We start from the raw sequence: 71,670 nt of genomic DNA, 5'->3' as shown, positions 1-71,670 counted from the left end.
CAGCTCACACTATCTTCTCTTTACCAAATGAATTTGAGAGAACGCATCAATATGAAAACAAAGGAACGTAACAGAGTTATTGGTGACGAATGACCACATTCTTCTCAGTACATTAACTGAGATTTTCTGTCTCGGGTCCTTTTCCTTCAAAAGAAGCCCAGATTGTCTCACAGCGAAGTGTTTCAATGCCTGCACCATTTGTCTTAGAGATACCTTTTAAAGATGTTGTAATGACAGCTGTGTACTGTGAGCCATTTAGTTCCCCATAAAGAATGGATTCACCAAGAGAATATTGCATACCACTGCTTTAGGGGTAGGCTGGGCAGGGTCTCATGATTCAACCCGGACAGGCAGATGACAGAAAATTTGCGTTGTTCTCAGCACCGAAGATTCAGCCTGGACTCCTTGATGGCAGTGTCACTGGGTTTTAGTATGTCACTCTGTTGTCTGGTTGGATAAGCCAATCACAAGGACCAAAGCACACTGTTTAACCAGCGGAGTGAACCTGGCTGAGTTACTTACTCACTCTGAACCTTATTTATTAATTTTTAAAATTAAGAGTTTGCATAGGCCAAAGAGGTAACTTTTCAGTAAAATGCTTGCCCTGCAAGAATGAAGGCCTGAGTTTAATGATTTACCAGGTATTTGGGCATCTCTTAACCCAGTCGAAATAAAAGAAACCATGGTAGCAACTGAAACAACCCCCATTTATTAAGCTTCCAGTTCTGCTGGCTGACCTACCCAGAAGCATTTTTCTTAGTTGGTTCCAGAGCCAAACAAGTTGCCACCCGAGATTATGCAGCACTCCAGTGGCGGAGCAACACACACAGCATATAACCTTTACAGGCTTGTCTTATTTTCCATTCCCACTGATGGGATAAAGTACTCCGACAAAAACAACTTAAAGGGGAGGGCATTCGTTCCCTTTGGGGGATTATAGTTCAGGCTACACTCCATAGTGGGGAAGGAAACCAAAGTATCAGGGGATTGAAGTGGCTGGTCACAATGAATCCACAGTCAAGAATCAGAGACTCCTGGGTATGTGGTTCACCCTTTCCAGTGAATACAGTCCAGGAGTCCCTTGCACCGAGAATGACTCCATTCATAAGTAAAATGGGCCTTGCCACACAAAAACATTATAAACACAACCCCAACAGGCACATCCAGGGGCCCAGCACCCAAATTTGTTTCTAGGTTCTGCCACACTACCAACACTAGTCATCCCAGGAAATACATACACAAACATATAATGCAAATACTGTGTGCAAAAATTATGTGCGTGTGTTTGTGTGTATATATATATCATCTAACTTATTTATATACTCTACCTATCTATCATCTATCTACATAATCTACCTACCTATCTACCTGTCTATCCTGGAACATTGTAGATGTTAAGAAATAGTGATTTGTTTCCAGGCAAAGAAGAATTCCTCTCAATCCTGACCCAGATTTTCCAAGCTCTTCCGAGACTGTGTTTCTCTGCTGCTTGCCCCAGGAGCTGTGTTATGTAAGCAGAAGCCCCGAGGTACAAAGTGTGCCTTAGCACTTAGAATCCACCATTTGACCTTCAGCCTTCTGTCTGCTGCACCTTGCAACCTTCGGTCGTGTGAAGAAGAGCAAGATTTCCAGGCGGATAGATGGGGAGCAGAGGCGGCGTGCCCAGTCTCACCATGGCAGCCTGACTTTTAGAGAAACACCTGCTCAGATCTTCAATTAGCAGCCCTGCTTGGGGGCTCAGCCTCTGGTTTTCCAGAGCCAGGAGCAGGAAATCCAATGAGAAACACTGCCGTGTGTTAGCATGTGGCATTCTGCTTGTGTGCCCGGAGTCACCTTGGCAGATAAAACTAAGGTCATTCGTGGTGACCACACTGTAGTTAATTTACCTTTTCCCCCCATGTATCTCCCTGTGTTTGTTTGTCTCTTAATGGACCACCTACTTCTTATCCTTCTAGAATAAAAGAGTGTGGGGAGAAAGAACAGACACAGAGAGGGAGGCGTGAAAGGAAGGGAGAGAGGAGGCCTGCTTCGCTGTCCGTCTGTAGAGAGAAGTCAATTGTGCTCTCTGGCGACAATGTCAATACAGATATCTCAAACCCAAGCCTTGTTTCTTTGTTTAAAATAGAAGGGTTTGCTTTGGCTTACAGGTCCAGAGGGTTAGAGTCCACTATGGCGGTCGGGTGCGGCCTGACAGCAACTGGCTGCCGAAGACAGATGATCAATCTTGCATTCCCGCACAGGAATCAGAGTGGACATTCTCCTTTTTTTTTGTTTGGTTGGTTTCCTTTCCTTCCCAATGCTTTTAGGACACTTTAAAGTTAAGCATTAATGGAGCCTAATGCCAGAAACACGAGGAAGAAAGTTGATGGCCCGAGAATTAAATTTTCTGTGCAATTAACCTCTACAGTAGACAACTTAGTCCCAAGTTTGCCTGCGGGAGAAAGCAGCCTTTGATACAGAGAACGACACCAGTTCAGACCGGGACAGGGATGGGGCCCAGGAGATCCCATGGTGAGGCCCCAGACATCAGCAGAGAAGAGAGTTTCCATTTCCCAGATGGGAAACTGGACTGTGAGGTCAAGTGAAGAGAAGAGGTGTCTTTTATTGGAACACCTCCATAGAAAACGTTTGTCTTGCAGACAAGGCCCTACGGTTGAGAAACGCTCTAGTAGGAGATGGATATAAAGATGAGCTTTTCCTGGTTGCTGGTTTCCCCACCACATCCACCCAACTCTCAAGACACTGGCAAATTCCCATGTTGTGCCACTTACCCTCTTTTTATGTTCAGCAAATAATTCTGGAGTGAACTTTACGTGTTAGACAGTGTTAGATGACGGAGATACAGTCATAAGAAAAGTACCAGGGTCTCCTTACAGCTAGTGGTCTAGGGCTGAATAAGCATATCACCAGGCACCTTTGAGGGCTGTCGTCAGACATTTAAGGTGAAATCCTCAGGAAGAAATGACTTGGGGTCAGGATATCGAGGACAGGGGATGTGTTCTGGCAAATGGAATAGCATCAATGAGGCCCCGAGGTAAGAAAGATTTCCCGTCCATCTGTTCAGGAAAGGAGGAATTAAGGCCCTGCAAGGTGACAATAGCTACGAGATGATATTGGAAGAGCTGCTCAGATCCTCAGAGGCCCCACTGACCTCAGTGAGAAGTCTGGACTTTCTCCGCAAGCAGCATGCAGGAGCAATGTGATTCAGTGGGGAGTTTTGCTGTCCAATATGGCAGCCACTAGCTGCTTGACTATGGAGCATTTAAAATGGTCTCTGACTGAGGCATCAGCATTTTTGAAAGATTTTATGGAAGAGTTACAGGAATATATTTATCTTTTAAGGACTCACTGTTGCTAAATTATGGAGAATTGGCAGGAGGGAGTGTTGGTCGGTGATGTACTGGGTCGCACTGGGGACAGTATGTGTGGGAAACATGTCTTCTGGAAAGAAATCTGAGGATGTGGTTATAGAGGGCTCTCTACAGGGGAAAAACGGGAGGTGGTGGGCCTCAAGAGTGATGTCTAAGATTCTGGCCTGAGAAACTGGTGAAAAAAGAATGCCATTCACCACAGCAGGGGGCAGTGCTGAGAGAGAGGAATATTTGCTTTTGTGATCTAGGGCAGAATATGTCGAACTGTCAAGAGGGAGCTGGCTCTTGGAGTCTGGGTCTCAGAATATATCCCTTGGCCTCTGAGCCTCTAAGACTTACTGCCAAGGGGAGACTGAGTCACTTGGGGATGTCAAGATCAAATGTAGGGATAGGCTGGCCTTTCAGTTTGCCACATTCTCTCTACTGCTCTCTTTCCAGAGCAGTTAGCGGGTGGTACAGAGTAGTTAGCAGGCGGTACAGAGCAGGTAACCTCACGCATCCTCCCAGGCATGCACGCTCGCTAGATTTGTGTTGAGATATTGTTTTCCAGTATTTGCCATAGCAAATACCAGGCTCTTTAGGTGGTACAGGGGATGGTTTGGGCCAATACAAACAGAGTATTAAAGAATGCAAAAATCTATCATGGGAATAGCTTTCCCTTTTGTAATTTCTTCTCCTCTGTGATGGCGGAAGAAAGTACCAGGCTGCTGTGAGGTCTCTGAACACCAGCTCCCGCTAATCTCCATTTCAAACAGGGAATGGATCGTCCATCTTCCAGCTCGTGGAGGGCAACAGAACTGAGTTAAGTAACATTATTTTGTTTTTACCTTACAGTTGTGTTAGCTCTCTTTTGAAGGTAATTTAAACATTAAAAAAAAAAAACCACCTGGAGCTTGCAGAGCTTTAAATTCACAGATCATTGTTTCTTAACCAATGGAGAATAAATTGTTGATAAGACCCATCGCCCTTAATTATTCAACAGCGTAATTCTTACCCGCGAGAGCATTGTCTTCATAACCACAATGCAGCTATTACAATGAAGAAATTTCCATTCAAGCCACAGACAGCCCTTGAGTTTCACCGACGCCATCACTTGCCCTTCAGAGCAGAACGACAATGGACTCTGTTGTCCTGTGCCTGTAGTCTGCTCTCAGGAATGACTTTCTAGTTGTCCCTTGACTTTCACAACTTGGACACTTCAAGCGTCACAGACTACTTATTTTGTAGAAAGTCCCTCAATTTGCATTTGTCTGGCATTTCTTCATGATTAAATTCATATTAGAGGAGCTGGAGAGATGGCTCAGTGGGTAAGAGCAATTATTGCTCTTGCAGTGGATCCAGGTTCATTTCCCAGCATTCCCATGGTGGCTCACAACCATCTGGAACTCTGGTTCTGGGAGGTCGTCCCTCTCTTGACCTCCACAGGCTTCAGGTACACACATATGGTACATAGACATACTGACAAATTAAAAATTATATTACATATCTTAGGCAAAGTATCTTAGAAAGGATACTGTCCCCTTAATATTGTCTCCTAGCAAATGTCACATGATATTGACGTGCCCTGGTGCTACTACTATTAATTCAGGCTGCTTGTTGAAGGCGCTGTCTGATGGATTTCTTCATGGTAGTTCTGGAATCTTTTGCTATAGAAAGGAATCTTAACTCTATATAATACCCTGTCCTCAGGAAAGCTTGAGAGTTAGTTTTAGCATCCATGGGCATTTTTGGATAAATTGCTTACCACTTTGATGCGGCCAAATGCTGAATTTATAATCCTGTCATTCCTTCCGCTGAGAGAAAATGCTGTGCTTTTCTCCTGAGTGGAGTGGACTCAACATTACTATGTTATTTAATTGGTTATAATCTCATGCTCTTATTAGCTGTTTTGGAGGTTCAAATTGCCCCAGATCTGACCAGTGAAAGCCCCTCTGTCTCCTCTTTGACCTGCCTTGTCCCATCATTCTCTGGGGACTTTCTTGCTTTGGGCACAATTTTCTGTAGGTCCTTTAGTGTAAGCTCTGCTGGGATCGCCTCTCCATGGAATCTTGGCTGGTGGCGACTGCATTTAGAAACAAAGGGAAGAGTGCTAGCTGGCTCGTTGCTACTCAGATATGACTGTCTTCAGGTCTTCCCCACCCCCTTTATGCACACACACAGCTCCAGTTTTCTCAGGGGCACACACACATATGCACATCTATAAAGACACATAGCTTCTGTATTACACAGTCTCTCTGCCTTTCACAAGCTCGTGCCGGCTCCAGCTCAACACTTCTGCTTCATTCTCGGTTCTTCCCTTTCCAGCAGTAGGAAGTCTGGCTTCCGTGAGCAATGACAGAATCCTTCATGGCCCCCTCCTATAACTTCCCCGGTGACTGCTTCCCTTCTGTGGCTCTGACACCACCCTGTGGGTTGTCTCTCCTCCATCCTGTTGGGTTTGGTTATTGTTGTCTTAGATTCTCGGTGTTAATTTTAACGTCCTTGCAGAGTCTGTCAAGTTCTGATGCTTGTCCTGTCTCTCAGACTGTGTTCTTTGCCTCTCAGCAGGCCTTGTAATTTGCTTCCTGGCATGATAAGACATGTAAAAAGAACTTCAGTTGACAAGCCTTTTGCAGTGGGGTGGCCAGGTGTGGGAGACAGAAAGCATCAGAGTAGTGATGAGGTCTCAGTCTCCGATGGGACTGGGACCTGGGCTGTGGACCACGAGTGCTTCTGAGTGTTATCCTCATCCTCAGTGGGACAAGATGGACAGCTCACGTCAGCCAGAGTGGAATGCTTTGGCCAGACCAAAACAGTTGTCTCCTGCACCTGCTAGACAATGAGATTTTTCCCCCTGGATTTTACTGTGAGAACTTGAGTCACAAGAGGTCACAGTCCCCCAAATCCAGGGTCTGCAGTGCCTGGGTTCCCACAGTGTTTAATTCTGAGATTGGTTCACACTGAGCCTCTTGCAGTTACAGTTCAGGCTTTCCTATTCTCGTTCTGGAGCTCCAGAGGCTCAGCTCCCCCGTTTCTGCTGCGCTGGGTTCGAGTCTCTGCATTCTCCTATTTCTTGTCTCTACCAGTTGATAAGCCAAGGCTTGCTCCATGGGCTCTTTGTAAATTAAAGAAAGGCTATGCTTTTTTAGTCTTGTCCAACATTCTGTCTGTTGCTTCGATGGAGCTGAGACTTTTAAATATTCCTATATGTCAGACTGGTAACAGATTATCTAAAATTTCTTTTACAAATAGGTCTATTTGGATCAAAACTTGAGTCCGCAGGACAATGTTATGCTACAATTAGTATTCAGAGCTTAAGTCTAGGAAATGCTTCTATGGCCCAAGGGGCTTGGGGTAGAAACAATCTCCGTCTTCACCACTTCCAAATGCACATGTAGGTCTTTAATCACACCAAGTCCACACGTGTGTTCCAGGGGCCATCTGTCCCTGAAAAAAAGGGTGAGCAAGGCCCCAGGCTGTCAGTGGTGATTAGGAAGTGCCGTGTTTGAGGACACAGCTGCTCCAGATCGCACTGACTCAGCTCCCGAAGGCAACTTGCCAGACGCTTGCCTCTCTTGGGGCAGTGCATACCTGTGCAGCCACTCTGCAGACCTCAGGGGCCCTGCTTCCTCTTCCACACCCACTCTGCTCCAGTGTCCCCCTCCCTTCCTCCTGTGTTACATAGAGGAGGCACCCTCTTCTTACAGCCCAGTTCATCCTAGAAAGTCTCCTCTTAGAAGGGCTGCTTTGTGTCCCCTCAGTACAGTTGCAAGACTTACCCGGGCAATATCCACTTCCCTGTTGATCCATGTGCTTAAGTGTGTAGAGAATGCTTCGTGGACGAGTTATAAAACATCAGTTTCCTTTGCACCATCCTTTGGATGCACGGGCTGTCTTGAGTCAAACACTGTCCTGTCAACCCCGTCTCTGATTGGCATGTGCCACGTCGTACAGTTTGAAAGCTTCCTCTCTACAGTCACCTCTCACCTTGGATGCTGAGGGGCTTAAATCCTGACTCCACCCTTTTAGTGCCTGCTCAGCCAGCACACAGGAATGAGCTATGAATTCATTCACTGTCTTCTATGACCTTGGCAGTTAATAAAAGCTGTAGGGACCATCTGGAGTTGGATCCTTACCACTGGGGTAGGGAGTGGAGATCAGACAAGTCCTGCTGAACACCCACACCAAACCTGGCCCTCTGGTAGCCTAGTGGGTCTCGGAATCCCTGGAAGCTTTTTCAGGGAGATATGACATGTGTCTATTTGTCCCAGGTAAGGCACCAATGATAGAACAGGTTGAAGGATTGACCCCAGTCCAGCTTGGTGACAAAGATGTGAACTGGAGTTATTTACGTGAATGTGGCTGGACTAGATGGTTTCTCGTGTCAAGTTGACACAAGCTAGAGTCATCAGAGAGGAAAGAGTCCCAGTTGAGGAAGCGCCTCCATGAGATCCAGCCCTAAGGCATTTTCTCATTTAGTGATCAATGGGAGAGGGCCTAGCCCATGGTAGGTGATGCCATCCCTAGGCTGCTGGTCCTGGGTTCTATGAAAAGGTGAGTGAACAAGCCATGGGAAGCAAGCCAGTACGCAGCACCCCTCTATGGTCTCTACTTCAGCTCCCTCCTCCAGCTTCTTGCCCTCTTTGGGTCCCTGTCCTGACTTCCTTCACTGATGAAAAGCAATGCTGAACTGTAAGCCAAATAAACCCTTTCCTCCCCGGGTGCTTTTTGGTCATGGTGTTTGTTGCAACAGTAGAAACTCTGTGACACGGGAAACTTACAGCTGCTTATACCAACAAAGAGGACCCCACCCCTAGTGACCTTGAGACCTGTTTGTACTGCCTGAAGGAATGAAGGTGGGCCCAGTCTTGTGACGGTCTCTGTTGGTTTCGCACAGCTGCTTTGACGTCAAGACAAGGGTCTTGCCATGCCTGGAGGTCAGCATCACACAGCAGTCCTTTGTGTCTTTCCCTTTCCACTTGAGACAGCAAATCTCTTCCCACTTCTTAAAACCACGGAGCTGACGGATACAGCCCTTGCCTTTAAGTCAAGAAAAATAACACATCTGTAACAGAGATTATTGTGTTAGAAAGCAACGCCAGTGCTCCTATCTCAATGCCTGAGTATAAAAATTATATTTATAGGAAATTTTGTGTGGCAGGCCCTGAGATAAGCAGCCTCGAACCTTAGCTCATGCGTCCGCATGCTGATTCTGAGAGGATGGGATGACCGCGTTGTCGAGGTGAACATTAGGGTAAGGGGAAGGCAGGAAACCTGTCAGCGCCACAGAACTGGGCTTCGTTTCCAGGTCAGGGCAGGATTAACAATCTTTTCAGCCTCCTCCTTCTCCATTTCTGTTTCTTCCTACTCAGCTATGCTCTGCAGGCTACACGTGTGGGAGGCAACCCTGGAGACTATGACTGTAGGACCCTGACTCCTGGTAAGATCTCACAAGCCCCATGTCTGTGAACTCCAGTAGCAATGTGTTGGAGACGCCAAGTGAAGCTGCGCCTGCCTCATTCTCCCAAGAATATGTGCAGATCACCAGGCAGTGGGGCAGAACTCAGTAGAGGAAGGCAGGTCACTCATAGGCTAGAGGCTTCCTGAAGAAGTGACTCAGGCAAAATAGTATAGACCAAAATGGGAACATCAAATATGAGCCAGCAGGAGTCCAGTCCCTGAAAGATGGGTGCCTGAGAGGCCCCGGAACAGTTCTGCAACATTGCTAGTGTCTGTGAACCCCCTCTCCGCAGCAGCACCAGTGTTCCAGAAATTCTAGGTCTTCTGAGGCTTCTGCTTTGGCAACATCTGGAACTCCTCAGCTAGAGCATTAACTCATAGCTAGGTTTATAAAGGTGAATCATAAACCTGGTCAGGGGCAGACAAGGAATCCTTTGCTTTCCGGGACATCTGGAGCCGGATGGATGCTCACACTGAGGCTTTGGGCTCTGTCCTCCCGCTGTTTTGACGTGGCTCTCCTGGGCTGGATCTACAGCCTAATCGTCATGGCAGATGTCACCACCACTGAAGGGAAAGAAGGCCTGGCTTTCCCTCTCTGTGTCCTCTGCCCACCACCTTGCCCATACCGCCTGGGCTCGGGTGAATTGTGAAGAAAGGGGAAAGGAACTGTGTTCTAATAACAGAAGTCCCACACTGCAGAGTAAGTCACTTTCGCTCCTAAGGTCTTCCCAGAGCTTGAGTGCCGCCTTCTCTCCTCCTTCCCTCTGTTCCTCCCGCTCATGGTGACTGGTATTTGGTAGAAGCCCAGCTGTAATCTTTCAGTTTGATGGTGAGCTCCTGGAAGAAAGAATAGAAAGGAGCCCCTGCCTATCGGCTCTCAGTGGCTTCCAAGGAAAGCAAGATGTAATCTCCTCTTTTAGCCCAAGAGCCCTGCGTTTTGTTGGGCATGCCATCGTCATAGCTACCGCCTCTTCTCTATCGGTGGTGTATGTCATGGAGCGGAGGAAGTAGCGATGGAGGAGCTGCTGCTCTGTCCTGAGGAAAGGAGGACGTGTGCCATCCAGGAAGGAGGGGTCAAGGCCAGGGTCCTTCCTTTCCCTCCTCAGCAAGCTCCGGGCCATTGAGCTGGCTGCGCGTGTTAAGTGGGTATGACTTGACTTTATCTGGCTGAATTAGCACTTCTGTAATAATCCGCAAAGCACAGAACGCGCGCCAAATGCAAGTTTACCGTGTAGGAGATCCGTCTTCATCATGTTAATTGAACTTTCAGAGCAGATGGGTTTCCTTTGCGAGCCACATTTTATTACGTTTCATTAGCATCATGCTAATGGCAGTACAATAGCAGGAACTTTGGACATTAAAACAATTTTCTGATGGCTCAACTACATTTTCTGTGTCGTTAACTTGAACGCTGGCCTGATGAGTCAGAATTTTTCTCTGCCTTCTCTTTTCTGAAAATTCCTGAAGCCCTAGACACAGCTTCCAACATTTAAGTTGATTTTTCCTAAACTAACTTTTTTTAAAAATGGAAACTAATGAGTTTTTTTTTTTGTTTGTTTTGTTTTGTTCGTTGTTTGGCTGGTTGGTTGTTTTTTGTGCCTCTGGATTATTTTGGTCCAAAGGTATGGTTGGTTCTGAGTCCCAAAGAATCCTTCTGTTCTTCCCCGCTCTGTTCCCTGCCTACTTCAAGTTAAGTATGAAGTATCTTACAGTCGTCTCCTGATGACGAGCCGGCACGGGACCTGGCTCCAGGAGCACTGCAGATATCAAATCTGTATTACTGCGCTTCTATAAGGTGGCAGGTTTGCTGTAGTCTGTGCACATCATCTCATGGTTTTAAATTATCTCTGTTATGCTTAATATATAATACAGTGCAGGCGCCATGCTAGTAGCTGTTTACACTGTATTGTCTTGTGTTTCTTTATTTTGTTTTGTTTTTTTCAAGACAGGGTTTCTTTGTGTAGCTTTGGATCCTGTTCTGGAACTCGCTTTGCAAACTAGGCTGGCCTCAAACTCCCAGAGATCTGCCTGCTTCTGCCTCCCAAGTGCTGGGATTAAAGGTGGGCACCACCGCTGCCTGGCTGACACTATATTGTTTAGGAAACAAGAAAAAAAATGTCTTTACATGTGCAATGAAAATAATTATTTTCAGATACTTTTGACATACAGGTGACTGAGTCTGTTGAAGTGGAATCCATGGACATCGAGAGTTAGCCAATATATAATGGGGTAGCATTTAAAAAGATCAATGCAAATGAGGTGCTCAAATCCAAATCCCGACCTCATCACTTCCTAATTGCGTGACCTCAGGGAGTAAATTGTTGCTTTCAGCTACATTTCCTGTCTATGCAAGAGCATCGATTCCCTGCTTCAGGACCTGCAGTTAGTGCCCAATGGGCTATAGCTGTGGGCACTGAGGCAGACTTGGAGCCAGGGGCAAATCACAGGACCCAACATTTATTCTCTGTAAGTGGAAGACTACCGGAGGCTCCTGGATTGAGGAACTCTTGGGCTGATTGAGATGGTAAAAAATTACTCTGGCAATTTTATTGAATATAGAATACAGGGGCGAGAGGGAACCCGGGATAAGAGAGGAGGCTCTTGTGGAGGATGGTTTAGCCTAGTAAGATGATGAGGAATGGTCAAGGTGGGGGTTTGAGGGGGTATGAAGATAGGTGAGAGGTATGTCGGTAAGAGTCCCACATGACCCTAAAGTCTGTCTTCCCCTCCCCCAGCAGGCCTGGACTTAGCCCTGTGTCCCACTATCTGCCATGTTACTCAGAAGGACTCAACTTCTTAGAGTTTTCCCCGGATGCTGCCAAGCAGAGTCCCAAGTCATTTCCCTGCAAAAGCCAAGAGCAGAGGCCTCTGGGAACTCGTGGGTAAGCTGCTCTTACTGAAGTACGAGTGTGCAGGCTTCTTCTGTTCTCTGGGGTGCTTTAGTAACACAGGCTTTTGTCTCACTCAGATCCTGGGCCTGAGGACATTAAGTTATCCCATTTCACAGACCAGTAAACTGAAACTAGGAGAAGGTAGAACTTAAACTCAAGGGCATACTGTTACTTGCTTCCCTGTGAAGATGAATGGCATATCCCTTAGAAATATTGAGGTCCTAATGAAGAGTGATGTTAGGTAAATTCAAGATGAGTGTAGGAAAAGAAAAATTGCAAATCTAATAATAAAGTTTAAGATGTCTAAAACGTTTACGGTTTGAAATGTAGTAGGTATAATTCTTACAGTTCCATTTGCCCATTGACTTGAAGGTAATTTTTTTTTCCTCAATAAGAAACAAAGGGACTGGAGAGATGGCTCAGTGATTAAGAGACCTCGCTGCTCTTGCAGAGACCAGGGTTTGATTCCCAGCACCCACCTGGTGGCTCACAACTGTGTAATTCCAATTCCAGGAAGATCTAGTGCCCTCTCCTGGCCTCTGAGGGCACTCACTACACACACGCCTCCATAGATAAAAATAAAAAGCTTTAAAAAAATGAAAGAATAAACCCAATATTTTCTCCCCACATAAAACTACAAAGTATCTGTACTCGCTTCAGTTAATCCCCACGAGGGCTCTAGGAGACTAATTATCACCGTTTTTCTGGCTAAGTTACTGAGACAGACCTAGCTTTCTACTGACTTAGATCCTGTAAGATGCGGAGTTTTCACGCTGAGCGGAACTGTCCTTATGAACATCTGAAACAAAGCGTCCTTCGAGAGGAACAAATTCAGATGAGCTGTAGGCAATGACTGTTGCCAGTAACGCCCAGTGTATACTCAACACTGTTGGGAGTAGATTTTAAGTGTTCTCACCACACACATCAAAACTATTTGAGGTAATGTGTACGTAATGACCTTGACTTAGCCATTCTGATATATATATGTATGTGTGTGTATATATATATATATGTATGTATTATATGTGTGTGTGTAAACATCACGTTGTGTGCAAATGTACACAATTTTTATCAATTAAAAGAAGTAGGACTGTGAACAGTTTGTACACACTGTATGTCATTCACACAGAAGGGATATCCTGTCAGGGCTGATTTCTCCAGGAGCCTCCTAATGCCATCCCTAAATACGGATGTCAAAATGTTATCACCCTCTGGGGAGGCTGCAGCTGTCTGAAGATTGCATGTTTAAGTGACTGAAATGGAAGAACATAGCTTGAGTTCATAGTGAAAAGAAAGAAGTCTCCCCACAGGAGAGCTGTGCATCAGGGAACCAGCAAGGGGTAGGGGCTTGCTGAGCTCCCCGGCAACAGAGAGGCTCCTTCAGGAAGCAGTAGGCCAGGCCCATGGCTAAGAATCTAGCTCTACTGCCAAGTCCCTGTCTCGTCTTCTGTCAAGCAGACAGAGAGAGTCACAGTAGATTATGCTGACAGGGATGAAAACATTCAGGCTAAAAGCACATCTAAGATTGGAAAAATGTTTCTCCCCTGAAACGGGGTAGTTTGAGGAAACTACGTAGTGCGGGCAGGCAAGTGTGGATGTACATCTTTCCTCCGTTAACGGAACAGGGGCAGGGGCCACTCAGGACTGCGAATGAGAGTTGCAAGTCAGTTCTTCAAAGAGCACAGTAGGACCGCAAGTGTACAACAGCCTGGAACCACTCCAGTAAGCAAGACAACAAATCCGGGACCGAAAGATCGAATCCCAGGTCAAACTGATTGCTATTAGTTCTAGGTGTTACCAATAGATGTGTGTTCCTGTGTGTGTTCACATGTATTTTCATGTGTGTGCACATGTATACTGCATGTGTGTTCATGTGTATGCACGTGCATGCGTGTGTGCATATATAAGTGTGTTTGACTGATATACTATTTGAAGTGTTTTAAATCATGACCAAAGATGCTCTTTTTTGCCTTTTTGGTAAAGAGAAGAAGATCAGACAATTCATTTTCCACACAAGGAGCTGGCTGCTTGGGAGCGGTGGCCCTCGTTGAAGCACATGGCACTCTCTAGGTGTGCTCCTGGCTTATTTAAATCAGCTGTGCTTTGGAGAGGGTCTGGATGTGTCCATAATGGCTCCTGTGTTGGCAGCCTACTCCAGGTAGTAGGAAATGGGATCGTGTAGAGGGTGTGGTTGTGTCATTAGGAGAGCTGCCCTAGGAAGGCATTCACTGTGTGGCCAAGAGTTCTTAGGAGGAAGTGATTATAAAAGGGGAGGGTCCACCCCTCCTCTCTCTCTGGCCTCCTGTCTGGCCATGTAATGTCCTCTCTTCATGAAGCTCCTGACCTTGGACCCCCAAAACAGTGCTCAGTGAATGCCTTTTCTTTACCCCGCACCAACATCTTGATAGAGCAATAGAGATGCCTGTTTTAGCCTTGCTAGCTCTCAAGTCAGTAGTCTGGACTTCAATGTGGAGTTCCAATCTCGAGCTAAAGGGGTTCCAAATCAGCTGCCCAACTCCACTGAAGACTTTTTGCCTTCCCAGAAGCCTTCTGGCCACATCCAAGGTGACCAGCCTTGCATTTGGACAGCAGAGGAGGCTTCATCCCTTCTCCACCAACCCTGTGGCTTTATAAAGTAAGATTAAAGTGAGTAGATTTGAGGCTTTCCATCTCTCCCAAGGGTCTGGGATGAGACGGACAAAGGGTCAGACTTTAAAGAGAACCCATTTGGTACTTTGCAGCTGCAGGGTCTCCCTCTCCGTCAGTTCTTTCTGCCTACTTTGTTCTAATATCAAGAAAGGGCAGGATTTTAATAATATCACTCTGGAATGACTCTCTCCATGCATGAATTATTTCTCATTTACAGAGGTCTGCGAGATGCCTTCCCCCTGTGGGAAATGATGAGTGTTTTCATTGCCAGACACGTCGCTGTCAGACTTCATGGAGTTGATGGCTGAGACTGTTTTCCCACGGAGTCCCTCTGCAGTCACCAGCTCAGCTGTCACACGCCTGAAATAGAAGCTCCTGTCAAGGCATGTATGAGACTTGTCACAGTCACGGTGGCTAATGGCAGGTGACTGCTGTTGGAGAATGCAGGCAGATGGAAGCTTGGGAAGGGCCACCTCTGTGTACTGTACCTCACAAGGACCCTCGAGAGTATCATTGCCATCGCTTTTGCAGGTAGGAGACAGAAGCTCAGAGAGGTTCCAACACTGTTCCAAGGTCACCCTGTCAGTAAATACCAGCACTGATATTTAAGCCTCTTCTGCCAGCTCCTAACTCATTCATTACTAGTGTCCCGTTGCTGTGCTCCTGTAAGAGTCCCCACCCAGGGCCCAGGTTCACACTGAAAGCTGAAAGGATGAATTCTGAGGTGGGTATCCATAGGTATCAGAGACTTCCTGTTACAGTAACAAAATAACTGAGATGTTCAGCTCATAAAGAACTAATGGTTTACTTTGGCTACAGATTGGAGTTCCAGGGCATTGTCAGAGGCCTTTGGTGGGGTAGACCATGGCAGGGTGACTGCAGAGCCAAACAAGTCCCTTTGGTGAGGTAGACCATGGTGGGGTGACTGCAGAGTCAAACAAGTCCCTTTGGTGAGGTAGACCATGGTGGGGTGACTGCAGAACCAAGCAAGTTCCATGATCAAGAAGCAAAGCAGAAAAGAGGACATATGTGGCCCGCAATCCCCTTTGAGGGTCATCCTCAATGACTAAGGACCACCTTCTAGGCCTTAGTCCATCTCCTAATGGTACCACCTGGGGTACCACATGGGCCATCGACGAACATTCTGGATCTAGACTGTTGCAATGCCACAATAGGACCATTTCTATGTGACACACTCTTGAAAGAGATTTTAGTTTGCATGCCCTGCCCCAACCCACACAAGTCCCCTCTTGGACAGATGCAAAAACCAAAGCTTACAGAGGTTTTGACTTGCCGAGGATTGGACAGCTTGGAATGGGAATCTGAACTCTATGCTGGCAGACATGCCCCCACCCTTTGCTGTTTTCTTAAGTCTTAGGGACGTGACAGCCCCAAGGGTAGTGCTCAGATCACTGTAGAATGTGAAATCCATTCAGGGAGTCATGGACACACCCTTCTGATTTAATGATATGCACATATACAATCCATGCTAGAAAAACAAACATGTAAAAACTCAAGCTTTGTTATTTCTAGTGTTTCAGACAAAGCAAACTTTGGCTTAGGTAAAATAAGTGAGGTAAGCTTTGTTTTATAATTCCAGAGATAACTGTAGTTAAAAACAGGAAGGTGGGGCTGGGTGGTGGTGCTTTAATCCCAGCACTCGGGAGGCAGGGGCAAGCAGATCTCTGTGAGTTCGAGGCCAGCCTGGTCTACAGAGCGAGTGCTAGGACAGGCTCCAAAGCTACAGAGAAACCCTGTCTAAAAAAAAAAAAAAAAAAAAAACCAGGGAGGTGGCACTCACAGCAAGGATTTCCAGGATGGTTTGAGTGACAGAAGCTGGGATGAATACGAACTCCTGGTGACGCTAGTGGGTGCTCCAGGATAGGGACCGAGCGGGTCCTGCCCGCTCCCTCACACCCACATCTACATCTACCCATGGGGCCGCTTTAGTGCTTGGTCACCAGGAGAATCAGTCAGGATGCAGGCAGATGCTATGCCTCCCCGTGTATGGGCTCTTTGAGATGAGCCAAGTCTGTTCTCCTTTTCAAAGTGGCAATCAGGGCTAGTTGGTGCAGATGGAGACTAGGAAATGCACCTGCCATTGCAGTCAGGTGACCTGGGAGGGCTCTGTCCCCACCCCCACCCCCATCAGGAGGAAGGGAGCCTCTAATGAGAGGAGGCAGGTCATTAAAGTCCACGCAGCAGGACTTTGAACAGAAAACTGGTCTGTGGCTAAGGCCTGGCTTGCTCTTAGTCCTCAAGTGTGGGAACCCATTTCTAGAAGGGCTACAGGCGATGGAATCAGGGATCCCAGACCCCAACCGTAATGCGTTCCTCTACACAGACTATTTTTCCTGAAGACAGTGCCTCTGACCTTGCTGGGCCTGAGCAGCTAATCTCAGTGGTCCAAGCCTGCCCCCATTCCACTTGGCACAAGCGCTTTCTGCTGAAGAGGCTGGTCACCTTATTAGGGCTGTAGTTAACACACCTGTGGTGTTCTCGCCTAGCACGGGCCCTTTTCTGGAAACAGCCCCTCTGCCATGTTGGGAGTAGATTCCGACAGCCTCAGACTGTCTCTTCGCCACAGCACAGCTGACAGGACCTGGTTCGGATCTGTAACCTCTCACAGATGTGTTAGCAAGCTACAGAGGGTGGGTGGGAAGTTCTCGGACTTGGGGGCACACAGGTGAATCAGGCATCCAGTCTGGATCATAAGCCCTGGTTCCCTTAATTTGGATATCAGGAAATTTATATCTTATATGCAGGAAACTGCTTAAATCTTCAGCAGTTACCAACTGACACTCGGTGAGCCATTTCTCCACAGGCCACTCTACTCTGTATAAGCTGAGACTGCCTGTTCCGGCTGCCCAGACCTGAATAATTACACAGAAACTGTATTAATTACAACACTGTTTGGCCAACAGCTCAGTCATATTTCTAGCTACCTCTTATATCTTAAATGAACCCATTTCTATTATTTTGTATTTTACCTCGAGGTTCATGGTTTGTTACCTCTTGCTTCTTAGGCAGCTACATGGCATCTTTTTGACTTCGCCTACCCTCTCTTCCTCTCTCTTTCTATATCTATCGATCGATAGACAGACAGACAGATAGATAGATGCTCAGATTTCCTGCCTGGTTTTATTCTGCTAAGCCACTGTCCAAAACAGCCTTATTCACCAGCCAATAAAAGCAACACATAAACAGAAGGATATCCCACATCATCCTGTCCCCTACGTTTATGCCATTCCCATTTCTGTGACCTCTCAATGCTCCTGTCTTTTCTGACCCCTTTGCATCCTCCAAGGAGCCCCCCAGGAATAACCAGCAAGTGCTTTGTGTCTAAGTAGTGCAGTTAAATAATCTTGTTCCAACTTATGCATGCCAGAGCTGTGCTCAGTTCTGGAGACACAAAAACAAAGACACGGGCTTTTCCTTGCTGCCCAAGCGATGTAATCAGACAATCATGTGAAAATCATAACCATAATGTGACGTTGGTGTTCAAAGCCAAAAAAGGCAAAGGGTCCATGTCTTTAATGTACACTTGTAAATGAAAAACTATTGTAAAAAACTGGTTAAAGCATTAAGGATGGATGCTTGCGGCCATAGCAATAGAGGCGTTGTAGCAGGGGATGGAGGTTGAGCTCAGAATAAAGCAAGGATATGTCTGGATTTACAGCCAAGGGGCAAGAGCGGGCAGTGAACTGAACATCTCTAAGAGGAGCATCCGCAATAAGGGGATTCCTGCTAAACTGACATAGCTTAAGAGCTGCCTTAAGTAAACACCATCGGCTGGGTAGGCGGCGTGACAAACAGAAAGCTGTTTTCCCACTGTTCTGGAGGTCAAGGTGCAGAGTCCATGCTGGACCTTTCCCATTTTCAAAAAAAGAAAAAAAAAGGAAACAAACTGACCTCTTATTTAAAAAAAAACAAAGCAATACACTGGTGCAGCCTGCTCCCTCCTGCCACAGGCATCTTTATGACTGGCTACTTTGGACGGAGAAGCATCTCCATCAGTATTTGCGACACACATGAAATTTAATCTGGTACTACTGTGTCATTACCCTCGCCACAAATATTAGCAGGATTTGCCACCATTAGAGCAAAATGTATTAGTCAACGACATAAGGTGCTAAAATGTGTTCCAAGCATCCTGCCCTGCTTCCCAACCACTTTTTCTTCCATTCTTTTTCCTTGACAAGAGTTTTGAAATTGTGAGTTCTAGATGATATACGAGCGCCCTTGATTTCGTACAGATTTGAAAAATATTAGGCACTTGGCTCTAGGAGCCCATATTTTATTATCATCTACCCTTGCTGGGTGTGTGAATTGGGCAGCCTGCAGGGAGGATGCTTGACAGTATCCACTGAAACAGCAAGAATATCTTCCTTCTACCCAACAGTCCCTGCTCTGGGCAGCCTGGTCAGCCTGGTCAGCCTGGTCCAGTTATCTATGGCTATCTGACTTCTGATCTAGAAATGCAAGCACTGGAAACAAGAACACTGTTACTACCACCCACACTTCTGGGATACCCTGAGAGCCACTCGCAGGGTCTCTCATGCAGTTGTGGTCACAGTGAGGCTGGAGTCCAGTTGTCAAAAGCTAGAAATCCAAGACGGTGTGCCCTTGTGGCTGCCACGGTACCTGCTGGCCTCTGAGTTGGGGGTGTGGATTACTCTGTGGCTATCCTGTCCAAACCCTCTCAGAGTGACTTAGGTCTCGAAGTGCTGTGAGCAGGCTGCAGGAGGGAAGATTTCTCAGTGAGTGTTCCAGGAGGCCAAAAGCCAAAAATTCAAAGCCTGCTAAGAGCTGTTTCCAGGACTGATGTGGCGTCAGCTCTGCTGTGTTCTATTTGTGACAGTAGTTACTCGGTTAACCCTCCCACCACGGTCCCACATAGCCCAGTACCCTTGAATTGGTCATTAACACACCTTCCCAGTTTTATGAAAGACATTGAGAACTCTGGTACACATTAGGCTCTTTCGTGAGAGCGCTCAACTGCAAGTGATAAAAGCGAGCTGCACACAGCAGAGCTTTGCAGAGCTGAGAGGGACTAAAAACAGGCCTGGACGAGGCAGGAAGTGCTCAGTAGACCACTGGGCTCTGCTGCTATAACAAACAAAGTCTGTGATTGGCCTGCTCTGGCCTCTCAGTGGGAATCAACAATCCAGGAGAAAAACCATGGCTCACGAGCTTAGTCTAGGAGTCAAATCTTTGGCTAGGGATCTGGCAGAAGGTCCTTCCACAGTGGGCAGACCCCTATAGTTTCTTTCCAACACAGAGTCACCTAGGGGGTGAGGCAATAATCTATAGAGGATTTGGACATGGATGAGCAGGAACATTCCTTCCTCTGGGATTCTTCCTCACTAGGTTGCACACTGCACTTGTGACCATGCATGCTTCTGGAGTACCAAGCCGGGAGAAGGGACTGGGAGGCTAGACGTGGCTGCTAGGTCACCTACTCATCAGGTGGCTTAATAGTGTAAATTTTTGCCAGACTCAGTTTCCTTGCCTATAAATGAAGGTGAGTAATCTGTCTGGTCTGGGTTCTTGGTAGGATTAGTGACAACCTGTGTAGCGTACGGTATACAGTCTGTGGCGTATATATGGTGAGCTGTAGTTCCCTGATGCAAAAGCAGGTGTGACCCACCCCCATCCTTCCTACCCCTCCCCCACGACCACCATGAAATCTTGCACCTTCATGATGGGAGTCTTAGTTATGATAACTGTAATAAAAACCATAATCAAAAGCAACGTGGGGAGAAAAGGGTTTACTTGGCTTACACTTCCACATCACTGTTCATCATCAAAAAGTCAGGACAGAAACTCAAACAGGGTAGGAACCTGGAGGCAGGGGCTGATGTAGAGTCCATGGATGAGTGCCGTTTACTGGCTTGTTCTCCATGTCTTGCTCAAACTCCTTATAGAATCCAGGACCATCAGCCTAGGGATGACACCATGCACAATGGGCTGAGCCCTCCCACATCAATCACTGATTAAGAAAATACCCTACAGACTTGCCCACAGCCTAATCTTATAGAGGAATTTTCTAAATTAGGTTTTCCTCCTCACAGAAGACTTTAGCTTGTGTCAGTTGACATAAAATTAGCCAGCCTGACAGGTTATGAGCTGACTAGCTATTCAGAGATAAGAAGCAGGATTGGGGCCTGTTACCACGTAAATCAGGTATGTGTAGTGCCCATGCCACTACAGGTCTGAACATGAGTCACGGGGACACGGGTCATCCTTGATACAAGAATGTCAACTTTTTTGTGCTCAGGGGCAGCTTATATAGGGCTCTGGCCACGCCCCAGCTCTCGGGATCTTTCAGCTGCAGCCCACCAGAAACCATTCTCTTGCCATCAAGGCCTCGTGCTCAGAGCACCTGCAGGCACAGGTAAACAGGTTGTTTTGCTAAGTTCACTCCTGCAGGCAAAGGATCTGAGGCAGACAAAGAGAGTCAAGGGACCAGGGGTCTGCAGCTCCCAACAGCTCTTCCTTTACTGTATAATTAGACCAGGCCTGTCTTGGGTTGCAGAAGCGCATGACAGGCTCCTGTCTTACCCATCTCTGGCTCACTGGTCTTTCCATAGCCTGCTAATCTATACTGCTTTCAGAGGAAGCCTACTTTCTTGGCCGGAATGGCTCAGCACCGGTTGACTCACTGAACCAGGCACCAAGCCTGGAACCCGGGCCACAACGGCAGTCATCTCGTTAGCCCAACAGCTGTTCAAAAGACAAAACTTGAGAACAGTTAAGGGCAGGATCATTAATTAGCCACAGACAGCCACATGAGAAGCCCTGTTTTGGCTCTGGTTTTCTATCTTGTTGTGCTATTAAACGGTAGAATCCTGCACAGCCAAGGGTCAAAATTTTAAACAGGCATGAAGTCCACAGAGATACCATCCTGTGAAGGTAGACACTATACCACATTGGGATGGATTCTGGAAACTAAACTCCGAGAACGCTTGCTAACATTCTTGTAAAGTGATCACAGTCCCCATCACTATAATGAATAATGTGCTCTGGCCATAAATCATAGTACTGGGCCAACATTTAGCACAAAGAGAAAGAAAATTCAGAAAGAAAAAAAAAAGACAAACAAAACAAAACACAAACTGCCAAATAGTCTCCTTAACCGATCCTCCTGCCTCTGCCTCCTTCAGCAAATCCTACCGGCATGTGCCACCAGAACCGGCCACAGTGGCATGCCTCCCATCACCACCGCTGGGAGCTGGGGCAGCGGGCACACTCGGAGACCCTCTGTGACTGCTGCACAGGCTACTCCTGCAGGAAAGCTCACTACTTGGGAGTACAGAGTCATCTTCTGGACCTCTAACTGCCCATGTGAAGCTTGGCTCCAGCTGTTGCCTCTCTGTCCACAGGAGCTCTGGAAAGCAGGCTCACTCTCAAGAATCACAGAAGGGGTTCGAGCTCCCGCTGATCCTCAGGCCCACAATGGCAGACAGGCTCCTGAGCCCCACTTCCTCCAGTAAACAATCATTTAGGAAATTCAGCGGTTGTTTCTCTGTAAACTACTTCCTGCTGTTTGTTGGGCAAAGTATCTCATCCTCTGTGGAAACAAAAGAAGAACCTCTTTTACAAAGCAACATATCCTTATACCTGTATTTTAAAGTCAAGATACCTTTCTTAGCAGTTCCCAGAATCAAACATCTTTCTCCAGTCAAAAAAATCAAAAGACAACACAATAGCATACATCTGTACACATCCCATCTGTTTCCTCTTAATCTGACTGTCTATACTCTGTCTTTTAAAAAACTTACTCTTTTTCCTCCTTAAAAAAAAAAACATATAGACACATACCCATCTTCAATCCACCTTCACCATTCCCAAGGGTAATTTCTCAGGGTTCCTTGGTTCTCAATCTTGCTGGGAGCTTCCACCTGTACGTCCATGCCACTACATGGCGTTAACACAAATTGGGTAAGGGCCTGAAGACTTAAACACACACACACACACACACAGAGAGAGAGAGAGAGAGAGAGAGAGAGAGAGAGAGAGAGAGAGAGAGAGAGAGAGAGATGGGGACACAGGTCATCCTCGATACAGGAATGCCAAGTTTATTGGGGCAGCTTATATAGTGCTCTGGCCACGCCCCAGCTCTCGGGATCTTTCAGTTGCAGGCCCTCCAGAAACCACTCTCCTGCCATCAATGTCTCATGCTCAGAGCCTCTGCAGGCTGTTTTGCTTAGTTCACTCCAGCAGGCAAAGGGTCTGAGGCAGGCAAAGGAAGTCAAGGGGCCAGGGTTCTGCAGCACCCAACAGGTATGGACCAGAAAGCAAACATGGCTAAAAGGCAGCCCCTGCTTACCCCAAGATGGTAATACCTGCTTGCCCCTGGAGTTTGGGGGTGAGGGCTACAAGTCTCATGTGACAAGATATCTGAATCCAGATGTCGTGACCAGACACAGGTACACTCTGTGCTATTTTTAAGCTGCGATTCCTCGGGAATTACCTTCCTCTTCTTTCATTCCCCGGCTCCTCTGTTCTTTAAACAGGACTTTGTTCTTTTCTTTATGTCTCTTCTCCATCTAAAAGTAATGGGATGAGCTCGTGACTCCTGCCAGCCTCAGAGCCGCTCGGCTTTGAGAATGTACTCAGAATCCTTTAATGGCGCTTTAATGTCAGGTGCAAAATGAAGCCTTTCCCGAGCCTTTAAAGCAGGCTCGAAAGGACAAAGTGGTCTTGTCAGAGCCCTGATTCATCTTGTAGCAGATGGGTTCTTCATTAGGTGCACCTTGTATCCACCTGGGAATTCACCACCTTTAGTGGAGACAGAGGTTTGATTGCGGCAGCAGATAATTGCTTCCTTTCTTGTCCTGACCCTTACACCAAAGACGGTCAACACATTCAAATTCCTTCTCTTCTCTGCCAGACTGGAGCACTAGGGTAGGTTAGTTGGACAAATGACCACTTTCCTTTCCAGCAGCTTGGTCTGAACCCAAATACCAAGTCCAAGGTTACTTGTGCTAAATGAAAGATCCAGGGTAGACAATTCACATTCCTGAAGTGCACTCTCGATAGGAGACTATTTCTATCGCTCTTGGAAGCACTCTACCCCAAAGCTTGGGTTAAGACTCCAGCAAATACCATGATGTAAATCGTCCTTGCCCTGGTTTTCCACCTAATGTTCTGACCAGTATCTCCATCCTCTTGTATATTCCTGGCTCTGAAACACTAAAGAATCTCAGGACTTGGTCCTGCTCCCTAGTCTATTCGGTCACCACTTGGACATTTTCTCTGTGCTCATGACTTCAATTGTCTCCTGTAGGCAGATGGCTCACAATCCTTAGGTAGAAAAGCCACACCTGTCCCCAAATCTCAAACCCACATGCCTATCTGGCTTCCTGACCTCTTCCTGGAATGTGCCAAAATCCTCAGATGCATCCTGTTATAAAATCTGAACTGGTCCCCCGTCCCAGAAGCTATCTACCTCCAGGTTTCCTCCTCCACCATCCTCCAAATAAACCAGGCATCTTCTCTGGCACGTCGTCTTCCAACCTTTCCTGCCCACTGCGTCACTGGTCACCACTCCATCTCCTGACCAGCTCACAGGACCACTTGTTTGAGATGCATCATGAGCACAGCATCCTGTATCATCTTCTACCTAAGGCTATCATCCAGCTTGTTCATGGTCACACTTTGTTTTCTACATCACACACGTTCTGAAACGTAGATCTTGTGTTTCCCCTACTTAAAAACATGTAGTTTTCCAACTTATTATAAGGTGAGAATCCACATCCTTGAGCCAGGCATGGCGACACACACTTGCATTCTTAGTAAGGCTGACACAAGAGGGTGTGCTTGAGGCTAACCTGAGCTACATGCATGTTCAAAGCCAGTCTGAGCTACATAGCAAAGCTACCAAAGAAGAAACTCTGAACACTTACTATGTCTACAGGGCCATTCACGGCCTGGCTTCTCAGTCACATTCAGCATCTCACCTGGCGCTGCCTCTGGCTGTTGACAAGACCCTCAGCAAAGCTGTGGCTCACAATATCTTCTGTTCCTTTCCTGACCCTTCCCTTACTTTCTAGAGTGTTTACTCTTGTTCAGATCTCTGCTCGACTATTGTTTTTCAAGGGAGGTCTTCCCTTACCTCTGAGAATGTCAAGTCCCCAGTGTGTGTTCTCAGAGTTGATCACAGCACTGTCACGGTGACACGGGAGCATCCCCTGATCAGAGCATACACCATCAGAGGTAGGGGCTCTTTCCTTCATGTGTTCCCCAGGGCAGGAGCTGTGTTTCTTTGTTGTTGCTGCTGCCGCCATTGTATTGCAGTTGCTGGGACAGTGTTCACATACATTGCAGGCAGGCCACTGTTTTCAAATCAGCAGATAATAAATGGACAGCCAGAAAAAAAGCCATGTCAGTTAAGAGTGGGAGCAGCAAGCTTCTTGGAAACCTCAGATCCTGTGGAGAAGTAGAAGGGAAGGGGGCCTGTTCACTGAGGTCTGATTGTAGCCAGGGTCACCACGGACTGTGCTCATCACTAGTGTCTTCATGGTAGTCGCAGTGACAGCTACCCCAGTTACTTGTCACTGTCGACGGGACTTGATTTAGAATCATTTAGGAAGTGAGTGAGGTACCCCTGTTTGGAGAGGGAGAGGATGTCGAGTATGCTTCCAGAGAAGACTGAGGAAGACAAACCCTACACAATGGCAGCACTATCTCATTGGGCTACAGGCCTGGGCAAAATCATGGGGTAAGGGAAGGTGTGAGCGAAACACAGCCATTTGCTTTTTCTGTTCCTCACCATTTAAGATCCAGGGGACAGCCTGCCGGGTGCTGCCACCACCATGATGGGCTACCCAAGTGTGCTTAGGAGACGACAGAACTGAGCTTCCTGAAACTGTGAGATGAAACAAATCTTTCCTTCAAGTGTTGGTGCTGTTTCTCAGGGCTCTGTCACAGTGGTGGCAAAGGTAACTAACACAGAAGCTCACAGCTCTGCGTGAGTTTCCAGCTACAAGCTAAGTTTGTCACGGTGGCTCGTTCCATCCTGATGCAGCATTGCTGAATGACTGCTTTGTCATTGCTAAGGTGGAGCCCATCCTGTGTGACCGATTGCAGTGCAGGCCAGAGAACCAGGGTCACATTCAGTTTTGTGAGCCCAGGTTTCTTCCCCTGAAGAGCAAGAGTTACACAATCAAGCTGGTTTGAGGAGTAGATGAGCTGGTTCAGGGAGTTGCTGGATAGAGTTCTAAGTACTCTGGGGGCTGTGTGGGCTCTGAGGAACAGAAGAGAGGAGGTAGGGTCACTGGGGATGGGCTGGGGTTGGATCCTGGAATATGAAAAAGAGGAAGAACAGGAAGATGGGGCAGAGGGGAGAAGGGAAAGAAAAGGAACATTTCAGAGAGCAGAAGGCAGAGGCAGGAATGGCACATGCCAGGGCTGGAGGGCAAAGAAGAGCAGAGCATAGAATGCCCAGGACTCACAGAGGCTTGAACTTTTGACCGTGACGAGTCTGGTAGTTTGCTAGCCAAGGATAGATGTAGTATCCCTTACAACATCTCTCCTTATTAGAAATCAAGAAGTAAATACAACCAAGCTGGTTGAATTCAAGCTTGAGTGTGACAAGAATTTATATACTACAGTCAAAATGTCCAATAGTTGAGATAATGTTGTGGAATATTTGTTTAACTACGCAAAGATATGTTGCATTTGTTTATGCTGTATTTGTTCAACTATGTTTGTGCTGCTGTCTTACCTTGCCTGTCTAAGGCACCTGATTGGTCTAATAAAAAGCTGACAGGCCGGTACCTAGGTAGAGGAGGGGTAGGAGGAGCTGGCGAGCAGAGAGAAAAGGAGAGCCAACCAGCAAGCCAACAGACACAGAGGAAACAGGAAATCAGGATGGACAGTATGTAGATGAGGTAAACAAGCCTCAGGGAATCACGTAATAGAAATGGGTTAATTTAAGTTAAAAAAAAAAAACTAGCTAAGAAACAAGCCTAAACTAAGGCCACGCATTCATAATTAATAATAAGATTGCGTGTCATGATTTAGGGGCTGGCAGTGGTCCAAGAAAGCTTGCTACAAGATACATCCTAACGCTTCAGTATCTGGTTTTGCAAGCAAAGAAGCAGAAAACACACAGGCTCCAGGGTGTAACTTGTGCCAGGATAAAACAATGACAAACTGTCCCAAACTTAGTTTTCTCTCTTTTAAATGGGAGGGAAAGATGCCATTTAACAAAGAGAAGTAGCTTCCACGTGCTGGGCTGTGAAGTGTGTTCAGTAATTAAGATGAGCTGAGTGCTGGTTGTGTGACTTCTTAATCTTTCTGCTGTTCTCTGCGGCCCATTGAGTACACTTATTATCCCCACTTACCCTGAAGGCACAGGGAGGTTAGGCAGATTGCCCAGCAGAGTCCAGAGCCTGGGCTAGAGTTCTTGAAGCTGGACTGCCCCACTAGTCACCTCAATGATGCAGCTGGATCCTGAGGAGCTGTGGATGGAGGCCATGCCCTGCCCGACATCTGGGATTGTTTGTGCGGGCCAGACCTTGCTTGTGTTTAGCTCAGCCATTTATCATAGCGGGCTCTTTACTGTCTCAGATGTTTCTCCTTTATGTACCAACAGCGGTGACTATGTCTCTTAAAGGAACAATAGCAGGGTTGTCTTCTTCTGTGGCTTTGAAAGGGCACCTACAGATCCTCCACAGAAATTTCTTAAAATGAAAGGCATAAATGCTGACTGATTGAGTAGATGAAGGATTCAATTTAAAAAAAAAAGGCAAATGTAGAATGTAACTGATTAGCTTTTATTGCCTCTTATTTATTTTATCCCACTGAATTCTAAAGCCATATTTGAAGAGGATTATAAAAATATGTCATGTTGGCTGAGAGAGAAGTGAGCCAGTGAGAGAGAGAGAGAGAGAGAGAGAGAGAGAGAGAGAGGAATAAGACAGGGGTGCTCATCTCTTGGTCATTTCTTCATAGATATCTGTCAGCGAATCAACAAAATGAAATCCAGAAAATCTGCAAGAGCTGAGCCTTGCCCATGTACCGTGTTCTTTGGGCTTCTGGTGGCTATCAATTGTTAAAGGGGAAAGGAGACAAGAGTCTCAATAGACTTTGAGACTGCACCTGGTCTGGTTGCTAAGAAAGGACCAGGTTGTTTCCCCGGACCTCTGTTGACAAGGGGACAATTTCCCCACGTGTGGAGGAAGTCCTGTCCTGTTCATCTATGTTACCCCACCATCCTCCGTCTCTGCTTCTGCCTTACCTCCCCAAGACCCTACATCAGTTCCTCTTTGTCTCTCCCGACTCAGTCATAAGCAAAAGGATGAAAAGACCCTGTGAAATCTAGGATGGAGGAATAAAGCCAGAGAGATGACTAAAGGCTACTTATTCTGGGATGTTTTACTCTTTCGACCTTTTGTTCTTTGGGGAGCCCACCATCCTGCTCCCAAATAAATCACTCATGGAGGCTTATACTTAAGAATTCCCGGCCTTAGCTTGGCTTGTTTCTAACCAGCTTTTCTTATCTTGAATTATCCCAACTACCTTTTGCCTCCGGGCTTTTTCCTTTTCTGCTTCTGAATATCTTACTTTCACTCTTACTCCATGGCTGGCTGGGTCACTAGCCTGGCATCCTCCTCTCCTCATTCTCTTGTTGCCCCTTGCCTTGTTGTTCCTTCTATTTATCCTCTCTGCCTGCCAGTCCTGCCTATCCTTGATCCTGCCTCACTATTGGCCATTCACTCTTTATTAGACCATCAAATGTTTTAGACAGGCAAATAATCATAGCTTCACAGAGTTAAATAAGTCACATGCCTTAAGATAATATTCCCCAATAGCTACTGGCTCCTGTCATTCAGCCTGACCACTTGGCAGAGAGTCACCAAAGCCTAAGTTTTTATTTTTATTTTTTTGGAAGTTTTATAATTATATTTATGTACAGAAAACTCAGCAGTACATTTAACCCAGTTTAGTGGCGAGTTCTTTGGCCTTTGCCTTTTCCAGCTTGGCAATTCGAGCCACAGATTTAGGACCCAGGACGTTGCCTCCCCAGTGGCGGCGGATCTCATCATATCTGTCGTTGTAATTGGTCCTAATAGCTTCCACCAGCTTGGCCAGAGCACCCTTGTCTTCCGAGTTAACCTGTGTGAAGGCAACAGTGGTGCACGTCTTCCTGTGGACCAGACGCCCCAGCCTGGCCTTTCCCTTGATGATGCAGTAGGGGACCCCCATCTTGCGACACAAAGCAGGCAGGAAGACCATCAGCTCAATGGGGTCTACGTCGTGGGCAATCACCACCAGCTGAGCCTTCTTGTTCTCTACCAAAGTGGTGACTGTATTGACGCCCGCTCGAAGGACAGGTGGTCTCTTAGTCAGGACATCCCCTTTGCCGGCAGCTTTCTTCTCAGCACGGGCCAGCAGCCTCTGCTTCTTTTCCTGCTTGGTCTCTGGCCTGTACTTGTGGGCAAGTTTAAGCAACTGGGTAGCTGTTTGCCGGTCCAGGGCCTGGGTGAACTGGTTAATGGCAGGAGGAACTTTGAGCCGCTTGTAGAGGATGGCCCTCTGCCGCTGCAGCCTAATGTAGCGGGGCCATTTGACGAAGCGCGTGAGATCTCTCTTGGGCTGGATGTCCTGCCCAATGCCGAAGTTCTTAGGCCTCTTCTCAAACAAAGGATTCACCACCTTCTTCGCCTCCTGCTTCTTCACGACGGCGGGGGCCGGGGCCACCTTCTTCCCCTTGGCCTTCTTTCCCTTGGGCATCTTGCCGGGCTCAGCCTAAGTTTTTATAAGCGACCACATTTTAATATCCCTGGTGACTTCAAAATAACCAGTGCCTGCTCACTGTTCTCAAGAGTCTGACATAGTCAGATGGGCTACTGAAATGATTCTAATGTGTACCCAAGGTTGAGAACCATCTATCGCACCAGAATACTCTGGTGAATTGTTTAAAAAATGTATTGCTAGACCCCACCCCAGAGTTTCTGATCTATAAGACTTGGAATGGGTCCAAGAATTCACATTTCTGACTTTCAAGGTGACAGTGTTGCTCTCAAATACTCAGAGGGACTTCAACACTCATCAACATTCTGTTGGGGCCTGTTGTGGTGGTGCGCACCTTTAATCCCTGTATTAGGAGGCAGAGGCAGGTGGATCTCTGTGAGTTCAAGGCCACCCCAGTCTACACCTGAGTTCCAGGTCAGCCAGGGCTGTACAGAAAAACAAACAAACAACGCTATAACAGAAATGTTTCTGTTTTGTTGTGGAGGTGACTTTCTACATCTCGATTTTATTTATTGAAAAACAATACAGTTAAAAGAACATGGAAATTAAAATAGAAATAGGAAGATACTACATGTAATTCCATAATCTTTGACGCACACACACTCACACTTCACTACATAATGGCAACAGTGTGAGCAGAAGCTAACGTTTATTGCACACGTACAAGGATGGGCTGAGGCAGCAGGGCATCTTTTCCCCCAATCCTTGTGCCTCCTCTAAGGGTTACCTTTAACTTCTCTGGGACTTGCCAGGAATAACCATATCTTTACCAGCCCACTTTGCAGATGGAGATTGGTGACATAAACATTACAGTGGACATTTCTGCACTGCACCAAACTTGCTTTGCCCTTGGCCTCTCTCCTATGTCACAGATTACTGTATTCATAATGAACGTGTCTTGTGAGACTTGTAGGTAAATTTCCATTTTTAGAAGCATATGCAACAGAGTAATATCAGTATTAACTAGTGCTTTCGTTAAATTATTTTTGGGAGAACCGCATAACTGGGTTTGCTCAGTCAAAAGGTAAAACCATTTGGGCTTTGACTTTAACGCACCAGAACACAAAAATTTTAAACATTCAATATTTTTCAAATAAAACTATTCTATGGGTAGTCTAAATAGCCGCCATTAAAATTAAATATAAAAATACACATTTACTTTATGTAAAATGCAACTTCTTTGCATAGTCACTCCAGGGTGATAGCTAAGACAGTAAAAAATATTTAAATTGAGGAAGGCAAGAAATCGCATCTGCCCTCTTGTATTAAGTCACTCCCGAATGACAAGAGAATAAACCTGGCACAGGATTCCACACAGTCTCAGGAGACATCTGTGACCCCAATCCTATGTACAGTTGAGCGTAGCAGGAAGGAAAAGAGGAGCAAGTGCCTGCAAGGAAATCTCCTGACCCCAGGAGCCAGCTGATGGAGGGGAGCAAGTGGCAGCAGAGGAAAGCTGGTCTGCAGGATGACAGAGTGTCTGGTGACACTCGAGTCTAGAAAAGACAGACACAGCCCGGCAGGCTGGCCAGGCCAGACCAGACCCAGGGAGGGCACAGGAGTCGGCATCTTATAGCCTAGGGGCTTTAACAAAGGTGCCGAAAAGACTCCCAGCGGAAAGGATGGGCTGTGCCAGGGATGCCTGAAAACCCATGTGCCAGAGACCAAAACTTTATCCCCCTCACCCTGCAAAAGACCAGTTCAGAATGCATCCAACACCTAAGTGTAAAACACAGAACCACAGGAACACAGGGAACACTTCAGATATTGACAGAGGTGATGAAATGTTTAATAATCCCCAGGATCAAAGGAAATGAAAGGAGAAGTAGATAAATGGGATTATAGCGAACTGAAACCTTCTGCACAACAAAAGAAGTGATCCACAGAGCGGAAGAGCCGAGAGGGTGGCAAAACTTTTGCCAGCTGTTCATCTGATGCAGAGGTAAGAAATTCAGAAACGTAATGAAAATGTTCCAGCAAATCTGATGATCTATCTGGAGACCACAGGATAAGAACTAACTCTTCTAACCTCCACATGCTCCATGATATGTGTGTGTATACATGCGTGTGCACACACACACACTATAAATATGCAAATAAATAAAATGCAAAAAAGTTTAAAACAAACAAAAACCCCAACTAGACAGCTATCTCCTTATTGGAGAAATAAATGGAGATTAAAATTACAGTGAGATGTCACCTCAATCCAGTTAGAACGGCAACTTAAAAAAACCTACACGCTAGTAATGATGTGGATAAAAGGACCTCTCATGCACAGCTGTGGGAATATAAAATTATTAACCTACAAACTAAAACTATACCTACCAAATCATGCGTCTATCCCACTCCTGGGTATGTATCGAAAGCAAATGAAATCAGCATACAACAGACAGAGTTACAAGCCCTTGCTGGTTGCTGTACTCCTCCTACTAGCTAAGGTCGAAATAGATAGCCAATAACAGGTAAACAAAGAAAACGCAAAATATACACAGATATACTGAGTGAAGTGAGTGTGTGCGTGTGTGTGTGTGTGTGTTTGGCCATAAAGAAGAATGAACCCTGTCATTGGCAGTAAGATGGATAAAACTAGAAGACATTATGGCAAGTGAAATAATCCCAGCAGAGGAAGGCAGGTCGCCTACATTGTTTCATATGGAAAAGCTAAGAGAGCTGGCTTGAGTATGGATGGAGAAGGCACACGGGAGGGATGATTAAAGAAAGCTAGGTGTGATTAACGCTCACTTTATTCATTTACTAAAATATCACGCTGCATCCCATCCATGTGTACGATTAATAAATACATGTTAACAAAGTAAAGTGTTCTAAAATGAGCCTGTGTGTCTAATACGGAGGCCTCTAGCCCTTTGCTCAAGAGACGTCACCACTGGCAGCTAACCAATTCTGATATGTCCTGTGACGCTAAAAGCACTGGAGTTCACAAATATGACTTATTTAAAAGTTTCTACATCGTGTCTGGAGGTTGAGTTTGAAGGGGGCACAGGACAGCTTCCTCTACTTAATTGTAAATGCAAAAAAAAATGTCTTCAATGTGGAAGCATTTGAAAATACAGGTGTGAAGACAGGGCATACGACCAAAGACATTAAAGCGATTGCCTCTGGAAGAAGGCACTGGGATGTGTGGGGCCTGGTGTGTTTGATTATAGGCTCTAATTGACATTTTAATTATGTGAGTATATTACTTTGATGAAATTAAAGTTGAGACAAGAAGGAGAAACAGCTCAGGCATTTGCCTGCCACTGAAGTTATATATGTTGTGAGTTGGATTTCCTTGCGGACATGTTGCCCAGGTAGGGCTTCCTTGACTTTACATGTCATAACTAAGACCTGACGGCATCGAGAGAACTGTCCAGCAACCAAGAGAATCCTGGTTCCTAACAGACGGGCCCAGGCTCCGTCTTGAAGAGTTTAGGTGCTGGCTGCAGGCTTTATGCCGGCCTAACTCGTAAGCGAAACCTCTTGCTAATTTGCCCTTTGCGGTGCAATCTACCCGATGAGTCACACTGATGCTGTTGAGCGTCTAACCAGTGTTGGAGCTAAGAGAACACTCCCATACAGGCTCTCTGTTGCCATGGAGACAGCACTGCTCAAGTTTCTCCGTTGCTTTGGCAACCCACTCCCATTTCCTCCCATCACTACTGCTGGGGTATTTTGCTGGCAAGATAATGGTGTCTATTATGATTTGAATGCTAATGGGGCAGTCCTCCACCCCAGCCCACTCCCCACTTCCTCTGCAGCCCTCCCCTCGAAGCCTTGTGGAAGTGGCATCTCAATGAGATGGTAATAGACCCTCGAATCAGATGGAGAGGAGCTATCGCGCTGGTGTGGATGAAAGAAGGGCTCAGCTCCTTATCTTGAAAAGGAAGGAATGGAATCTCTGAACTCAGAGAGGCGTGGATTGGAGTGTCATCCATCAAAGGTCCTCAGCTGTGTGTCAGGCCCCAAGCCTTTTCTCCCAGTCAGTCCTAAACACTGGCAAAGAAATAAAGCTACCTGTATGTTCTTGGCACTGGGTTAAGGGCTTCATGCCTATTTAATTCCTATTTTACAGATAAAGAAAAGAACAAGTAACCTATTCAGTGTCATTTAGATTCAGAATCCAAACACAAATCGCAGCCATTACACTAAGCCACCGTATACGAGAGACCAGAGAAAAGAAAAAGAAAAAAAAAAACATCAAAGAGTTGTCCTAGCAGAAAGACCTTACTTTTCCAGTGAAAAAAGAGATTTAGTACAGAAGAAGGAGGTAAAAATGCAATTGATGCCTTAAAGAGCCTGGTGAAGTACGGAGCTGACGTGACAACAGTCTCTTCGAGGGATGCTTGGGTGGACTGGGCATGAGAGCTAGGAATCTGGAAAGGCCTGGTTTAGTCTCTGCCTCTTACAAGAAGCAGAGCGGGAGGGGAGTTAAAAGGAGGGAAACTGTCATCCGGGAGATGATGGTGCACACCTTTAACCCCAGAACTTGGAGACAGAAGCAGGGAGATCTCTGTGAGTTCTAGGCCAGCCTGGTCACCCAGGACAACCAGAGCTACACAGTGAAATCCCATCTTGAAAAACCCAAATGAAGGAGGAGAAGGAGGAGGAGGAGGAAGAAGAGGAGGAGGAAGAGGAGAAGAAGAAGAAGAAAAAGAGAAGGAAGCAGCAGCGAGGGTCAGCGCCTTCAGCTTCAGAGTAGGTATCTGGCCGAGTCTCCTGTCATTGGTGCTGGACTCCAGGCACTCAGCAAAGAGAAACATTTGTCCTTTTTTTTTTTTTTGAGATTCAAAATTACATGAGACCATATGATTCTTTTACTTTGAAATTTATATAAAATTATTCTAAATTTCATGGCTCTCAATTTCAAAATCCAATAATCCTATTTCCTCTACTTTAAAAGTAGATTTTTTTTAGCTACCTTAAGTCCTAAGGAAGTTAAGTGGGATATAAATCTCTGGAAGTAGTATTTTTCTAGTGTTTTCAGCAGGTTTCTAGTGCCCCGCTGTGCTTCTGTGTCTGCTGGTTTGACTCCCACGCCCCTCCACCAGGTCCCAGGCATGAGGTCTGCAGTCAGGGAGAAGACGGAGTTCCCTAAGGGAGAAGAGGACTGAGCACCCCAGTGCCATCTGACACCTTGGCATATGTCTCTTCACAATCAAAACAGAATTCTCCCCCAGTCACCTCAGAAGTGTTGGTATCAAAGCCAAGTGATGACAAACGCATTTTTAGTTTTATTACACTTGTATGCCATCAGGGTGCCTTTAACAGAATGCAGAGCAAAGGTGCGCTGAGATGGGGATTGATGGTGGTGACTGGGGGCTGGTGAAATCATTTAGATTGAAGTCTAGATCAACTTCTGCCACTCCTCTGTTCCAACAGGACAAGTCACTTCATTTTTTTTTTAGACTCTCACTTTCCTCACTTACAAATAGAAATCAAGGACAAGCAATTCTTCCCCTGTAGAGTGAACAAGAACACACCTACAAAGGGTGTGTAGTTCGGCGATGCTCAGCAGATAATAGCAAGATTTACCTTTGAAGAAATAACCCACTAGGTGTCTCAGGTCTCTAGAAAGATACTCTACAATAAATATTGATGCGTTTCTGCCAGGCTTAGGCCATTTTGGCATGTGAAATCAAAATATAGTATTTCATAACTCTCCCTAATATTTTTCTCTTAGGCTCCTACCTGGACAGTCATCAAGACTCTGAGGTCTCAAATGATTGAACTCGCATCTGTCCACCTGGCCTTCACACACACACACACACACACACACACACACACACACACACACACACACACACACTCAAATGCATATGTGTAACAAATAAAGGCTTTGGTGAGTAAAAGGTAACTGTCAAATATGACAGCTGACACAGTGTTTTGGGTGTAGAGGGGGATGACCTCAAGATGGTGATTTATGTCTGGTGTTTGAGGGGCATGGAGTGGGTAGAAAGAACATGCCAACGTGAGAAGTCCTGATTCTAGTCAACTCTCACCTTGCTGTGTGAACTTGGACCAGTTGCTTTGCCTCCCTGTGACGTCTGGATCTCTTAGAGTTGGGGAAGCACACCATGTATAGACAAGCTGTTGAAGGGAGTTGAAGCTTCAGTGGCCACCGTCATGAGCCTGAAGCTTAAGTTTTACTATGTGTGCTCACTCAACTCCTTGGGAATACATTTTAGTGAATACAATTTTGCTGGTCCTGTGCTGTGTGGCTGGTGGGCAGTGGGCTGTGTATTGCTTTGTTGTAGAATATTGCTTTAACTAGACTTTTAACAATTTTAAAGATGTGTTACATTTGTTTATGCTGTAGAATATTACTTTCACTGCATACAGGTGTGTTACATTTGTTTATGCTGCATTTGTTGAACAATGTAAGGAAGTGTGTTTAATTAAAGATATGATGCTGTCTTACCTTGCCTGCCTAAGGCACCTGATTGGTCTAATGAAAGATCAAATGGCCAATAGCTAGGCAGAGAAGGGATGGGCGGGGCTGGCAGGCAGAGAGCATAAGTAGGAAGAGAAATCTAGGCTTGAGAGAGAAGGGAGGAAGAAGAGAGAACGAGAGAGAAAGAGGGGGGCACATCCAGGATTTGAAACAAGACAGTCACCAACTAGACACCAGAAGCAAAGAAAGTAAGAAATATAGAATGAAGAAAAGTAAAAAGCCCTAAGACAAAGCATAGATGAAGAGAAACAGGTTAAGTTAAAAGAGCTTGCCTGAAACGTGCATCAAAAAAGCTAAGGCCAAGCATTCATAACTAATAAAAATTCTTTGTGTCCTGATTTGGAAGCTGGGTGGTGGCCCTAAAAAAATTCTAGTACATTGCTTAGTGTTGCTTGTTTGCGCTTGGTGAGGATAGGATCTTACAGGGTCAACCTTCTGCTTTTTCAGTTCCTTGTCTTGCTATTGTTTGTGCTTGGTGAAGATAGGATCTTACAGGGTCAACCTTCTGCTTTTTCAATTCCTTGTCACGCTAAGATGCTCTGATAGCGTCTCCTCCTGTTACCAAATTCCAATCACTTACACCCAGGGTGCTCTTTAGAAAACACCAGACCAAGTCTTTCTCCAGCAGAAATGCCTCAGTGTCTCCGCGCCCTAGAGTTTGGAGGAAATCCTGGACCCACACCTTCATTTACAAGGCTCTTGGGCCTCTCTCGGATATTTTTAGTTTTTCAGGCAACCTCCTCTGGTCTCTGCAATCTGCCTTCCCTACAGCAGCCTTGGCCACTGCTTCCCAGCTTCTGTCACCCGCGCCCGCCTTGCATTCCTAACTGGCCTTGGAAAGCAGAGACTTCCACCCACCTGTTCAGTTCTTCCCTTTCTCCTCCTGCTCGTCCTGCTTTCCAGCTACATGGTCCTTTCTTCATAGTTCCTACTCCTCTGTGTGTGTGCCTGCGTGTGTGCATGCGTGTGTGTGTGTTTGTGTTGCTGCAGCTTTGCGGGTGTGGGGCAAGGGCTCAGCACTGACCTATACCCTCAGGCCTTCAGTTCTCTTCAGTGCCCACCTCACTGCCTAAGCGCTGGACTGCTACCGTTCCTAAACTGACATTACATCCCATCTGCCTTCATGTCCACATGAGTTCTACAAGCTTAGAATGAAAGGTCCCCTAGACTCTCTCTTCCTTCCTGTTCTCTCCAGTGCACTGATCATAGGTGTTCAGTGTCGTGAAGCTACGTTTTCTTATTTCTTAAGTCACTGTGTGTTTTCCTTTGGGAAATTCGGGGACAGCGAATGTTATACATTTCATTCACTGATATGTCCCTAGGATCTGGAATGGTCGTTGGCAAAAAGTAGATGCTCAGAAAACATTTGTGGACTGAATATATGAAATTAGAAGTAAGCTTGTTACTAAGCCAGAAACAGATTACAGAATGTTTGTTTATATCATCCTTGCCATCAGCTTCCATGTCCTTTAACTTTCTTCTGTCTTGTCTCAAAGAACTCCCAAGTCCCCATCTCTGAGTTCTAGACACTGACTGTGTTTCTCTCTCTGTGAGTCCTCTCCACAGAAGGCTCATGCAGTTGAGATGATGTTCCAGGGGACTCTTGACAAGCCCATAGCTCTGGGAACCGGCAGCCCAGCCCACTGCCAGACACATGCCTTGCACGGTGTCTTTTCTCCAGGTTGCTAAAGCTGCCTCTGTACTGGCTGGCCTTGCTCAATCTGGGGAAAGAGTGTGAATCTGAGTCTGTGTGGGGTTCACTTGAATGCAGCCTCAGGTGGATCTGAGATGCTATTGTTTTGACCGGTACAGTCCTCATGACCTTGGAGAAATGGATTTGGGTAAGGACTTGACAGTGTCAGTGATTAGCATTTGGAGAAGGCTAAGGAAATCTGCCTGCTTCTTTCTGCGGTTCTTCCCAGCTCTGGGAACTTCACACTTCCATCAAGGTTACACGTTTGGGAAGAGGGTTGATAAAATCAATGCCTATAATTAGCCCGCCACCGTTCGGAAAGAAACAGAAGTGTTCGTATCGTTGGCATATCTAGGCATAGCTTCCAGATTTGCCCACATTTCCTCTCAATGCTTCAAATTAGGGTTAGCACTTCTATGTTGGTATCTGGAGGGAGGAAGAGCGACACACTTCTCTTCCTTCTGCGATGTTCCTGACCGCACAGCAGCGCTGCCTGCTCCCGTTTGCTCTGGGTGTTAGAACCACAGCGAGTCCAGACTTCAACTTGTCCCGTCTTCTCACTTACACGGATTTAAAAAAAAAATGAGTCTCCTCCCCCCCCCCCGGAAGATAAACTGAGGGGGGAGCTGTTGTTATTATTTGAGGAAGGTCTTCTATGTAGCCTAGGCTAGACCGGAACTCTCACTCTTCTCTTACTACCTCTCTAATACTGAGATGACAGGCGTGTGCCCCCACACCTACCTGAACGGTGTTTAAGCATTTAAGTCATACCTTGGAGATTGAACTAGAGGACCTTCTATGGTGGTTCGAATGGGAATGCCGCACATAGGCTCACGGGTTCGAATACTTGCTCAAGAGGAAGTGGCACTGTTGGAAAGGATTAGCAAGTGTGGCCTTGTTGGAGGAAATGTGTTTCAAGAAGCCCTTTCCAAGCCCAGAGTTGCTCTCTTCCTGCGGCCTGCAGATCCAGATGTAGAACTCTCAGTTACTTCTCTACCACTATGTCTGTCCATGTACACGATAACGAGCTAACCTCTGAAATACCGAGCAAGTCCCAGTGAAATGCTTTCTTTTATAAGACTTTCCGTGGTCATGGCATCTCTTACTCTCCCGTGTCCCCCGTTGATATCTTTGTTTTTCTACTGACGTATGTGATATTGGACATCCATGCCTTTGGATGCTGAGTCTGAGTTTCATGCTTTGGTGATGAGAGCAGTCTGGAGGGTCCTTATCATAAGTGACTGCAAGATGACCCACTGCACGGCAAGGTTAGAAACCGTGCTTCCACGTTTGTGTCTGAAATGCATAAAAACACTATCAGTATGGGTGATGCTATTAATGCATGTGCATAACTTAGAACTAAGACATAGAGAGCTGCTCAGGCAACATAACACAGCTGACCAAGTGCGTGCTTTGCACTCAGGCTGAACTGGGTTACATCCTGCCTGTCTTCCCGTGTGACCCTAAGCGGTGGTGGCATACTCCTGACTCTTTTCCCCAACCTCCCCCACGCACAATATAGATATACAAATGTCAATTTCCCAGAGTTGTGTGAGAACCCAAGGGTGATGTCTCCAGTTGGCTATGTGATTGGAAGAGGCTTGGCATGGGGGGGAGGGAGGGGCAAGGAAGTAAGTGCAGAGCCACAGACACTTCTGGTAACCTGATCACAGTGTAGCATGCTTTCCAGTAAAAAAGGTATGTGCACACATGACTCAAAATATTAAGTGCAAGCATCAGTGGACCCTCGTCTCCGACCAAAAAAATTTAATCTGCAAATACAGTCCACGTCTGTGGTCAAATATGCAAACAAGACAGAAAAATACAAATATTGACACAGCAAGTACAATCTCACGTTGTAGTCTCGTACCAGAACTCAGCAAACACGCTTCCAGACACCTCTGTGAGTGCCTGCTGAGCAAAAAAAAAAAATCTTCCTGTAAGAACAGAACTAAACGTACTTTAAAAAGTGCTTTCAATTATGTATGAACCCAACAGAAGAAACGGATCTGATAAAACCTTAGGTTCCCCAACTTTGAGCAAATATTTTCTCGGTGACAAACGCTGTTTCCAAGGCATTCCAGTACTGTCAAGAGATTACACTAGGAAAGATTAATTCCTCCGTTAGCTTGATTTCAGTTTCCTGCGTGTTGATTCTCCTCACCTGTCAGGTCTCCCTAGCCTAACAATTTTATCTCCTTTCTCTTTTCACCTCCCAATTTTGCTGGCTAAACTATTTTCAGGACATCGGAATGTTACATGTTTTTATTCCCTACTGTAACCCAAACTCTCAATAATTTATTCTTTGTTAGTAAATCTTTGTCCGTGGTCTTTTCTGCAGCATTGGCTCTGATTTCCAGGTCGGTTTGAACAGGAGAGGTGAGTGTATTCAGTGGGGCTATACTTGACAATTACATGATTTTCCAATGGTACGGGGAATATAAAATACTGACACAGACATTTAGGTCAATGGATGAAAGGATAGGATGGAATCCGGCCAAATAATTGGAAGGAAAGGAGTCATACCATATGCCTGTTGGTCCCTGGGGACATGGCAAGGTGGCTCTTCGGGTCCTGGCAGATGCCACTGACATCCAATTTTCCTGCCTGCTCCTCAAGTCCCTTGGAAGAGGCCCAACTCAACAGCCCTTTGGTGCTGGTTCTGGACTCCTCCTAACCTGTTCCTTGGTTGACACTTAATGCTCACTGAATGGTGATGGTCAGGATGTAGGAAGGTCACATATCCCTTTTCCTACAAATGCTAGTCATTTTTTTAAAAACAGGCAGCAAGCCTACCTCACCCCCATCACATAGATGTTGAATTAATGTTTATTCAAAGCTGAAACAACTACCAATAGTATTGTTATCTATATCTGGCCGGTCAGTCCTTGAGGTGTTGTATATAGGGTTATTAGTTCCTTTTCACTTTGAGGTGGGGAATGAAGGAAGAGGAGCCATGAGAGGAGAGGGGCAGTGAGGCAGATAATGGGGCTCTCCTCTGCCAAGCACCCTCTGTCTCCAGCAGGAAGGCGAAGGAGGCACAGCCTGAGGTGCTTCTGTAGCTCAAGTACAGAGTCAGATCACAGTGCCACTAAGTGAGGTCTCCCTCCAAAAAGGAGTGTCTCCACAGAAGCATGGCTGTGGTTGGCCGAGGACAGGGAGGAGCTGGGTTGCTAGCGACCACTGCAACCAGTGTCCAGGCTTGGCTGTACTTCAGACTCTCCCAAGTGCTTTAATAGCACCACCCCTGCTCCATCCAAGGAAATACTGATCTCAGGTTCATCTGAGGTAAGGAGCATGAGGTGCAAGCCTCAGTCCTCCAAGGTGAAGAGGTTTAGAACCACTGACCTATTCCAGCCTTCTCAGGGTGGTACGGCCCAAGCAGGAGAAGGAACTTGCCCTTCACACAGCTGTGTTGACTCTGTCCACTCAGAACAATAACTGAAGGATTCGGACTTCCATTTGCAAACAATCCTCGGAGCCCGGGCCCTGTTACAAGCAGCCCTGTGGTTCCAAGAAAATTCTCAGCTTCCAAGAAAATTTAGACAATGAACTTTAGCTGTTGCTACCAGATAACTGTCCGTCTGCTCCTGCAGAGGAGATTTGATAGAGTTAATTTCTACCCAAAGTTTAAGTGAGCATTATTGAGAAATAAACATATATTCTCCATAGGAGAAATGCCTGGAAGACTGGCAGTTGGACACTGTCTTAATTAGGGTTTCTATTGCTGCGAAGTGACCCATGACCATGGCAACTCTGATAAAGGAAAACATTTAATTTGTTGACTTACAGTTTCAGAGGTTTAGTTCATTATCATCATGGTACAACATAGCAGCATGCAGGCAGACAATGGTGCTGGAGAAGGAGCTGAGATTTCTATGTCTTGATCCTGCAGACAACAGGAAGTGAACTGAAGCCCTGGACTTGCGCATATATGAGACCTCAAAGCTCACCTCCAAAGGGACACACTTGCCACACCTTCTCCAGCAAAGCCACACCTCCTAATAGTGCCACTCCCTATGAACTTATGGGGAGCCAATTACACTCAAACTACCACTGACAGATTCTGCTGAGTACCTGTAGTTCTGTATAAGACAGATAGGCTCATCCAACAATCCTTAAAGTCTGAAGACAGTAAGATGAGTGAGTAGTTCCTGCACACCTATCAGGGACCCTCCCTCCCTAGGACAGTCTGTGAGAGGAGACGAAGAATGAAACTCAAACGCTGCCATCTTTGCAGACACTGGGTCATAGCCTTCCAGGGACTGGCCTTGAGGTTTATTTTTCTTACATGCTTAAACATAGTAAAGCTTATGACCTCTGCAGTAGTAATGAATTCTATTGGCTGATAAACAGAGCTCAGCGCTAGGGCTAGAGGAAGGATTTATGATAAGCATAAGGATAGATTCTATTGGTGGAGGATGCAAAGTACATGGGGCCCCTTTCATGAGGATGCGCTCTGTTGACTGCATTGGGTCTGAACAATGCTCAGGGTATTGGAGAGTGCAGGTGGAGGCTGGCTCCTATGAAATAACAAGGAATCACCAGCTTGATTGATCACTTTCCACTCTGGCATTCCAGGTGACTAAGCACCATTCGTTTCCCCCTGTTGAAGAAAATAGACTGGTGTGATTGACAACCCTGGTTTCTCCAGTGCTGCTTCTAAGCTGTGCTTCCTACACACCCTACCAAATCTGGTCTGCTTTTAAAAGCAGCTGCTGACAGGCATGGTGGTACATGCCTATAATCCTGCCACTAAGTAGGCTAAGGGAGGAGGATCATGAACTCAATATCGGTGTGGGCTCCACGGTGAAAACTTATCTCAACAAAACAAAATAAACCAACAAAAGCCATGATGCTAGAAGTCCACACTTTACCATGTAAGGAAGCTCAAATAACTCACTTCTACAGTCAATGTTTCTGCATTAGCATCTTCTAGTTTGTCTCTTTCTGATCCTCTCTCATCATTGGAGTCATGAGTTGATAAACAATGTATGTTTAGTTTGGGGTACAAGCTGACACATCTTTTGCAAGTAAACGATAAATAACTCACTGGGATTTGAGCTAGCCATGATCTGGACCCCAAGACAGCCAAGGCCTGCCCACACAGCGTACCTGTTCACTGGGACATTGACATGAATTTCCACTTCTCCTATTGCTCTTAAAGTAGATATTCCAAACTAGGAACTATACTCTCCACAGAAGACTTTAGACTCGAGGCTCTCCAGTAAAAGTTTCTCTTTCTTTCTTTCTTTCTTTCTTTCTTTCTTTCTTTCTTTCTTTCTTTCTTCCTTCCTTCCTTCCTTCCTTCCTTCCTTCCTTCCTTCCTTCCTTTCTTTCTTTTTTTTTCTTTTTTTTAGTGTTTGTATAGGGTCTCACTTTGTAGCACTGGTTGATCTGAACCTCATGGTATGAACTCACAGAGGTCCTCCTGCCTCTGCCATCTGAATGCCAAGAGGCTGGCACTTTGATGGTCCAATAAAACTTTTCAAAGGAGACTTTCCTTCACTCACATCTCGAGTGTTCCACTCTGGTGGAGGAGGAAAGTCAAGGAGAAGATCTGGGGGTGGGGAGGGAAGTGCTACCCAGATTGAGGGCATGTGCCCCCACTATGGCACCAGACACCTGGTACAAGGAACTCTAAACCCATATGCAAGGAAGACTCCACTTCCTAAATTGAAATTCTTTAATGATGTCCCTCAGTTTGGAAAGTTTCTGTCCTGATTAAGCCAAAGTTGCCCCCCCCCCGCGCCATAACCATCCCTAGAAACTGCTTTCACTGAAAAGAACTGACCTCACATACACACCTGCGAAGTAACTGAAACAGGACGAAGGCCTTGTGCTTTGCCCGCACGGAGCATCTTCTTTCTCTTGGGTTAGACTCCAGCCTAGTTCTGCTCTGCATGTAGAGATGATGATCATCCAAGACCCATCTGTCTAAAGCTGCGATGCCTAACCCGTGCCATCACCTTCAAGCTGAAAGACAGAGATAAGAGCGAGGGGCATCTTACTCCCAGCTTCCACAGTGTGCGGTTCTGCACCACTACAGATCGTGATGGATGCTGTAGTCACCACCCTAAACCTGTAGTCACCTTGGACTGCAAGGACAGCAGGGCCTCCAGGATCACCTGACAGGGACCGTCATCTCATGGGAACCAGTTTGTCCCCTGCAGGAATAAGGATTTCTTCAAGTCACCTTGCAGAACCAGAGCAGAGACAATGGTTAGCCAGACCACACCTTGACCAAGGTCACTAAATTACACAAGCGTCTCACTCTGCCCACCTCAGTCCCTCCCCTATTCAGACCAGAGCCTCACGTCAGGCCCTGAAGGTGGGTCAGCAACTCGCTTCATTTTTACCTTTCCAGCATTTGGTTTTGGGTTTCTTTCCTGCCTTTTCATCATTACTTTGTTTACTGTCTTTGGAGCAAGTGGCTGACCCACCAGAACCTGCACCTTCTCTCACCACTCCTTCCCTGTGCACTGCAAGCAGAGGACAGAGGCCACCTCATATCGCTGGCCAGAGCTTCCTCCGTGGGCAATGCCAGCAAGGCCAGTGATACAAGTCAGGAAGTGTTGGCACAAGAGCTGAGTCACACCTAACCTTACCTTTCAAAGCAGGGCCAGTGGGCCTTTACCTTTCATCTGAGGTGACCGTGATAATCTCAGGACACGGGAGCACCTGTCATTGGGAGGCAAAGCCGCCAGTCCAGTCAGCAAGTCGGGGACAGGCACAGCAGTTCTGGCTTGCTTCTCCAGGAAAGCAGTCACTGTATTTGTCCCAGAACCACTAATGTGACCATTGTCATCGCTAATGAGGTGGGATCTTCGCCAAGAATGGCTAATGTGACTCCCTGTCTTTTCTCTCGTAATACGGGGGGCACAAAACCAGTTTCTGTCGAGTCTGTCTTTCTCCCCATATGGCTGACAGCAGCTTCTTTGAAGAGGGAATTATGTCCCATGACCCAGGAAACAATGCTACCTGTACTTCCTCCTGCCCGTAGCCTGAAAAATCCCCACAGCGGTGGATGAGTTAGTGCCCGCAGACGCACAATCTTGGTGGCTGATCTGATTTACTGTCTCAAGAGTGTCACACTGTCCCGGGATCTCATTCTCTATAAGTATTTGAATTAACTAATCCTAGATCACGAGCATGAGGGTTGGGAGCTGCATCAAGAGCCAACTCTGTCTTCCCTTTACGAAGTGGGTGGCTTCTCTGAGGCTACTTGCTCACCCACGTGCTGAGACAATCAGTGCACCTGCCTCCCTGGGATGCCACAGGGAGATGGAGTAATGAACACACAAGCAAGAGACCTAGCAAAGGGCCTGATACCTCCCGAGTGCTCAGCAAGGCATGCATGGGAAGAGACGTCCCCCTGGGAAAGCTCCTGCCATGAAGATGAGAAGGAAGGAATGTAGGAGAATTTTCGCTAGGAGACTCGGGGAGCTCAGTGCCCGGCCCTCTAAAGAGCACGGAACAGCAGCCCTGCAGATCCATTTCTGATAGGCTCTATCCACATAGCTCAACCGAAAACACAGCATCCAGCTTAAATAGAAAGAACATTGGGGGGGGGGGGGGGTGCGTATTAAAACTGGGGACAGAAACAAGCAAAAAACAGGCTCCATAATTAATGCTTTGCTGTTTATAGACTGTGCCGTTTACCAAGGCGATCTAAAGGTCAGGGGTGGGACTCACTCTGCGAACATGGGAGGGGCATGCGGCTCCAAGCTCACAGCTCTGCGCGTTTCCTAGCACGGGATCTGTGTCAGGGACTTGGAGGAATATTCCAATTAAGCCCTTTCATTTTGATTTCTCATTAGATCCTTAGACGCTCTGCGGAAAATTAAATGGAGCTAGAGACCTCCAACCAGGAGATTTATTCGATTTAATGTTTTGAAAGAGACTTATTATCTTGTCAGGAATAATTTGAAAATCTAAATAAGAGCAATTGAATCAGCAGAATTCAAGTCTCGGGATAATCGCTTCGTGTGGTAGGCCTTGGTACTTTAACCACCGGAGCGACTTGCCTAAACGGTGGCTCTAGCAGCTTGGCCCTTCCGTGGCTCAGCTCACCCCCACCCAATAGCACTCAGCCCTCACCTCCCATCACCTGCCCTTCTATAAACCATGGAGGTCTATGCCGCCGTGTGAAAACAGCCACGGCCTGAGCTCTCCCCTCTTGCTGAAAGCGTCTTGGCTCAAGGTCAGCTTCTCATTTGCGGACCACGAGCTGACAGCCTTCTGAAGTGCTCAGGTCGCCCTGCTGGTGCCCTTAGCCTACCGAGTGTTTGCCTGTGCATACAGCTGACTGTGTGCACTCATCGTGTGCCAGGTTGGGGGTTCATGGCTGGAAACAGCCCTGTGGCTGTCAGTTCTTCTCAGCCTTTGTCTATAGCAGCGGTTGGCATTGGGGATCTGAAGGGGTGTGCTATCGCGTTAATAACTGCGTTCCTTATTCAGGTAAAATTAGAAGGTGTGCTCCATCCAGCACAGCCTCCCTCAGCATCGCTGCTGAGACAATATGGCTACTGGGATCGACCCCAATGACTCGGGCATCCCTTAAGCACTGAGTCACTGGTACCCCCCCCCACCCCCCGTGTCTCTGGGACTACTAAGCCCACAGCCATCTCCAGCTTCCTTTCCTGAGTATAGACTGTAGAGTGGGGAGGGTAACACAAGAACCGCTTTAACTTTGCTTCGTAAATGGTGCCTGTTCCAACAGGAAGCACTTACAGACTCCCCTTTGGCTCACAAAGTGTATGACGGACAAACATTGAGTTAGTTCCAATCTACCTCTTCCTTCCCCGTGCTTCTGGATACAGGAAACTGTTGAGAACTCTTGGTATGAGGGTCATGTCATGAGGACCACACGCTGGCTGTTCTCCAGTCAATACTGTTGAGGGGGTGAGCTGGACTGGTGGTACCTGCCAATACCCCCAGGAATGAAGGTCCGTCCTTCGTGACCTTTCTTCCTGACCAGGTCTCTGCCATTACAATAGACTTTCTAGGTCAGCCTCACAGGATCCCATGAGAATTTCTGAGTCTGTAATCTGAGAAAGGTGGCTGTGCCACTACACGGTGTCACGTGCAAACCATCACTCTAAAATGCTACACCGCTGGCTGTTATGGTTAACTTTAACTGTTCTCTTGACACTACCTGAAATCACCCAGTAAGTCTTAATGAGGGGCTGTCTCTCCTAGGTTAGCCTACGGGCATGTTTGTGAAGGTGCTTTTGATTGCTTTAATTGATGCTGGAAGACACAGCTTGAGAGAGAGCAGCACCCTTGGTTGGTTTGGGGGACTTGGACTGTGTAAGAGCAGAGAAAGCTAGCTGAACACCACGCATACACGCGCTCATTTCTCTCTGCTCCTGGTTGCAACCTGGTGCTCCTGGCTATTTTCGGTTCTTGCCATCTTGAATTCCTTGCTGTGGTTGACCATAAGCTGGAATTGTTGCTTTTTATCTGGATATTTTCACAGCAACAGAAGTGTGTTGTGGATTATTTAACTGTGTAAAGGTGTGCTACATTTGTTTATGCTGCAGGATATTACTTTAACTATGTAAAGCACATTTGTTTCTGGTGCCTTTGTTTAACTATGGAAAGATGTGTTGCTGTTTCACCTTACCTTCCTAAGGCATCTGATTGATCTAATAAAGAGCTGAACAGCCAATAGTGAGGCAGAGAAAGGATAGGTGGGGCTGGAGGGCAGAGAGAATGAGGAGGAGGAGACATTTAGGCTGGAGAAGAACAAGAGTAAGAAGAGGAGAGGAGAGAAAGAGGGAGAAAGAAAGGGAGATGCCTGGGGCCAGCGGACACAGAGTAGGAAGTACAGAAAGGTAAAAGTCCTAAGGCAAATGATGGATTTTAAAAAAAGGCAGGTTAATTTCAATTAAAAGAGCTAGCCAGAAATACGCCTAAGCTTGACCAAGCATTCATAACTAATAATAAGTCTCTGTGTCAAGAACTGGGAGCTGGTTGGTGACTCAAAAGAAAAAGCCTGCTTCAGAAGTGAAACTAGGGCATCTGGGTTGTGCTTGACATGACCATGCATGCTCAGCTTTCCCTAGGGCTCGGCCCATTGAAGCACGCTACTTTTCAGTGCTGGTCCTGTGACCATCCTGGCTCTGTTTACCTCAGTGGATATTTCTACCAACCACAAGAGAAGCTAACAAGAGAGAGCGTGAGGACACCAGTGTTCACCTTCACCTGGCTTCTTCCTCTATTTCACTACACGTTCATGTCACACTTCTCATCCAGGGATTTTTACCTATCTCCCAGGGCACAAGTCTCATGGCCCAGTATAAAGAACAGAATAGAGAGCATCCTCTCCACATCTATAAGAAACTGACCCGAATCATCAAGCATCGTTCTTGGTATGGAAATTTACAGTACCAGGAATAGAGGACTATCAGACGCAAAGTTTTACTGGTTTAAACTAACAATATACTCACTGTGTTACTATTATTCTCTGCCTTCTAGGACAAGGAAATCCCAAGGGATGCATATGAGCAAGGACCTATTCCAGATGGAGCAGGCACACTATGCATCCCTGCCCAAAGAGAGAAAAGCAAAGACACAGAATATAACTAGTTCTGTGGTTGGGAGGCTGTAGAGAAAGGTCTATGATACAGAAAAGGGAAATTTCGGGAGGGAGCTTTGGGAGTTGAACAGTATGATCATTTAAATAGGAATGCCTCCCAGAGACTCACGTGTTTGAAAGCTTGCCCCATGGGAAGTGGTACTATTAGGAGGAGTGGCCTTGTTGGAGGAAGTGTGCTACTATGGAGGTCAGCTTTTAGGTCTCATGTATGCTCAAGCTACACCCAGTGTGGCAGTTCACTTCCTGTTGCCTGATCAAGATGTAGGGCTCTCAGCTCCTTCTCCAGCACCATGTCTGCCTGCACGCCACCATGATGATAATGGACTAAACCTCTGTAACTGTAAGCCACCCAATTTACTGTTTCCTTTATAAGAGTTGCCATGGTCATCATGTCTCTTCACAGCAATAGAAACCCTAAGACAAACAGCAATGTTTAAAGGACTATTTATGAAATTTGTCCTCAGACTATGAAATGCAAACCTCCGCCCTCCTGAAAATACAATGTTGTGAATTAGGTTCCAATTCTTGAGGCTTTTTTTGTTTTGTTTTGTTTCTGAGGAGCTGAGGTTTTTAAGAAGCTGAGCCCTGCTTCGAGGGGGCTGTGGAGTAGAATCAGGATTCTGCCCACAGATGCAGCTGCACTGCTTCCGGTTGCGTCTGTCCTCCTGTGCTCTGTAGGGATAGGCATTAGCACCTGGGGATGCAGGGGGCCAAAAAGCACTCCTCCTGCCCGCAGTTCGTGCTGAGATGTTTTTATTTCTGCCACCCTTGTTTCAGATAATGGACTTCTAAAACTTCACCTGATAAATATTCATGGAGTGCCTGGGTTTTTTGTGGGGGGGGGGGGTAAAATTTGAAATACCTGAGTTATTATGGTTTATACATAAAAAGTCACACATAGGTTTATTTATTGAGTGCTTGGTTCCCAGCTGAGAACAATATTTTGGGGGGCGATGAAATCTTCAGGAGGTGGGGCCTAGGGCCTTGTCTCTGAAGCCCCCTTCCCCCTTCTTCAGTTGAATATTGTCCCTCCAGCTCTTGCTGCCGTAATGTTCTGTCCAACCATAGATCCAGAATCAAGAGGCAAGAAGTATGGACAGAAATCTCTGAAGCCATGAAACAAAACTCAGCTTCAAGTCATTTGTGTTGGGTATTTTGTTACAGCAATGAGAAAGGTGACTACTACAGAAAATGCATCCCAGGGCCGCGTGGGCTCTCATGAGCCTTTGGCTTCCCGCGCAGGCCCACTTAAGATGTCGTACATGCTCCTGCGTCTGCACCATGGCTGGCAGGCAGACCAGGCAGGCTATTCTTTCAGAGGAGGACCGCGTGGTCGTCATTTGTTTCAGACACGACTGGGACCCCGCTTGCATGAAGACAGACGAGGTTCTGTACAGCGTCGCCCATAGGGCCTCCATAAGTAGCTCTGGAACTTGTCTAGCCCCCACAGGCGTCTCTGCCTGCTTCTTCCTCCAGCTCCCGGTGCTAGGATTGAAGGCATTTGACACCACGCCTAGCCCAAGAGTTTGTTTTCAAGAAGAATAGACACTAATAGAAATGATGAAACTCTGACCCCCTCACAGATGCTAAAAAACGGAAGATAGTGGGAGATCTTTCTCATCTTGTGTGAGTCCTGTTTGAATACCCCGGCTGTTTTAAAACAAATGGTGTTGGTGTTGCTTGCGTTCCATGGCATCCTCTCTGGCTCTCCGGAGCCTGACAGGCCTATGTGCTGCCAATATGAACGTCTGCCATGCTCGGCCCCCTGACCTGATGACCGTGCGCTACTGCTACCTGCTCTGCCTGCCGAGAGCTACCAGATGAAGTACGACTTCTACCATAGCCTCTCTTGGCCCCAGTGCCCCTACATTGCTGAGGATGAGGATGGCAGGATTGTGGGCATGACCTGACCAAGATGGAGGAGGACCCCAATGATGTCCCTCATGAACACGGCACCTCACTGGCTGTGAAACGCTCCCACCAGCACCTCGGCCTGGCCCAGAAGCTGATGGACCAGGCCTCACGGGCCATAATCGAGAACTTCAGTGCTAAGTGTGTCTCCCTGCATGTCAGGAAGAGCAACAGGGCGGCCTTGCACCTTTATTCCAGCACCCAGAACTTCCAGGTTAGTGAGGTAGAGCACAAGTCCTATGCAGATGGAGATGCGTACGCCATGAAACAAGATCTCTCCCGGATGGTGGTTGAGCGGAGACTGCAGCTGGTGCTGAAGAAGGGCAGATACGTGGTTCTGGGTTCCAAAGAGAATCGGGGCAGTACACTTCCTGGTTTCAAAGAGGCCTGTCAGCAGAACCTTGCCGGAGATGTTAGTGGCAGTGACCGCAAAGACAGCACTGATGTCCAGGATACCTTGTGAGACTTGGATTCCAGCTCCTACAGCCTGCTCGAGCATTGCAGGTTCTTGCATTTTAGCCACAGTTTTCTTGGGAACCCCGACTGTGCTCTGCAGTCACTCTGGAGTCCCCCACAGTGACCCAAATGGCTTCTCATTGTCCACGTTTACCAGCATAGCCAACTTTAATCATGAAGGCACTCCAGGACACAGAAGCTGCCGTGCAGGAGCCAAGGAACCTTGAGGACTACCATGGCAGCATCTTCCTTGGCTTCTTCCACGCTGCCGCTGTATTTGGTCTGCGGTTGTTCTCTACTGATTGTGTGTATCCTGTAGGCTTTTGCCTAGAATGCCAAACAGGAAGTGGGGAAAATGTTCAGCGTTTGCCATTATTCATCTGGGTTTTTATTTTTGAGTAGGCAGGACCATCAGGTTAGTCTTTATGACTTCAGCACCAGCAGAATTTGTAGATCTTAAGAAAAGGACAAGCAGAAATCAAATTGTAATCTCTAACCTCCCTAGAATAAAAATATTAAAAAGGGGATAAAAGAAACAAAGAAAATACATCCCAGAGAAGAAGGTCTTTTTTCCCCCTGTGATTAAACATGGCCATGTGGTTCTTAGGCCTTTAGAACTGAAATCCGGTGAACTTTAGTCAGATTTTGAGATGCAGGCTAGGAGAGTTCCAGGGTGCTGGCAGAGCTGAGTGGCAATTCTGCTTGGAGCTTAGAAAAGCAGAATGCCAAAGAGTATTCAGAAGAAACATTTAAGGAGCAGGAAGACATGATCTCTAAAGCTATTGGCATCACCGGAATACAGCCAACCACTTTGTGTCAGGAGAAGGCGAAAGGTGCATGGGAGGAGCTCAGAAATTGGCTGGATGCTGTCCATGGCAAGGGCAAAGGCTTGAACTCATTTGAAAGGCTTTGCTGAGGAAAGAAGTCCAGGCTTCCTTGCTCACTCAGTTTGCCCGAAGGAAAGACCTCGTTTGGCTTCTGCTGCCCGGGTGCTCAGAGGTTACTGCAGCTGTGGTACAGGGGTGCACAGCGACACTAAAGGTGGTTAGCATAGCGAGGTGTTATCCACACAGTGCTGCTTCCGCAGGAACGCATTATGCAAGAGTCATGACGTCATGCTTTCACTAGGAAGGCCTGGGAAGCCGAGCAGTGTGTGGCAGGGTCAGCCACTGATGGGGGTCACCCATGAAGCTCTGAAGGAAAGGCTAAATATGCAATCAAGATCCCCGGATGTAGAGACAACTGACAAAGAAAACTCCAAGCAACAAGTAGAGCCTGCCGAAGGGAGAAGCCATGTGGGATGCACATGGCAAATCCCTATAAGTGGACTACCAGACCCGACTAGAGCTATAACTTGACTCCGAGTATCTCAGAAGCCGGACTTGAAGCTACAGTATGTAACGCCCCAGGGTGTGCTGCAGTCTTGCCTTGCTCACATTCATCTTTCCCATGCACCCATTCCTCCATTGCAAGAGGGAATGTTTGCTCCCACTTGCCAGGGAAGCGCATGCTGCAAGTATGCAACTTTTTATTTTTGTTGTTGTTTTACAGAGGCTCAGAGTTTGCCTTGAGTCTCAGGGGAGACTTTGAATTCTGTCTATTAGACAATGTTGGTGTTGTTACAACTTTGGAGCCAGATTCAGTAGCATAAGCCTATGATCCCAGCATTTGGAGGGTGCAGACAGGAAGATTACCACAAGTTGAAGGCCGGCCTGGTCTATACAGCACGTTCCAGCCCAGTCAGGGCTGCATGTGGAGGCCCCATCTCAAAATAACAAACCACAAAGCATTTCAGTAGCTTTTAGAAATGGAATGAATTTTTTTTTCATTATGAGCTGACCAATGAGCTTTTGGGGGACAGGAGTATGATGTTACGGTTCAGTTGTGAACTCTTCTCCACAGGCTTGCTCCCCAGAGTGTGATGAATAGGACCTTCCTTGTTAGGGCCCACCAGAAGTCTCACAAAAGACCACCAACCATGTTTGCAATCAACAAGAGCATTTATTTTGAGAACAAAAATACCTGCATGCAGGACTGGCAAAAGGGTGACTCATAGAAGCTTGCAGGCTTCTTTTAAGCAAGATTAGGGGTTTTTCTGAGAACTGCTTGCTCAACTCCAGCCAGCTCCAGTAAACCAGAAATAAGACCTGGTCCCTGGAAGGGACTATTAGAAACCTATTATGGCCCCGGTCTGACTCTCATTCCTAACAGGGGCACGATGCGGGGAGGAGGCACGAAGTTTGAGAGGTCAGCAGAGCAGGAGGAACACAGTCCTGGCCCTGGCACCTTCCTGTCTCTGTTCCCAGTCCTGTGTGAACAGAATAGCTCCCCTGCCTGCTGCTGTCACCACGCCCGGCGTCTGCTAATCACAAGGCAAGGGTCAACAGAGCCGACCACTGCAGATTCACCGTCCTTCCCACTTTACTCTCGTTTGCAGCAGGTGTTTGCCACGACTGCGTAGCTCCTCAATACAGTGAGGAAGAGTAAGCATAGCAGGGCCGTCCACCTCCATGCAGTTGTGTGGCCACCGTTACATATCTAGATACTGTAAAAGGTATCCTGCGGTATGAAATGCAGCAGAGGCAACTCAGACCAGTGGGATGGTCAGAAGACGGTGTGCTTAAGAGGAAGCTTTCCCAGAGAAGAGATAGCATGTTGTTTCCCCGGGGGATAATTATACATAGCTAGGGGAAAAAAAGAGGCGAAAAGGGGGTGGGGAAATGATGACTCAGCATCAGTTCATAGGCTCGGCTCTGCTGAGGACCCGGCTTTGATTCCCAACACCCACGTGGCAGGTCACAACCATTTGTAACTCTAGTTTCACGAGATCTGACACCGTCTTCTGGACTCCTTGGGCACCAGGCATGAACATGGTGCACACACATATGTGCAAGCAAAACACCCATGCACAAAAAGAAAATTAAGGGGAGAAAAAACAGCAACCAATCAGTGTGAACATTAGCGAAAAGAGAAAGCAGTTTGAGAAGCAGAGGGTCAGAATGGGAGGCTCTAGGGAATACGAAAGGCTGTGGGGAGAAAAGGTGCTGGAGCTATAAGCCTCTGTCGCGACAGAGGCAGTAATACGGCAATGCTGAGTGATGGGCTGTGGAGTCGGAAGTCGGAAGTCTGATTACCTTGTCTCCTAAGTGGGCGACCCTGGACATATTAACGTCTCTAAATCATAGCTGACTCATCTGCAAATCTATCATAATGTACCTAACTGCCAGGGTTAGGCTGAGGATTAAGTGAGATAACCCACAAAGATCACTTAGCCCAAACCGGAATCTCACAGAGCACACAGCAAACACAATGCTCAGGGCAGTGCGGAGGAGTCCAATTCGAAACATGATGAGGGTTAAGGAGAATTTCAGCATCGATCTTGGGCTTTTAAAAGCATTGTTCTGGTAGGCTATCAGCTCGGCCGCTGGACCACTTCTGTGGCTTTATTTGGGCTGCCATTAAGACCCTTAGCCGTTACTTAGCCTCCCTGTCTCTGAGAACCACGTGAGCTTATTTCCTGGATTAAATCCTGTTACACAGAAAGTGAAGTGATGTCCATATCTCAGAGCTATTCTCCAGCTGACACAGAGATTGCTGAACTATTTCGGACAAGATGTATCACTGGCCTCAATTAGCATGGTGTCATGAGAAGGAACAGAAGAAAAGAGATTTAAGAAAATGATTCGGAAGGACTCGGTAACCCTTTGAATTCAAGGTTGGGAGCGAATAACACCTGACTCATAAATTATTGACTTGAGAAATGACGTGGGTGGCACTGCCATTTCTTAAGACTATCAAGATTGAAGTGGGAGTGGGTTTGGGCAGAAAACTTCACATTTAGTTCTAACCCCATTCTATTAAAGACATATTTGAAATATATATAAATTTATATATATATATTTATATATATATTCATATACATATTTGGAGCTATGGCAAAGGCTGGTGAATATGTAAGCCTAATGTCTGGAAGAAAAGCCTGGGCTGGGTATCTGGAATTCCAGAGACTGGAGGTTTGCAAATGCGTAAGGTTGTTTGGGGCATGCGCAGAATGAGGGAGTGGGAGTCAGCACTCATCTCTGAAAGACACCGACAAATAGAGGTTGTGGAGATGTCTTGTCACGAGCCATTTCCCCCCTAAAAATCATTACAGGAACCATCACCCTGGGGAGTCTGCAGGGAACCCCACACCCATAATTATGTTCTATTGAGAGAACCTGCCCCACAGCCAATTAACTGTTATCTGTTAGTGGAACAAGCCTCACATTCCAGCTATCCAGGGAACTAGGTGTGGCAACTCGTGACTTCTTGGCCTACGTGATGAACCTGAACACAGGGGCTATATAAACAGCAACCATGATCCTAATAAAGGGGGCTTTGACAAATCTGCTTGGCCTCTTTCTTCTGTCTTAGCTCATTCCCTTCCAGGTAGTGCCCCTCCGAGACCCTGGAATAACTGATTGCAGGGTGGGTTACAAACCCCTAGACTGAGTAACCCACCCAACGCAATCGACAATGTCTGAGACCACAAGTAGTGATGGGCTGAACTAGTTTTCTTGTCGTTGTGACAGGATATTTGAGAAGTGTGAAGGTTTATTGGGCTCGTGGCTTCCTAGGTTTCTGGCCATCATGGCGAGGAATGTGTGGCAGGCAGAAGCCGGCAGAGAGAACGCATGCGCTGCTGGAAGTTCTCCAGCTTCCTACTGGGCATCCAGGTTGAGATGAAGTTACCACCTACTCAGGGAGGGCCTTTCTCCTTAATTAATCCTCTCTGGAAAAAAAAAAACCCACAAAATGCCCATCAGTGTGTGTGTGCCTTAGTCTCGCAAGTGCTTCTCAATAACAATCCAGTGGACAACAGAGATTCACCATCGTATTTCTGGATGAAAAACAGGAAAGGAAACTGAAAGGGCCAGCTAGACAAGCAAAGATCTCACCAAGATTGAGAAGCCAAGGAAACCAGTGGGTTGCCAACGGATAGGCATCCCTTACATCCAACAACATGGAGGTCAGAGCAGAGCCTCTGGGGAAGAAGGCAGATTGGAGTGGGCCAAGAAGAGAGTAGGAGGTGGAAACACTGAGGAGGAAATGCAAACACCACCACCGGAGCAGCGTTCCCTAGCTCATATGCCAGAAAACTCAAAATAACCAGAATGGCAGGCGCATCTTTACAGGGCTTCCACCTAGCGGAATCTCGAGCCTTTCAAGATCTAATCTCACGATAGAAGTCCTTTCTGCTCTGCATATAAAGGGAAGTGGAAGAGTGGAGAAACTATTTTAAAACTGCAACAGCTTAACAACCAAGTTCAAGACAAGAAAGGAGGAGCTGAAAGTTGATTTTTCTGATGGGCGAAATGTAAATGCATTTCAGCCCTTATGAGGAAGAGCCAAGAAAAGCTTATTGATTATGCTAAGTTCCCGGGAAGCCAGACTAACAAGGGACCTGGAGCACATGGGGAAGGCACTGACTGAGACGCGGACATTTGCACATTTGGAGTCAAGGATGCACAAGAAGAGAGGAAGCAAGAGAACCTGACATTTAAGACCATAGAAGAAAACTGAAAACAAGAGGAACGTGAGCATCATGGTAAAACGAAGCCTTCTGGCCAGCTGAGATTGGACTATGAGCGTCTAGTGGTACCAAGGGGCATTCATTTCTATCTTCTGAAAGCTCAATAACTTAGTCTGAATCATGTTGGCAATAGGCAAGTTAGCAAGAGAAAACAAATATAAATTATTAACATGCAAATACGAGGGAGTCACATGACGTGTGAGACTCAAAGGGCCAGATGGCTGCAGCTCACACACCCCTTTTGTGGGGGAGGAAGGAGAGGGGAGCAGTAGGCAGCATTGGAGGAAGAGTAAAGGACTCTCAGGGCAGATAAGGGAACCAGGGGATACTGCTTGATTTTCACTGTCTTCTGCTGGCTAAACTTCTCTGGCTAAGGCAGAAGCGACGAGGGAGTTCACAACCAGCAATGCAGCCCCTCCGGAGGAATTCCCCTTCACCTGATGAGCGAACCTCCAGAAATCTTCCTCAACTTGGCTCCTGAGAGAAGGGTCTTGAGGCAGGAGGTGGGAAATGGCCAGTGAGATGGTGGATTGATTCACCTCTTTCCTTCAGCAATCAGCAAACCATGGTTCCACTGTTGCCAGTAGTCTTTTCTATACCCACAAGGCAACCTGTGAGGTTTCAGACCGCATGCCGGCCATGGAGGTTGAATTTCAGTGGGGCTCAGATCTGTGGTTGCTTATGAAGGACAGCTGGGGAGGATGTGGAGACACCGGAGTCTAAGTAGAATGGGCCTGGGTGAGATAGGGAGAGAAAGAACAAGAGTCAAGGGCCAGAGAACGCCATACAGTAGGATAATTCGTGTGGTGGGGAGTGGTGGTGCACGTTTAAACAAAGCCACTTAGAAGGCAGAATCCCAGCTTCAGACAGAACTCTCAGGCCCATTGGGCAAAAGGGTGGGCCTAAAAATATATGGCAAGCTTAAGCCAAATGCCAAGACTCCCCACGACAGAGGTTTGTTAGCCTTAATTCCTGGGCAAATGGAGTCTATTCAGAAAAGCCCCCCCCCCCCCATGCCTATGCTTTCTTCCAGCCGGTTCAGTGTTTCTGGTCTCACCTCTAGGTCTTTGGGTTCATTTTTCTCCACAACCCTTACTTGTCCCAACCTTCAATCATCTGGCTTTCCGTTTTCAGAGTTCTTAGGAGGAACTGTCAAACTCCACCTTGGAGCTTTCGCTTGAGGGACAGAAATTTCAGCTGTGAGTTGCGCTCCGAATAATGAACCGCAGGACCTGGTCCAAAGCAGCTGCTACAGCTGTGTGTTTTGAACAGTGTGTCCTCAGAGTCAAAGGATCTCGGGCTGTGTCCTCAGGACTTAAGTCACCAGTGCCTCTGTTCCTAAGCCACAGCCTGTGCTCTCCGCATCTCTGCCCAAGTGGCACTGCTTTAAGCAGCGATCAGCAGAGTCAGACGTCTATCCATTGGGGTGTCGACTGATACAGAATGCCACATCCTTGAGAGTTTTGATGAGTACTGAAAGCCATACCCTGCGCCCTCCTTGGGTAAAGAGCACAACCCAGGGCTTCCGACTGATCTTGTTTGACTTGCTCCCCAACTGAGTTTCCAGCTCTTTAAGCATATTCTTCCTGTGTGAAATGGAACCAGTGGTACTATTTTCTTAATGAGTTTTGGTAAGAAAACGATGCATTAAGCCCTTATTACAGACTCTGGCACATAGAAGCTCAATAAAAGTTACCTACTGGTGTCTGTACAGCGGCAACCCCACCTCCCTGCGTAATTAGTGGGAGTCATGCTGAGCTGGAGTCCGCATGGGTTCAAACTCCGGCTTCTCTGAGTGTAGTTTGTATGATCTTGATAAATTACACTTAGAATCTTGCATTCCTCACTTGTAAAAGGGATATAAAAGGTATTTCATAAGAATCAAATGAGATAATGTCCACAGGGTCATGATAACTTAGTCTACGCCATTTCAGCTTTCAAACACAGCAGTATTAACCTTGCTGAAGGAACTAGTAAGGACATTTGAGGCTAAATCTATAGCCTTCTGACCAAACAGTAAAGATTTTTCAAGATTGAGCATAGACAGAGGGCAAAGAGCTTGTTACTACATATTTGGAGTTTTGGGGAAACCCAATATCGCTACAATAGGGTGAGTACAGCAATCTACAAAAGCCTTCAGAGTCTCCCCAGCCCTTGGCTGAGGTGCTGCAGGGAGGGTGTTGAAATAAGGAGCGGCGGGGCTGCGTCCCCAACACCCCAGCCGCTTGGCTAGCTCATGCCCGAAATAACAACACACAAACTGTATTCATTTAAGAACTGCTTGGCCCATGAACTCTAGCCCTTACAGGCTAATTCTCTCACCTGGACTAGCCCATTTCTAATGATGTGTGTAAGCACCCCAAGGTGCGCTTACCGGGAAGATTCTAGCCTAAGTCCATCGTGGGTTGCAGCTGCCTGGGAGAGCAGAGCATGGTGGCTGTTCGGTCCCTCTGGAAGCAGCGCAGAGTCTGACCTCACTTCCTCTTCGGCCCAGCATCCTATTCTGTTTTCTCCTCCCATCTATGTTCTAAGCTATGAGGGCCAGCCAAGCAGTTTCTTTTATTGCTCAGCCAATGAAATCAACAGATTGATATGACACTCCCACATCAGGAGGGAAGGTGGGGGAGTGACTTGGGGGCTGGGAGGGAGTTAGCTCCAACCCTGGAGCCAACTTCTTGGGAGAAGCCCATCACGGAGGAATGGTTTCCCTTTGGCTCATAGTTTCAGATGATCCAAACCATGATCCCTTGGCCCCATCACTTTAGGACTATGCCAAAGCAAACCTTCATCGCAGCGAGCATTTGGTAAAGCCGTTAATTTGGGGGACACAGAGGGAGAAAAATTAAGTGTCCATGGGCAAAATATATCATTTAAAGGCACACCCCAACCAAGACCTACTTCCTCCAGCTAGGTTGTAACTCTTAACATTTCCGCCATCCCCCGACAGGTCATTCAGCTAAGAATCATCACTGAACGATGCCTCACTATCAGATCAATCCTCCCACAATTCTACCCAAGAGCATAGCCACGTAGGAGAAAGAGCCTGTGAGGAACATTCTAGGTTCAAACTATAGCACACTCTGCGAGCACACATGTCAAAGGTATATCACCACCACACGAACGCTAACCAAGAGCTGCTGGTTCCACCATGCAGAAAAAGGCAGTTCCTATCCCTTAAAAACAAGATGACATCATTTCAGAACACCGAAAAAAGCTTTTCCGGCAAAGGCACCAAGGCGCAAGGCACTGAACAACTTAACTGTCAGGGAAATCTTCCCATTGGCATTCAGAAACTACTCCTCTCAAATGGTCCGTATGCTACAGGCATGGCTAGCCTCAACGGAGAGAGACCATGCAAATTTCTGATACAGAGGGATGGTCTAATTGACCCTGGAACATACAGGAGGAGGCTACTTTCTCTAGGGCCACATCTGTTTGTTTGTTTGTTTATTAACTTGAGTTGCGTCTCTAAGGAAAAATCCCCATGAAAAAAATGTCATAGTTCAGAAACGAAATCGTACCCTAGACCTTCTGGTAGGAATTCTCCCATCTGAAGCCTGTGATTTTTTTTTTATTTATTTATTAAAGATTTCTGGCTCTTCCCCCCCCCCACCGCCTCCCATTTCCCTCCCCTCCCCCAATCAAGTCCCCCTCCCTCGTTAGCCCAAAGAGCAATCAAGTTTCCCTGCCCTGTGGGAAGTCCAAGGACCACCCACCTCCATCCAGGTCTAGTAAGGTGAGAAGCCTGTGATTGTTTCTTCCTCTTTCAGGCAGAGTTCAGACACGCTTGCTGCAGGTAGCTTACTGTATTCCACCACAGCAAGGTGTCGCTCACCAAAGCCTGCTGCTCTGACTGCTGGGGACATTTGTTTTGCTAAATGTAGTTTGCTGTGGCGTTTTATCGGGTAATCGTCATTCTCCTTTTATCATTAGGTGAGAAAAGGCTAGACATGACATTCTATGCCATGTGACATATTCTGTGGTGTGGACGCAGGCTGACGTGCCTACCCTCACAGTCAGAGGTTTCTCTCTTTCTTAATGTGATGATTTTTTTTTTTTTTATTACAAGTATTTGTTAGTGAACGTGCTAAGAGGCCCTGGAGATTTTCTGTAACAACAGCCATACGGAACTATAATTTCCCAGTCCCTTTGATCTCACGCGGCTTTACGCTACCGCTACCGTATTAAATGTCAGCATTGCCTTTGAGTTTCTGAAGATCTCCTCGCAATAGTCTTCACTTCCATTCAACTAGTGAGTCATTCTGTTTGTTTATTGCTAGCATTAAATCTCTGACTTAAAGGAAGCTGTTCAGCATAATTTATTTAGTTGCCTCCAGTTTTTATGATATGGTTGTAAAATTGATTCCCAACTGTCAAGCACTACAGAGGTGAACCCACATGAATCAACACAAGGGAAAGGGGAGATTTTAAAAAGCATGGTGAGTCCCTGAGGCTCCTGGCTAATCAAAACATCTCACACTGTCCTAAAGCACTTTGGCTCATTTTTCTCCTCTTCATTTTCATCAAAGCAGATTCATCAGAGTGGAGTTGTAACCAAGATGCCTAAAGAAATTTAGAATAAAGATATAAATAAATAAAGATAGTAGCAAAACCTGGGAACAATTCAAGTATTTACCTCAGAGGAAAGGTTAAATAAATATGGCAGCCCAGCCTACGAATGTGCAGTCACGGGAGAGACAGCAGCAGGCCGGAAGCACCAAAGAGAATAAAGAATAATAAATACATTTGGTCTTTATCCTCTGTCCAGCCACAGAGCTCCTAAGCCCTTGGAATTTCCTTGAATATTAACAATGTCTTTTGTTTTCTATGAGGAGTTGGTGCTCAGGCTTGAGTTTATGCTAATGGGAAGTATTTGAATGGGGACCCTAGCTAGCCTCTGGAGGAGCACCTTGGTCTCCGGGAAGGAGAAGGATGTTGGAGAGCGTGTTCTGTAAACACTTGAACAATTAGACTTAATGAGACCAGAGGGAGCATGGCGATGCCAAACCTGCCGGCCTCCATGTACTTTGTCCCATGCTGTTCCTGGTGGGATCCTAAGTGACTCCCTGCATCCTTGAAGCCATCCCAGAAAATTAGCAAACCCAAGGAGGATGCTGGAACCCCCTGGCTTGGAGTTGATCAGTCAGAATTTCAGGAGGCCCAAACTAATTCTTTGATTTTGGGAGGGGGAAGTCTTACCCAGCCGAGCCCTGATGTCAGAACTGTGAGCAGTGGACCACTTTCTTTTCGGGACAGAGGAATATTTTATTGGTAAAAATATATATGATGTACAAAGAAAACAGTAGCACATGTGAATGAATTCTCATGTAATAAACAACTATTTATAAATATTGGGAGACTTACCACATGAGTCTCTGGCCAAATCCTAAAACGTTGTTTCCAGCCACCTACCTGCCTTGAAATCAAAATGATGGTGCAATAAGAAATGAGTTTGTTCTTTATTTGACCCAAATTAAAAAAGCTGTAAGTCTGTCTTACTAAAACCCGTAGGATCATTTGTATGAAACAGGGTAAGAACAAAAGTGGAGAGCCATGGATCCAGCAGGCCGTGTGAGTTTTTAAATGCTGTTGGCATCCCGCTGCACCAGGACTTTGGGGGCAAGGTCGTTTCTATTCATATTATGTACTCATCAGGAGATGATACTGCGTATGCAGCCTAAGAAAGCCACCTCCCCAGCCCCAAGACCATTGTGTGAGAAGAGACTCCAGAAAGGTGGTAACTCTATGATATTTTCCATCCTGGGCAGAAGGGGTTGCTGAGGACCTATTTTAAGCTTCAGTAAGTCTATGACCAGTGGTTTCTTGTCAGTTTGTCTGGAGCCCGGGGTTCCAGAATGGCCGACCTCATCAGCATGGCAGAGAGGTCGCTGCTTTCCCACCTCTCTATGAGTGCCTCATCAGAAACACAGTTCTGAAAGAGCTGTGGCTTGCCCTCACCTGTGACACGCCCTTTGCCTGCCCAGCCTCTCCAGCAAGAGTCACTTGGGCTCTGTGTGAGTTCTGCTTGATTACTAAAAGACATCAAATAACTTTCATAAATGACAGATATCAGGAAGAGAGGGTTAGATATTTGGAGCCACATTGAGGCTAAGTATGTTCCTGTCTTCTAGTCCACTGGCCCTCCCTCTTCAGAAGAGTCTACTCAACAGCCTGGAATCCGCCCTTTCAATCAATCATTCATCCAGAGAATATTTTTTGATCCCTGCCTGTACCAAATGTTATATTGATGTTGTCGTGGGAAGGAAACTAGCAGCTTTCAAGGTATCTCACAGCTTATCAAACTCTTATGGGTAGTAGTATCTTGGGAAAATATTCTATTCCATTAAGAAATTCTAATTTAGGGCTAGGGGGCTGGAGAGATGGCTCAGTAGTTAAGAGCACTGGTTGTTTTTATAGAAGACCCAAGTTTGATTGCCAGCATCAACTTATCTCCTTACGGCCACCTCTAATTCCACCTCCAGGATATCCAGGGCTCTCTTCTGACACCCTCGGGTACCTGGCATGTATGTAGTGTACATACAGACAGACAAACACTCAATGCACATAAAGCATAAAATAAATTAAGCTATTTTGTCTGATTTAACATAGGATAATTCATTCCCTTGGCTAACAGGTTAAAACATTATCCTTACCTTTAAGAGAATGAAGAATCAGCGAGCTATACTGAAGAGCAGAAGTTTAACCTTCCAAGCCAACTGTAACTCAGTAATGTGAAAGACCAGAACCTCACGGGATACATCCTTGAAGAATTCCAGCTCGGAGGCTGTAAACAAATCCCTGAACTTGGGATTCTCTAAGCTTGTTTCCCCCTCTGCAAAGTAAGGACACCATATGCCTCGTAAGATTGTTAAATTCGGAGAAAATTCACATAAAGTTCAGCGCAGGAGCTGTCATAGAGAAGCCCTCGAAAAGTAGGTTTTATTAGTGACGAGGATAAAGACGGGGCACACGTGTGTATTAGGATAAGTGTAAGACCTTGGGGACAAGGAGAAGAGCACAGCCCAGCAGCTGGAGATGAAGCAACCTTTTTCACCTTCCAGACCAGCAATCAAAAACTTCCAATAACACTTTTGCAAAGATCAGGGGTAAACAAAACCTACAGATGGTCTTGGGGACAAGGTAAAACAGGACATGTTCTTTGAAAGCCAGTTGGATCATATCTAATTCATAAAAACTTATACTTCTCACTGTGTGTGTGTGTGTGTGTGTGTGTGTGTGTGGTGTGTGCTTCCCCCTGCACACACACATATGGTAGGCAGAGGCCAATTCTTGCTGTCTTCCTGTGTTGCTCCCCCACGCTATCTAGTGAAACTGTGACTCTCGCTGTACCTAGGCTCACGGTTTCAGCTGCACTGGCTGACCAATGAGCTTCCAGGCTCTGCCTGTTCCCTGAGCACTGGACTTTTATGCGCATGTTAGAGACGGGAACTCAGACATTCTCGGTCGCAATATAAGCCCTTTAGAAAGTGAATCATCTCCTTAGCCCTCACCGTAACAACTCTTTCAGAGTTTATTGCGCTTGTTACAATATACAGAGTAATTTGCATTATAGACTTAAAATTGCAGACTATACAAAGCACCATAAATATTTATCTATCTGAATCAGTTAAATAAATTAGCACCCATACAAGGAGACTCCAGGTAGCCAATGAAAAGGGGCTGAAATCTATTTATATGTACAGTTAAGGAAAGTGGACCAAAAGGTATTGTTAAATGAATACAGAGTTTCAGAGCTGTTTGTATGGTACTCTCCCATTAGCCCAAACATGTAATAATAGGAATCCCTGTATATAGCTTGGTATACAGTATCTTTATTTGCTCTAAACAAAGTATTGGAATGAGAAGGAAACTCTTCCTATTGTTTATTATTTCATACAATTGGAAATAATGCTGGCTGTGTTGCCTTTTAAAAAAGTTAAGCGATACTCTTGAAACAATTGCACATATATAAATGTCATTTATGGGAGAATAAAATCATTACACCTTTAAAAAGGCTTATTTGATTATTTCTTACGTGTGTGTGTGTGTGTGTGTGTGTGTGTGTGTGTGCGTGCAGACGCCCGCAGAGTTCATAAAAGGACCTGAGATCTCCTGGAGCTGAAGTTACCAACTGTTCTGAGCCACCTGATATGGGTGCTGAGAACCAAACTCGAGGTTTCTGCAAGAACAACAAGTGCTCAAACCACTAGGAAACCGCTCTAGCCCTGAAGATGCTTTTAGATCGTGGTCCTGTTTCCAGATGTGCTCTGTCAGGAGAAATGAAATCCCATCAGACAGCTGGCTGGTAGGTAGTTAATATGGAGACACATCAGAAGAGGCGGGAAATCACACAGGGTTGGTACAGTAGCTGAGACGTTAGCAACAGCAAAGACCAAAAGGCAGAACTATCTGTGGAGGAGGCAGATGCTATCAGAAGACCACTCCTTGGAGATGTCCTCTGGCCTTCCACCGAATGCACCTGCCTGCAGCGAGTTTGCCCCAGATTGACCCAGATTTCTGCAGACACAATAGAACAGGGTGAAGGTGGCCGAAAGTCGGAGAACAAAAGATCAATGACTAGGAAGGCGAATGCAGAACCAAGCTTCCAACAGAAGATATGTAGGGTGAGTTCGGAGGAGAGACAAGGATGCAGGAAGCAAAAGTGACATGAAACTTTGAAGGCTGGAAGCCAGAGGAGGAGCTAGAGATGAGCGTGGCTAGGGTTCCTCATAGAGCGCAGACTTGATCACGAGCAGGTTGAGGGGAATCATAGCCAACTAGGAGTTTGCTCTCAGGTTTGTTTTTGTGTTTTCAGGTTAGCTTGGCATCTGTGCACAGGACTAATTGAAAGGGCTTAAATCGAAGCTGGCAGTGCCTTTGGAAAAACAACTGGGGGATTTAATATTTTTCACAATTAATATCAGATGTAGATGGCTTATATCTGTCATTCCAGCCCTCAAAAGACTGGGCTAGGAGAATGAAGAAGTTGAGGCCTTCTGGGCCCATCTTAGAAAAGAAGCAAAGCAAAAAGAGCACCAACAGAAAGAAAGCATTAGAGGGCCTGGCCAAGGCCTGTCTGATGCAACTTTCTGTTTCTGTTTTATTTCCCTCTTATAAAGTCTAGAAACAGAAGGAGCTTGGTCTCCGAGTTCTTCATTTCCCAGTAGGAAATCGACATCTTTGTATTTTCTAAAGCAATTTTCCCTTCGGTAGGTCGTGGGAGCGTGGGCTGCATTGCTAATTCTCAACCAGAGAAAGGAAAATTTTAAGGCAGCATTCTGGGTCACCTTAGTCAAAATATGTCTATTGGATGCTGGCGATAATCCATCCTGAGGTCCGTGTTTTTCTGAATTATTCATGTCAGACCTCAGTTTGCTTTTCCAGAGTTCTAGGCTGTGAAACCAGGTCCTCACTTGGTTCTTTCTCGTTCATCCCCTCAGCTCTCCGATCCTCAGCCACAGGGGTGACTCACAGAGTCTTCTGCAAGCTGGAGGGTGGGCTGTAGATGTGGCCTCTCGGTGTTAAATGACCCAGTGTCGGCCGTGTTCCTCACATGGGTCACACCCAGCTGAGGCAGAGAACAATACAAAAGTCAGTACAATACTCCGGGTTTAGCGGCACTGGTTTGTAATCCCAGCTACGGAAGAGTCTGAGGCACAAACATTACAATCAATCTGGGTTACAGGGTGAGTTCAAAGCCAGCCTCGACAGCTCAGTGAGGTCCTGTCTCAAACTAAAGAGTTTTAAAGAATTGGGATTGGAGCTTGGTGGTAGAATGCTTGCCTAGGTATACTTAAGATCTTGAGGCAACATTTGTGGTCAGAAATAAAACAAAATCGTTCCTAAATTCTTTCTTAGTACTGGGGGGGAGGGGAGCCCTGTACCTGTTCCAATCATCCCGAGGGCCTGGCTGCATCCTTTCCCTTGACCCTTAGTGGAATCAACTGTTTTCTCCTCGGGGCAAGCTAATTTAAACTGAGTTTCTATTGCTTGCAAGCCCAAGAGCCTTGGCATAGGCTATTCTTAAAGACTGTAGATGGCCATGGTGGAGGGTCTCTAGGTCTCATCAAATTCTCAGAGGGGTCAGGAGCACAAACAAGGTCACAAGCCCTTCTAGGCACTATACTGGACCGTTGGCTTCTCTATGGTTCTTGGGTTTTTACCCAGAGGTCAGTTCTTTTAGCCAGGGTATTTGTCCAGCAAGCGCATGGACAGACACTTCTGATGGGCCTCAACACTGTTCTGGGAGGGACTTGCTCCTGGAAGAAAGAGCAAGGAAGAGGGTAAGGGGTTTCCTGCTGGCAGGAAATGAGAAAAACATGGTCTGTATGAGTCTTGCTAGCAGAGCGTGGATTCTGGACGATCTGCATCCCAGCTCATCCTCTGCACTCTTGGCTTCCTCCATTGTAAAGTGGGGAACTATGTAGGTACCAGACGCTGTATCACCATCTTGTCAATGTTAGATTTTAGGGAAAGAAAGGAAAGGGTGTTTGGGAGGAGGGGTGATGAGCCCAGTCTTTAGGTAAGGTTTATTAGCATAAGCAGCAGAGAACAGCACCTCAGGGGGGTCTAAAGGAGAGCCCAGACACATCCAAAGGCATTCACTTTTGTTTGTTTGTTTTTGTTTGTTTGTTTGTTTGTTTGAGACAGGTTTTCTCTGTGGTTTTGGAGCCTGTCCTGGAACTAGCTGTTGTAGACCAGGCTGGCCTCAAACTCACAAAGATCCGCCTGCCTCTGCCTCCCGAGTGCTGGGATTAAAGGCATGCGCCACCACAGCCCAGCCAACGGTGTTCACTTTTAAAGATTTTCCAGGGAATCAAGGCCTTGCACCACAAGGAAGGAGGTCAATTAACAGATAGGCTATGCCTTATGACCGAGGTAGGGAGCTGAGCATGTGTGATGCAGGCTATGTGACAGGGGCCACTCTCTAGGTAGAGGAGTAGGGCTTGGCTAATATGTCACCCATACAACATGATAGCTGCCTCCCATAACCAGGGTGCTGGGAAACAGGTAAGCCCTTGTCCTGCTGCAGCCCTCTCTGCTTTGGGACTGGCTACCTAGAGGGAGGGAGTTCTCCAAGTAAGGAACAAAGAAGGCAAGACTCTGACCTAAGAGTTCAAGTCTAAGTAAGTCCTGGAAGGTAACTGCATCAGGCAGCCTTGGATAATGTGTATACTTATGAACCAATCAGAAGGAAGGAAAAGTCTCATTGGTTAGCTGTCAGGCATGTGACTAATTGTGACCTTTGGCAAAGGTAAGTGTATAAAGGACACAATCTGAGAATGGAGTGAAGATGTTTCCAGAAGGAAGTCAAGTGTGTATCGGTAGCATAAGGAAAATGGACTTTGGGCAGATATGGCATGGGCCCACCAATGGCTCCTGGGATGAACTGTGTGTCCCTGGGGTGGAGTGCACACCCTCCACTTTCCTGGTGTGGAGCGCACACCTTCTGCTTTCCTGGGGCAGAGCACACACCTTCTGCTTTCCTGAACACAGTGTTTGGCGCCATGCGTGGGTGGCTGGCACTCGGTTAGTGGTTTTCTCTTCACTCTATTTTCCAATTTTCTATTGTCTAGATTAAAAGCCTAGTTCACTATTTAGGCAGAGAAGCCTGGGGTAACCTATACCATCCAAAATACCGCAGTGTTGATGAAAGCCTTCTCCCTTCATCAAACTGTGGCCGGCACCCCTGTTTCAGTGCATGTAAGCACTGCTTGCAATGTCTTTGGCAACTCAGCAAGGGGAAAGGCCTTGAAAATGCTGCCCACTGAGCCGGGGTGGGGGCGGGGCTGTTAGTACAAGCGGTCTCACATTCTTCACCTTGAGAAGCAGGTGAGCACTGAGTTTCTCTGGAGACTCGGATGGATGGCTGCATCAATGTCCCCACACTGCCCAGCCTTCGCTGACGAAAGCCTGGTACCCAATTGGATTTTGCTCCTCGGCTAATACGCTTTGGAGATGAAGCGTTTGCCTGTGTAAATCTGCTCAGTCCAAATGCCAAAGCAGTTCTTTAAAGGCAAGGATAATCTGGGCAATATAAAAACGCAGATGGAGCCTGCCTGGCTAAATGTCACAAAACAAGGGAATTAGGCTAATAAGGAGACCAAGGGGGCAGACCTCTCTCTGTCTCCTTGCCAGCATCTGAGAGCTGCTCCAGTCTGAAAATGCTACCAGGCTGATTCCAGAAGGGAGACGAGGGGACCAGAAGCCACAAATGACATCCAATGGTTAGGTTAGAACAATGAACCCTCAAGAGATTTTGGTCTTAGACTCTTCTGTAAAGCAGAAGAATGTCACCAAGGAGGGTCACATTTTGACACCCTAACAGGGAACAGGAGAGCATGTGCCATCCACTATGCAGCTGACAACCTAACTATACCCTGTTGTTAGTAGGAAAGGGTGCCGTGAGGGTGTGACTCAGCAGCAGGGTGCTTTTCCAGAGTGTGAAAACCCTGACTCGATCTCTAGGACCTTAGAAAAAAAGATATATCTAAACTTTATGTACATTCTCTATGTATATGAGTGCTTTGTTTGCACACATGTATGTATACCACATGCACGCCTGGTGTCTGTGGAGGTCAGAAGAGGACATCAGATCCCCTGGAACTGTAGTTACAGATGGTTGTGAGTCACCATGATGGTACTGGGAACTGAGTCTAGGGCCTCTGCAAGAGCAGCAAGTGCTCTTAACCTCTGAGCCATCTCTCCAGTGAGAAAACAGCGATGATGATGATGATGGTGATGAAAATAAACTGGATGTGGTTGTTCATGCCTTTAATCCCAGCGTTCAGGAGGCAGAAACAAGCAGATCTCTGAGTTCGAAGCCAGTCTGGTCTACAGAGTGAGTTCCAGGATAGCCAGGACAGCACAGAGAAACCCTTCCTTGAAAAAAATAAAATAAAATTTGAAAAAAGGAAGGAAGGAAGGAAGGAAGGAAGAAGAAGAAGAAGAAGAAGAAGAAGAAGAAGAAGAAGAAGAAGAAGAAGAAGAAGAAGAAGAAGAAGAAGAAGACCTACAGAATGTAGGTGAACTATAGAAGGCTGAAATAGGAACAGGGTGGGGCTGTGCTGTGCACAAGTGTCTTTGACATTCATGGGCAGCTGGTAGAGGAAAAGCATGATGGGAAACTGTCGGGTATTATGTCTGCTCAGCATCACTGGCCCTTTCTGCTGGGAGCACATTCAGCTCTTTCCACCTCCCGGACAGTTTCCATGGACTCTGGCAGAATGGTACCTGCCTCTACCCTAGACCCAGCTGATTGGTCAGAAGCATCTTAAGCCAGTCCAATGACAGTACTCTCACTCTGAGACATGAGCCTCTGACACGTGACTCAGCAGCCTAGGAATTTATACCACAGATCTTGGACACTGGTTTTTGCAGGCAGATGAAGCTAATATGTTGGCAGCCCTGTTTTCTACCTTGCAGAGGAAGCCTTCTGCAGAGCGGAGATGGAGTAGGCATGGAGGAAGAAGCTAGGTCATGGAGCAGGACAGGCCTCTGATGGCATGTCAGACCTGGTCTCCTCAAGAAGGCTCATCCCAGCCCTTCTTGTGCATGGTGATTCAAGCTTCCTTTGTGGTTTTTGTTGTTGTTGTTGGTTTGGTTTTTTTTTGTTTTGTTTTTTTTTTTTTTTTTTTTTTTTTTTGCGTAGAGATTTCTCTTATTGGTTTAACAGGTTCCAGCAACTTCTAGGAAAGCCCCAAGGGCACAAACTGTTAAAATGGTCCTGGGAAGAGAGAACATAGAAACATGGCTGCCCCGAGCTGGAGGAAAGGGGGTTGGGCTTTGCAAGAGCTCAGGAAGTGGGAGGTACATTGATGAGAATGTGTTTAATTGTAAAACTGGAGAAATTTTTATAATAGCTCTATTTTATCACAATTTTAAAAAATGGTCCTAAAAACAAAACTCGCCACATCTCAGTCAAGGGTCAGCTGTGGGTTCGCTGGCAAATCATTTTTCGCTATAAGCTTTTTGTCTGCGCCTGAACCATTTCTAACCTCCGTCTGACTCTTCCCCGCCCACCATTCATCATCCCTGCCACGTGTGGCCTCGTTCTCATTGCAGGGACTCTGTTAGACCGAGCTCTTATGAGCAATCATCTAAGAATCAGATTAACTCCACCAAAACCAGGCCCGTTTACTTCCTTCCAAAGTCATGTAGGAAAAGTACAAGACCCCAGCCCTGCTGCCGGCTCCACTGAGTACACTCAGCGAGCAGAGACACGTGGGTAGGAGGGAGGATCTTAGCATGGACCCACGGGTCCCTCTAACGCCAGGGGAAAGAGGTTGTGGTCATAGCCTGAACCAAAACTCCTTTTTTTGTGTGTGACTGAAATCTGGGCTAGAGGTATCTAAAAGAAGCATCATGTCCCCTCGCAACTGCACTTGGTCTGTGTGACATGTTCCCTCCAGCTGCAGCTTCCCAAGCAAGGACCTCACAGTTAATCTTCTGGCTTTGGAGAGCTCTCCCCACAAGCAGAGCTAGCATCAAAGCAATCAACAGATACAAGATTTCAATAGAGAAAACCCAAGCACTGGCGCTCTGTTGAAAAGACCTAGCAAAATACAATGTGGCACCCAGTCCTCCAGCCGCCCAAATATTTCGTGTTTGTGAAAATAATATTCTTACCCACGAGCTGCCAGATCCTGTTCATTTGCAAATTTTCTACTTAAAATGCACAAAACTCATTTTAAAGGAATTGACTTATGGAAATGGAAAAATCCCCCAAAAGAAATGAATAGGAAAGAAAAAAAGAGATTTTGATGAAACATTGTAAGAAAGATAAATTTGAGTTATAAAAGACATAGAAAAAGCATCAGGGAGGGGGGCCTAGACCAGCCTGCAGAAGCGCGGTTTTTTTTTTTTTTTTTTTTTTTTCTGAGCTAAATGCTGAAGGCATTTGGATTTGCAAGGTTCTCCGAAGACCTTTGCCTCTAAACACATGCATGCGTGCAGCTGCGGGAGACCCTCTCAGGCCGGCTCCTCTGCTCTCCCTCCATTAACATTCTGGGCAATGGCAAGAAAATGAGAAGCTATTAATAACATCAGATTTGAAATAAATCACTGTCGTGCGTGTGCCGGCTGCTGGACTTTGAGGGAAGGTGAAATTCATAGGACTAATAGTGAGGAGGAAATGAAGTCAGTTCTCTCTCTCTCTCTCTCTCTCTCTCTCTCTCTCTCTCTGTGTGTGTGTGTGTGTGTGTGTGGTATCTCTGCTGGAGCCAACTGGCCTGTGGATGCCCATTGTGCTACCTGTGCTCTCCCCTGCCTTTGCTTCCCTGGCTTTCTATTTGTAAATATGCTCAGATATACTCTGGTAACAACAACAGGAAAAATATGAATTCACCCTTTTAAGACAAGCAGTATCTATGGAAGAAATTGCATACGTTTCAGGGATGCCCTTTACAATGCTTTAGAAATTAATTTGGGGTAAAGGGTGGCTGAAGAATGGGCCATGGGTTAAGAACACTTGCTGGTCTAGCTGAGGACCAGAGTTTGGATCCTAGCATCCACACTTGGTACCTCACAACTGTCCATAACTCCAGCTCTAGGGGATTTGGTGCCCTCTTCTGGTCTCTGTAGGCACCTGCATGCATAGGCACATACACATACACACTATTATACACAAAAATATTTTATAATAAGAATAAATGAATTTGGACAAAGCCACTATGGCCTATGTGCATCGCCCCCAGACTCCTTGGAATGGCACCTTGTAGCTCACTCATGCACCATTTGAGTTATAAATCTAATCTACCCCATTTCTTAGAGTTCATTTTTAAAGGAATGCTAAACAGATACAGAACTCTACTTGGTTGCTTTTGAAGGACACAAAGCCATAGCTGAGGGACAGGAGCTCTGAGTCTGTCAT

The 71,670-nt window shown here is 46.5% G+C and overlaps 1 protein-coding gene and 2 pseudogenes across 1 annotated transcript; 2 read left to right on the top strand and 1 right to left on the bottom strand.

The window, feature by feature from the left end:
- Positions 1-28,250: 28,250 nt before the first annotated feature.
- Positions 28,251-29,103, bottom strand: LOC126487755 (60S ribosomal protein L7a-like). The gene has a single exon (XM_050120751.1). The coding sequence runs from the start codon at positions 29,093-29,095 to the stop codon at positions 28,295-28,297; it is 801 nt and encodes a 266-aa protein (XP_049976708.1). The 5' UTR covers positions 29,096-29,103; the 3' UTR covers positions 28,251-28,294.
- A 20,010-nt stretch (positions 29,104-49,113) lies between these two features.
- Positions 49,114-49,490, top strand: LOC126487721 (thioredoxin-like protein 4A; annotated as a pseudogene).
- Positions 49,491-49,591: 101 nt separating this feature from the next.
- Positions 49,592-50,351, top strand: LOC126487758 (N-alpha-acetyltransferase 11-like; annotated as a pseudogene).
- Positions 50,352-71,670: the final 21,319 nt, after the last annotated feature.

The sequence above is a fragment of the Alexandromys fortis genome, unplaced genomic scaffold (assembly GCF_014885135.2).
Source record: "Alexandromys fortis isolate MF-2015 unplaced genomic scaffold, M_Fortis_MF-2015_v1.1 scaffold_186, whole genome shotgun sequence".
NCBI lineage: Eukaryota > Metazoa > Chordata > Mammalia > Rodentia > Cricetidae > Alexandromys > Alexandromys fortis.
Note: the sequence above shows the minus strand (reverse complement) of the source record. Positions and strands in the feature narration are given on the sequence as shown.

What these genes read in the sequence shown, in the direction of transcription:
- LOC126487755 (XM_050120751.1), bottom strand. Translation starts at nt 29,095, where the DNA reads ATGCCCAAGGGAAAGAAGGCCAAGGGGAAGAAGGTGGCCCCGGCCCCC.